Here is a 68688-nt window from a genome sequence, read left to right as displayed (position 1 = left end):
CTCATCTTGGTAGATTATGCTTTATTTTGTATCTGTTTTGCACGAAAGCAGATACAGCAGCACATCTTAGAGGAGTTTGGGGAGAGAATGAGGGGTGGGAAATGAAAGCAGGCTGATGATCATAGTGGAGGTGGGCAGCAGCTTGAGAAAGAGACCCAAAACAGGCAGGGATATGAGGGTGGCAAGAGAAGGCTGGAAGGACTTCAGGATGAGGTCTTTGGCATCAGAGCAAATGTGGTCTTCCTGACATAGGCACCACAAGTGCTGTGCATCTTCTGTGTGGCAGGAGGGATGCTTAGAGTCCTCTCTAAATGGAGACCTAGTGCTGCTACCTTAAAGTGTGTTACAAGCAAAGAGCAATGATGCTGCCACCCTCATGGTGTGGAGGGGCTCGCCTGTCCTTGCAGAAAGGCACACTGATGCTGGCTGGCTGTAGTGGTGCTCCATGACTTGGCCAGATGGGGCTTCTGTATGAAATCTTCTATGTGAAATCATTTTTTCCCATTAAATCATATACTGTCTATTTCTGCCTTCTTGGCTTTGGCTGCATTCTATCAGTCTGGAGGAGCCATGACCTGAAGCAACCATCTGTTTCTGTGGGTACAGCCTGCTGGCAGGCAGGAGGGGTGGCGGGGGCTGAGGAGGAGGGCTTCAGATGCCATATGCCGTTCCCCATGCCTCCATGCTGCCCTGGTACTTTGAAGAAGGCAAAAAATGAATAAAATCTAATCCAACAACAACAAAAAACCCCTTTTTATTCCCCTGGGCAGCTGTAGTAGAGTCAGACTCATTGCTTCTTCCTGCAGATGGAAGGTTGGAAGAGTGACTTGATTCTTCCCTGCACTGGACACTCTCCCTTGGTCACAGGAGTGACCTGGAACCCTTTGCTGGTGCAGCAGACCATGCTTGTGGGGACCTGGGGGATGGACCTGGGAGCATCTGCTTTCAGAAAGGCTTTGATAATAGACCTCTGATTTCTATTGGTCTCAGCCACAGCCATTGTCTTCATAGATTCCTGGAAAGGCTTTGAGGCTCCTAAAGGCACTGAGGTTCCCAGTGTAGGAACCTGAATGGAAGTTTGATGGGTTTGGGGCTGACAGCCTGTGAATGAAAGCCCCTGCCCCATGGTGCTGTCTATATCTGTCACTCCCCACATTTAGTGAGAGTAGGAGACACAACCTCCGATTAATGCCTCAAGGGAGTTCCTGCAATATTGTTTTTCAAGCAATTGTCATTTAACATCAAGGTAAATACCTTGCAGCTATGGACTAGAAAGCCTTTCTTCCCTTCCTGTTAAAAACAGCCTCTTGGCTTCACAAGCTCTCTGACTAACATTAAAACTGCCTCTTTCATCTGCCAGCACTGCAGCCAGCCTGCTGGTAGCCCAGAGCTGGCCCCAAGCAGCATGTAGTCACCTGCGCTGCTTGGGTCCTGGGCAGAGTGGGTTGTGTTGTGATAGATGGAGAGCTGGTGGGGAGAGGAAAAAACACAAAAGGAACTTAGTGCTTCTGCCCTTTTTACCTCTTGCAGGAGGAGCCTGCTGGTTAGTTGGCACAGACCAGTGCTGAGTGGTTGTATATGTAAATGAGTTCACTTTCATTAGGGGTCTTGGCTATATGAAAACACCATTAATTCTATCAAGGCTCATCTCCTTCAATACTTGTGTTTCCCTGGAGAAATTTTCCCTATAAGTTTCTAAGCTAATAATTTCTTACTAGACTCTGGTGACTTTTACTTAAAAGTAGCTCAGTAGGGGAGAGCTAAAACACTACTCCTCATGTTTTTCCTTCATTTCTAAATGATGTGAAGTCTTTTAATTACTATTGCTTCTCTGAAATGTTTTGCTTCCACCTTTGCTTGGTCCTTATTGCCTCATCTGCTTCTTGCTGATGTAGCTAAACCCAAGCTGACTAACACTGTAGTCAAGCCACACAACAAAACCCTTCCTATAATTCTCTGGTTTAGAAATCAGATGGTTTTGGGGTGGTCACTGCATCATTGCAGGTGATAATGGTACCAGCTTGTGCCCTCTGCAGGTGGTGGAAGCTTTCTCCTTTGAAGGACACCACCCAGAAAGCAGCAGTGTTCCTTGTTCTGGCTCCTTCACAGCAAAGCAAACATTTGCCGTTGTGCGAATTCCGCTGCTGCCCATGCTTTGACATTGCAAATTACACTCATAAATTCATAGTGCAGCTAATTGTTGGTTTATGGAGTAGATGTTCTTTAGGGGAAAAAAAGAACCCTCATCTGTAAACACTCTGCTGCCCTGCTGAGCAGAGGGCTCTTTATCTTGGGTGAGGACTAGCCTTCCAGCTCTGTGTTAGTGCAAGGTGGATAAAAAGCTTTTCAAGGGCACTTGGGTTCCCCTGGTGTGGTTATGGGCAAGTGGGATCTGCAAGAAGGTTTTTAATGTGGGGTTTACCTGCTGCTAGAGCAATATGCCTTGTGATTACAGTGTTATTACTTGTTCTGGAAGCCTGGCTGAGATCAGGGCTCCCCTGTGCTGTCTGCTGCCCTTGTGAAGGGGAAGGATGCAGTTGGTTTGAAGGATTATACTCAAAGTGGATGTGACTGTCAGGGAACAGAGGTGTGCACCTCATTGTGCAGGAGAAGTGAGACGCTGGCCAGACGCTGTTCATTTGCCAAGATACTGTTGCATGGTGTTTGTCACTATAAGGAGGTGCCATGAGAATGCTTCTGCCCTTCGTCTATCTTGAGCCTGTCCTGAGAATTGATGGGAGAGCCAGGAATGAGCTGCTCTGAAGTCTGTGCCCAGGTCCCTGACCTGGAATGGCCTCATCCTGCCCCAGGGAAATGAGTTGTGAAGCAACCCCCCTGGCTGCTTTGGAGGTTTCCAGGCTTCCAGCACAGGAATGATACTTGCTAGACTTAAGCTCCCCTCCTTCAGACCCTTCACCACTTATATAGGTCAGCCAAAACCTACCACTTCTCACCTTCAGAGGGACTGCTTCCCTGTCTTGCTGGTACTGTGCTCTGCCTGCAAATACAGCCCTTGAAAAGGCCACTTTGCTTCCCTGAGTGCTATCATTCTTCTGAGCCTTTCTCTCTTTGTTCCTAATTGGATCCTCTGTACTCAATTGTCTTAATCTGTGGCAATGTTATGAGGTGAGGTTTCAGCACTTCTCCTCCTATGATAATTTATTGTGTTTTAATTCTGGTTCCAGTGTGCAGTGACTTGGCAGGAGAAGTGATTTGCATGGAGGCAGGGAGTGGGAGGCTTCATAAATAAAAACCCTGGGTCTATTTCCATCTCCCTTCACAACCAGGGGCTGATCTTCATCACACCAGGGTGAACCTGGGAAGCTTACCACTAAAATTTAGGGTGGCACCAGCACAGTGCTGGTGTAGCAGAGGTGAGAACCTGACTGCATACAAACTATCAAGGTTGTAGCCTTCAGGGCTCTAAACAGACAATGTATGTGTATTTTGATAACTGTAACCTTCACAAGCAAGTGCAGTTTGTGCTGAATCGTGCAGGATGCAAACCTGCATTATAATAGCTGGAAAGGTTGGTTGTGCTTGATCTTGATATGCTGTTTGGACTGGGCTTTGTTTTGGTCTGGAAGGCTCCAGTGAGGCTTTGGAAAGGAATGATATGCTAAGTGAGAATTCAGCAAATAAAAGGGCTTGTTTAGTAAGATAAGAGACACCTCAAAAAACACTTTCACTGGTTAGAAGCACATAATAGTGTCCTTATGGACTGAACAGAACACTTTAATTAGAGGTAATAATAACAATGCTTCAGGCTTTGCAAATGGTCTGTGTAATCAAAATGCTTTTGACCCTTCCTTGTAGTGCTGAGGTGAAGCAGGTAAGGACAGGGAAGTTTGTTCTGTGGGTTTTCCCTTCAGTTCATGAAGAGGGCTGGTGAGAGCTCTGCTGAAAGCACTGTCACTTGCCCAAATCCAGACCCTGAGAAGGACTTGGGTGCTGTGAGGAGATTTGGTATAAATGTCAAGGTTGGCATATGTCTATTGTAGACAGTCAGTCTGACATCTAATACTGTGTCAACTGGGGCCTGTAATCAGATCTTTAAGCACATCGCCTTTACTGGTCTCTGTGTCAGCTGGGGTGACTCTTCCTGAAGTGCCACTCTTCCAAAGGAGAGAAACTCTGTAGCCTGTTGAAAGTGAGCAAAAGCATTTGAAAGGCAAGGTTGAGCCAGGCTTCCATGTAAAGTGTGCCTTTCCCTTCAGGGGTGTCAGGGCTAGTGGCTGGAGAAAACCTTCATCCATCCCCTCCAACTCCAGATAGGTTTTAAAGGAGTCAGGTTTTATTCCTGGTCTGAATACGAGCTTACTCTTTGTGTTGTGTTACTGTGAGTATGCTCAGCTCTGTGTATGATCCCTTTTGCTGCTGTCCTGGGGCCTTTTGGACTTCTATTGCTGTACCTCTGCAGCTGAAATAGTTCTCATGTATTAAGCTTCCATGGCGAAAGTTTTCAAGTAGAGCACAAGGCATTTTAGGCAGTGTGTGGGTGAATGTGAGCCAGCAAGGTGTCCAAATTCAAGTAGGTCAAAAGGGGGAAAGAGAATTTCACAGGAAACAGACACATGTATTTTAAGTGATTTGGCTCCAAATGATCATTTATATTTTTGGGAACTTAGGCTTTCTGGAATTGAACCTAAAAAATAAATCCCTTCCACCATGAAAATAATCGCCCAAATCTTCACTTTAATCAAAACATTTTTCTTCAGTAGATGGGGTGGGAGCTATTCCAAAGTGGTGTAATTTAAGCTCATTTCTAAGTTGAAAAAATGTGATCATTCAGCAGAGTGTTTTGAAGTTACTCACTTGTCATTTGCATTTCAGTCCTGCTGCCCTCAACCAGCATGAATGTTAGTCAGCTCAAAACCAAATGCAGTGCTGTGGCCTTGGCAATCACAGGGGTATCCAATGGCATTCATCTCCATGCCATGTTGCTTTCAAACACAAGCCTCTGGCACATGGTTCAGGATCTTCCTGAGCTGGATCCCAGTGTTCAAACCCTTAATGAAGTTTTTTTGTGGGAGCAAAAGGCCCTTATTCCACTGTGACTGTGGTTGCTGTGTGGGAGTGTTACAGTGGTGCAGGGGGAGGAAGGGGAAGTGTGGTTCTGAGTGATCATGAAATTGAATTTGTTCTGTGTATTAACGTAGCAAGTGTCATTCTCTTTACACAAAAGAGAAAGTAAAGAAATAAGAGGTTTAACTTTAGTCATCAATACAAAAGAAATATGCCTCTGGTTGTAACACTGTAAACAAATTAAGCTGGATATCTGTCTGAACACCAGCAGCTCGCAGGCAAGTAAATAAAAACCACTCAGGATGCGACATTTCTTCAAGGGGACATAATGTCTTGATTTACCCTCACTAGGGAGCAGAATCTGGTTATGTTAGTGCAGGTACCCCAGCCCTGAACTTTGCTGACTCCAGCCTGTTCCTGTGAGAACACTGGTCCCGGGGGAAAGGGACTTGGCTGGCAGTAGCTGCTGTGTGAGTTGCTTCAGAGCTGGCTTTGCTGCTGCCCAGCTTCTTTCATCTGTGTGCATCCTTCCTAGGGTGTCTCAGGGTTTTGCAAGGGGTTGAGTAGTACCTGTGGATGTCGTGGCTCTGTATACAGGTTGACGTGCATGGTTTGGCCTGTATTGAGTCTGCCTGCAGAGAAGAGGAGCTGTGTGTGAAACTGCGCTGGAGCAAAGATGTGATGTGCACAGTGATGTAATGGAGTCAGGTGTAGTAGGTGTGGGAGTTGGAGTGGTGCAAACCATGTGCTGGAAGCCCCCAGCCTGATTTCATTTCTGGTCACCTTTTGGAACAAGGTTTTGACTGAGTATCCAGGAATGCAGATGTGAACAGGATTGTCCACTCCATGGAGCAGGGATCAGCAAGTGCAGGTAGCTGAAACACTGAGTGCCTCCTTGACATTTCCTTGTCATCCCTCCTTAGCCACTGAAACTGGTGCTTTGTGGTTGTGAAACAGCAGAAAACACAGGAATGATTTCTCCTTTGACATTTAAATTGCAGGCAACATTTCCAATTAAATTTGCCTTTTTTTCTTTGTTAGATGTTGCTTCAGATGTATTAGCCTCTTTATTTCATTAGGGTTATTATCTGCTGTTGATGCTGGTAGTGGTGCAGAATTTGCTGACATTTTGGCAGAAAGGCTTTTGAAAGCATTGCCTGCTCTTAACCTTTGGGAATGTGTGGTACTCTGCCATGGCTGTCTTAAAAGCTCTATGTCTCTGCTGGGATCTGCAACCCCAGCAAACCCAGCACATGCTGGAAGTCCTAGAGCATCTTTAACTACTTACCCCTTGGCTGTGGCTTGTAGGCTCTCTGCCCAAGTAGAAGATGGTGGGGCTGCTGGGAAGGATGCATAGGGAAACCCCAGACTCACCCCTGGAATTGCCTCTCAGAAAGGTATAGATCTGAGTCCAAATGTTTCCTCATGGCTTTGCTTTTCATCAGTTTCATTCTGCTGGCTGGATAAAGGTTTTCTTTTTTTTCATCTTGATGAGAGATGGTCTTTGTCAGGCCTCTTAATCTCTGAGGCTGTGCAGATAAACCTGCAGACATGGAAAGAGAGGAGAGGAGGATACAGCTAGTCATGCAGAGAGAAGGAGGCTGAAGAAAGAGCAGCAGGAAGGAAGTGGAGGGAGAGAGAGGTTAGGAGAAGGTGAGTTATGCCCCATTGTTCATCTGTCTTACTTGTCCTATTCTCCCAGCAGCTGTGAATTAGAACAAACTGGGTCAGCAGAAACTTGCCAGTCTCCCAGCAGAAGCATCAGGAGATGATGTATAGGGATTTAGCCATATGATTTTCTTACTGTTTTATTTTCCAGTGCACTGTGGCTTGGGGTTTAGCTTGTAATAACTTTACTGGGAGACCTGCAAGGCAACACTTGTAGCATTACCCAGAGCAGGAGATTGGTAAGGATCAGCTGTGTGGCTGTTCAGGCTTTTCAACAAGTATATTGCGGGGATTTTGCCTTATAGAGAGCTGTGTAGTTAAATCCTTTTCAGCTTCTTTATGACTGGTGCTGCTCTTGTGAGTTACTTTCTCTTCTGCTAGCGATAGCTCTGGTTCTAGTGCAACAGGAGAGGAATGCCCTCTGTTTTGCAGGGCAGGGTATTGAGGGCTAATGAAGCTGCCTTTGGTTATGCTGAAGGCATTGTGGTTGCAGGAGGAAATGGATTTGCAGCTGCTTTCCACACACCAGCGGCAGTGGTCTGAATCTGAACTGGAAGAGCTGATCTCCAGTTCCAGGCTCTTCAGGGGCTGTGAGTGAGGTGGTACACGAGGGGATGCCTTTTCATGCTCCCCAAGAGTGTGGCTGGGGCAGAGCTGGGCTGTGGCCCTGTGGGACAAGATGCATTGCCTGGATGTAAAAGCTGGAAACATCCTGAGCTCGGTCAGCCTCACAAGTGCTTCCTGCATGGTGTGCATCTAAGGGGATGTCACATTGTTAAAAGCACCAGCCATGCACCACAAGGCCCAGTTTCCTCTTATACACGTATGTAAACTCCATCTAAATGGTAGCTGTCCAGGGCTGGTATTTAGGGCAAATAGGGCATCCATGTCCCAGGACTGATGGTTTCTCTAATCAGACTTAGTATTTCTCATGACAGTCCTTGGTCTCTCTGCAAAGCATCTTCCATGTTGAAGTCCCAGTACTTTTACAAGCCTTAATTACCTGTCTTTTTTGTCACATCCCTGTGAAGTAACACAATTCCCCAGTTTATAGGTAGGAGCTTTACAATGTGAAGAGGCTACAGTCAAGAGGAGAGCTGCATGGAGAATGGTAATACAGGCCAGCAGAGTGTTTTGAGTGATTCTGAAGGAGAACCAGAAATGCTGAGTTATCTGTGCCTTGACAAACTCCTATAGCGGCACATGTGCAGCTTGCTACTTACTGATACAAGGTGAAGAGTAATTGAGAGGAACGCGGCTCCCAGGTGGCTCCCTTAGCAGAGCATGGGGCTGTTTGCCTCTTGGCAAGAGACACCTGGGGCTTGAGACGTGTAGCAGGAATGGAAAGCAATTCATGAGGGCACAGATTGAAATGAATGAGTTCATTTAAAAAACCAACTTCTCCAGGCTACTTAGCTTTTTGATGTCTCACCAATATTTAATTGTCTTAATAGAATTATTAGGTTTTATATCTCTGCAGATCTTGATTTATTTCCCAGCTCTCAATCTATTGGCCTGTGGCAACACTTCTACTTAGCTTTGATTTGCAGGAGGGGAAAAAAGTTATTAGACCAGCAAGTTTGCTCTGCATTAGCAAAGGGAACAGTTCTTAACCATATCATCTATGTTTTGTGCTGCATATTTTAAGTGAAACATTGCTATGGCAATACTTACACTCTGGATACTGTCTTGATGAGTTAATTGTTCTCCTTTCCCCATTTTGGAATGGCTTCTGTCCCTCAACAGAAATGTCCCACAACAAAAGGGGCTCTGGGTTTGGGGTTCCCTGCTGCCTTTGGTGCCTTCACCTTTCTCATGGTGTGAACAGCAGGGGGTTTGTGTGGTAAGAGGAAGGTAGCTTTGCTGTGCTAAGCACTGCTTAACTGTCCTTACATAGTGAGAGGGGTTGCTGCTACTAAGCCTGAGGTAGGAGTTGAAGTTGGTGACTGGGGGTGAAGTGAGGCAGGAAGAGAAATGTTTTGAGTTTCTGTGTTTGTGTTTTTCTGAAATGCTCTAGTATGTTTTGAGACAAAGGCTTGGGTTTGTTGTGTTTGATACAAGCCAAGGGTTTCTGGGCTTGAGCCAAGATGAAATTTCACTTTGCACATCTTCCTTGGTCAGTTACTCTGCTAAAGCAAACAAAGAAATGAACTCCCTGAATGAGCTGCTTCCCCAGGCTGCCAGAGGGGAGATTGACCCCATATCCTCAGGGATCCTGCTTTTTAGAGAAGAGCTTGGCCAGCACTACACTGGGGAAGGCATCCGGGGACACCAGTGGATTGCGCTCTTAGTAACAGCAAGGGTTAGTGACAGCTCGCTCTGTGGCTAATAAGTAAAAGAACAAGCTCAGAACTGCAGGTCAAGAAACAGCAGCTGTCATTAGCCTAGAAGCCCTGATAACATAATCCTTTAATAATACCAACATAATACCAGCAGGGAAGGGAGGGGAACACTAGAAACCCAGGCCCTGCTTGGTGCGCCTTGATATAGGAGAAAAGGACGTGTGCCCAGGGAGGGCTGGAGCACAAAACAGGTCAAGGTGCTTGAGCACAGGAGGTGGTTTTGCTAGGAAGGATGCTCTGCTGCCTGCCCCAGTTACTTCTTTTTATTGTGTTTCACTTCTTTTTCCCCAGCCCAAAGGGAGCAGTAGGACCTGTCCTTGCTCCTGCTTGTGCCCTGACTAATGCAGCAGCTCCCTGTTAGGAGGAATCCCCTTTGGTCACCCCTTGGCCACTCTGTGCCTGGGTCAAAAGTACCAGCTCTTGCTTGAAGACCTTGTCTAAGGTGCTTGGGAGCACCAAGGCTTTGGTTAGCCCTTGCAGAGGGGGTCCATGTGCTCAGGCCTGTGCAGCTCTTCACAAGTGGGGAGTTTGTGCAAAGTATAACTTACCTCTTACTGGACATTTTGTCCCTTTGCCCCTCACTTAAGAAGGTACTGCCCTCCAAATTCAATCCCGTAGCCCATTATTCATGAGGTCATTACTGTTTAATTTAATTGCTAAATGTCAGCTGAATGCCATTTATTCTCCCAGCTCACTAGAGATTTACCTATTTATTTTACATTTCAAATGAATTGCTCATTATTCTGTCACTCTGGGACTTTATTCCGTAATTTATTTGGTGCTCCCTGACAAGTTGAAAATGAGCCTGAGTTCTCTCCTCTCTCTTGCATGTTAATCATCAGGCCTGTGGTTCAACTGTTTGCTTGCAGGACCGAGGGACCTGACCCAGTATTCAGGGTGGGAAGGGCACCAGGCTGTGTAATCCCACAGCTGCTGTTGCTGATTCAACTGTGACAAGAAGTAGATACTTCTCTCACTCCCCCGCTTCCTTAGGTCAGTGTCAAAGGACAAATTACCCTGTGCCACTTGCTACCAAAATACATCATGGCAATTCTGAGGTGTGTAACAGCCCTTATGGTGTGGATGTGTGGTTGGAGTCCTGAGAGCAAATGCTGTAAAATAGAAATGTTGGAAAGAATACACTGTGTGGGGTATAAATCAGCCTTCTGCTTTAATGAGGTCAGGATGAAATGTCCTTGCTGGGAGACTGTCCTTACATTGCCTATTCCTAACTCCTCTTTCTTTTGCTCTGTTTTCTGTCCTCTGTTGGTGCTGGAGAAGACAGCCCAATTCTGCTCCACTGGGAAGGTCCCATGCCCCTGTGGACCCCCTTGCCTGGACTGGATTTTGCTGTCTGCTGTTAGTCCCGGGGGCTGAGCTCACACATCAGTGCTTGTGCTGTTCCGTTTGCCTGGCTACCAGAATCACTGTGTGTGATCTGAGCCCTATCCAGCCTCTTTCCTTTTGCAGAGTGCACAATATTATGGAAAAGCAATTTTCTGTCCAGATTAGTTCTTTATCTGCCAATTGAGTGCTCTGTGCCTTTCCTCAGCTGCCCTGTGAGCTGCTGGGACCCATGGGCCCTACAGTTTGCCCCTTTATTATCCAGTTGAAGAGCAGCTCTTCTGGGCTGAAGAGAAGACTTGTTAAGGAAATTCACAAAAGGCCACAGACACTGGCAGGTCCTAGAAAGAGCAAGAGAAGGAATTTGGAGGATACAAAAGGGGATTTCAATCTCCAGGCTTATTGGAGGAATATAAACTGAGCATGCTCTCAGCTTGATTAGAGCAAACAGCAAAAAAATCCCCTGGGTTTGGCTTTGCTTTCCCTGACCCTGACACAAATCCAGAGCACCTCATTGATTTTCTGCTTTTCCAGCCTGAGATCAGCAGAATGAGATAACTCAGCCCAGTGAATAGGAGCAACTGCCTGCTGCTTCCAGTGAACTACCCTGGCAGGTGTCAGTGTTGGAAGGGGTAGACCTGTTTGGTGTTTCTTCTTGAGATGCTGTTTCTGGACACAGTATTTCCTCACCCTTCTTAGCCCAGGGCACGTTTTGGAAGTGGCTGTTTTATAGGATTGGAAAAACCTTGCTTGGATGTTCCTCACCATCTCTGTGAAGTAAGCTTGTTCTGGCCAGGCCGTACTTATGTTGCCAGGCTTAAATCCTAGATGCCCTGAGGGTGACCCTCATCAAACTGTGCTCCTTTGCCTGCATGTCTACACTGCTCAGGCTGTCGCATCTGATGTACCAATATCCAGGCAGTAGCTAATAGATGCTATGGGGTGAGGTGGCTCTGCAAGCCTGTGGTTCAGCTAGGGGGTCTCTGTGGTCTTACCTCTCTTATGCAGATCAGCAAGGCCCTGTCTGTGCTGGCTGTAGGATGGGTGAGCTGTCCGAACAAGCTCTCTGCCTCCTGATGTCAGCTCACCCTCTGAGCTGCTTGAAGCAAGGAGCACCTTTCATCCTGCCTTACACAGCACTTTGTGCTGAATATGAGTTGAAATAGGGTCTTCAAGACATGAGCAATTGCACCCAAACCAGGAGTGACTTGCTCTTGTGCTGTTCCCTGGGACCCCCCCCCCCCCTCCCCCCCTTTGTCCTGAGGTCTGGTTGAGCTTCTGTGCCCTCAGAGGAGACAGCTTCCTGTGCTGATGGGGAGTGATTTGCCTTGTTGCTCAGTGCAGGGAGGAGCAAGGTGGCTGAGTGCTCAGTACTTGTGACCAGTGTTTCAGAAAGCATCCTTTTCCAGCTGGATGTCAGGTTACTGAAGTCCTCCCGACTCGGCCCTAGCTGAATTTATGTCCTAGCATTTTTCTCAATTATGCTCTCTAATTCCTCTATGTCGTGTTTAATTGGAGATTAATTGGGAGACACAGTGGTATGCATCCTGCTGAAGGAAATGGCTCATCTACATGTCTCCTGCAGGCTCTAGGGAGGAGGCCCATTAAATGTTGGCCTTGTCCTCCCCTGTCAAGGTTAATTTCCCCTCTGCTCCCCTCCTGATGCCAGAGAGTATTGCTGAGTCCCTGGGTCAGCATTTGCCCAGGGGCAGAGTGGCTGTGCATGCCCTCCATGGATCTCCCAGCACCCTGGTGCAGTGGGGAGAGGTGTTAGACCATCAGTAGGTATTAGGTGGAAGAATTAAGTCCTGCCTGCTAAGATCTTGCCAGAGGAAAGTCTCTGAAGCCCTGCTGAGCACTCCTGGCTCTGCCTTCAACTGAGCATCAAATGACGAATAGAGGTTATTCCTGCAAATGCTCCTTCCCCCCATTAACAAGCAGTTAATGGTACAGAGATCCAATAACAATCCTTCAGGCTGGCTCAGGAGGTTATATGGCTGTGTCCCTGCCAAGCAGCATCTCTTGCATCTTCCTGTGACTGGGAAAGTAGGGAAGGGCACGAGGGGACACTGCCAGGTGAGCTGGATAAACTGAAATGCTTAAGCTCTTTATTCTGACCTCATAAGGTGAGTTGTAACTGTGCCTGACCCAGATGCAGCAGCGGGTGTCCCTGCCAGTGCTGCAGATGCACACTTGCTTCAGGCTCATTTTCCCCAAGACTCAGTGTTCTCAGAGAGGTTGGGAAAACAAGGAGTAGCCTTAGCTCTGTTCAGCAGGCTGTGTGCTGGTTGGGGTGGCTGTTTGATGTTCCAAGCTCCTTGTACCTTTTAACTGTAAAAACTCTTGCTCCTTTGAAGCTGCATAAGCAGTCGTATTACTGAGAGCACTAAGTTGAAAATAGAGCTTCTCAACATCTTCCCTGCTGGTAACACATTGAGAAAAGCTTCCCCGCCTTTTAAAAGGAGCAAAGAGCTTTGCTTGGCTGCCAATAAAAGATACATTTCTTTGGCAATCGCCGTAAAATAAATCTATTTAAATAGAGGTAATTTGGTGCAAAGGAATTGATTTTGCTATCACAGTATGGTGGATAGCACTAGTTTGTTTTTTATTAGGAAAAACCCAAACCAGGTGGGGCCAGGGCTACAGCTGGGCACTTTGCACAGCTGAATAGCTGTTATCTTCATGCTTTTTCAGTCTGCAACTGAGGGATGTTGCTGGGTTTGGGGGGGGTGTTTTGGTTTTGGGTTTTTTTTTTTGTCCTCCAGAGGATTTGCTTTGCTGTCCTGTTTAGTGTGAGAAATGCCAGGCTGGTCAGTTCAGCCCCCACACTCCAAAAACAGAATCACTGACTGGTTTGGGTTGGAAGGGACCTTAAAGCTTATCCAGTTCCAAGCCCCTGCCATGGGCAGGGACACCTTCCAGTGGACCAGGATGCTCCAAGCCCTTGTGTCCAACCTGGCCTTGAGCACTGTTAGGGATTGGGCAGCCACAGCTTTTCTGGGCACCCTGTGCCAGCACCTCAGCACCCTCACAGCGAAGAACTTGTTCCTTATATGTAACCATGAACTTCCTCTGTTTCAATTTGAACCCATTATTCCTTGTCCTATCACTGCAGTCCCTGATGAAGAGTCTCTCTCCAGTACCCTTGCAGGTCCCCTTCAGATACTGGAAGCTGCTCTGAGGTCTCCACGCAGCCTTCTCACTTAAATTGTGATGATCCCACTTGTAGAGATGGGGGTTGTTATAGAAATAGCTTTGGATACTCATGAACTCTGGCAGAAGGTGCAAGGGCTTAGAGCATCCAGTCATTGCACTACATTGCACCTGCAGCGGAATACTAAAAAAAGGAGGTATCTAAGAAAACTATTTGGTCAGCTTAGGCTGTTGAGTTGTAGAGCTTGTTTTGTCTTGATTCTTTCCCTCTTTATCAGTAGGATGCTTTCCAGTGCTGCCAAATCACCGCAGGGCCAAGTAAGCCTGTACCCTGGTGCCACGGTGGCTTTCTCCCCTCCTAGCCACTTCTTCAAGCCGAGGTCTGACTCTCCCAATGGAGGCCACGTGATCCCCTGCGTGCTGTTGCTTGGGAAGAGACCTTGCCTCTTTTGCCCAAGGGCACTGGCTGGAGTGAGGATGTGGAGATCAGAGCCCTGGCAGGCATTGAGCAACATGATGTGAATGGAGCTGACCCAAATGTGTTTCCTCAGTGCCTGTTAGTCAAAAGCACCCATCAGACCTTTGAGAGTGAGAGTAAGGTGTGAAGGGGAGGGTTGAATTGTGACTGGAAAAACATGAGATTTCTTGGATTTTTTTTATTAGGATACTCTTAAAATTTATGTCTGTGGCCTGGCTAGTCTAATAATGAATTGATTTCTCTGTGCCTTGGCACATTTTACAGAAGTCCTGTCAATATAAAGCACTTGATTTAGTCGATGAGAAATGGGCTAGGGACTTCAGACTGGGATTTAATCATTGCAACATCACTGGTGACATTTCAAGTGACAGATTTCCCATTAACCTGGGAAACCCTGTTTGGCTTGTTCCTGCAATGCCCTCTCAGCAGATCATGTGTTGGGGGGAAAGCCCTACACAACACTGGTGTTTGTGGCTGCAGGCCCAGGGAGCTGCACAGAGATGGGGAAGGGAAGAGTGAGACTCCAGCTCGAGATGATGCTGCTGGCTCTGTACTCACGTGCCCCTGTTACACTGGGAGCTTAATGATGTTTGGCAGCAAGTAATGAACATAGTAACCACAGCTTCCTGCCAGGGAGCTCTACAGAACCTGCACATCAGGATGCTCTGCACTTCAGAAGCACAGCCACACTGCTTGTCTCATCTACTAGTTGGTAGGTTCTTGGTGTATTCACTCCATGCAGCCAGTGTCCTGTCTGTGTAGGTTATGGTTCTGACCTGTCCAACTGAATCTTGGTGCTGGAGAAAATGCCATTCAGGCATGTGATGCTTTGCACTTGGATAGAGAATGCAGTTTTGTGTTCTGGTTAGGGTTAGTAGCTGGACTGCTGCAGTGGTGGGTCCCCTGCTAAGCCACTGAAGTCCATGGAAATCTGAGACTTCAGTAGGCTGTGGAGTACAGGAATGTCCAGGAAACTGTGCTTCTTCATCTCCCATCTGAGCTAACTGGACACGAGCTATTGAACATCTCCCTCCCTGCAAAGACATGTGCTGTCCTTATGTCATCTGGGTAGTGAGATGTCACTTGTCTCCATCAGCGTGGCATTTTCCCTGCCTTGGGGCTGCCTGTGAGGCTCTGTCCAGCATTCACTCTCCAGCCCACCTCTGTGCACCGTTCTCTTAGCTGCTGTGTGAACAGGGGACTCTTCCTCTCTCCAATGGGGCTGAGATGCTGTCAGCTCCTCCTGGGCCTGGAGCAGAAGTTGCTAACTGGGTTGCTGCCTTTCACTAGAGCCCTTTCTTCTAAACAGGGCAAATAGAAAACCCATGACCCCCTCTGCTGGCAGTCATCTCCAAATGAAATATTATTGCAAGCCAATATAAAATTCATTCACATCCTCATCAGTGTGAAATGAGGAGGCAAGGGTTTTCCTTGCTTTTCCCATTAGGAATAAATCTGCCCTCTGAGACAGCCTGTTTCTATGCTTTAATGAGCCTCTGTTGTCTGAAGCAGGATCACTGCCTGCACTTGCAGGATGAGCCATGCTTGTTGAGCATCCTTTTGTCTTTCTCTTCCTCTTCCAGGGAGTGGGAAATACTCCTGAGCTGCCTGTGGAGGGCTGCTGGGGACTCCCTCCCCTAGGACTGGATGTGTTTCAGCCCTGCTGCTCACACTAGAGTTCCATTTGGCTGGCGCAGCCAGGTGATGCTGGGACACAATATAAAGACTAGCTGAGACTTCAGAAAGATTTATGTGCTCTCTGTTGCTGTTCAGTGAAGGAGGTATTTCTGCTAATTCAGGGCTCTTGAGGTTGTGGGTTGGACTAATTTATGCTGAGGGGAAGGTAGCCAGTGGTATGAGGTCTGACTTGGGAGCACTTGCAAGGACCAGGCTAAAGATAGTACAAACACATCCTGTCCTCCTCTGCACTGTGAGGAGCTGGGTTTGGGTTTTAGAGGTTTTTAAAGATAAACTTTTGAATCTCAGAGTTGATTTAAGTTACCTCATTCCTTCAAGTTATTTTTAGCTTGCTATAGCAGTGAGATGAAAGCATCTTCCAAGCCTCTCTAAAGGAAAAGCTGCTTGCTTCTTTTCACTGGATCTGTTTTATAGAATCAGCTATGTTGGAAAAGACCTTCAAGATCATCGAGTCCAACCCTTACCTCCAGACTGCCAAGGCCACCTCCAAAGTCACCATAGGTGAAGGAAGAAGGGATTAGATCCAGGAATAGAATTCTATCTCTTACAGTGTGGGGCTGTTGAAGGGCAAGACCTTTACACTGTGTCTAGTGGTGAGGAGCTGTGTCAGCTGCAGCATTTCCACAAAAGATACGATGTGGTTGTTGGCTCCAACAGGAGGCCAGGACCAAAGTGAGGGTGATGCTGTGGAGCCCTCCTCATGTCAAGGTTCATTGTGGTGATTTGGTCTGGACTGGCACAGGCAGCTCTTTCATTTTGGCTGTTCAGCCTTGCACCATCAAATACAGACTGCACTTGGGTTGACAGTGATGAGCTCTTGAGTACAGGCAGAGCAGGCTGCCTGCTCTCAGCTTGCTGAGACTGGAGACAACCAGAGGTGATGTTTAGCTTGTCTTTCCCCTGCCTCACTGCAACAAGACCTGCAGTCTGTGCCTGAAAGGGCATAGCCTGAGGGAGCTATACCCCAGGCTTTCTAGTGGCTTTGCATGACCACCACGCACAAGCCACTCCATGCTTATGCTCATGTTAGTGTTGAAGTAAACTACTCTTCTTGCAGGGGTTATTTTCCAAGCATGTTTTGTGGTCAGTGGGGATGGCCAGTCCTTATCCCCTCCTATTAGCTGTGCAATGAAGTCCCTGGGTTTGAAAACAGTGTTTCTGATCTAATCATGCTCCTTAGCACTGACAGGTTTGCAAAGAATTTGTGGTTAACCAATTTAGCTCACAAAAGTTGTCTGATGTAGAGCTACAGTCTACCTTTAAACCTGTTCCCTGGGATTGGGAATTGACTGCTCACTGGTTATATAGGTTATACAGGCTTTTTCTTCTTTGCTAGTACCTAAAATGTGCTGTTTGTCACAGCCATGCCCAGCTAGAGGCAAGGGCTGCATGTAGGTGGGGCTGGCACATATGGGGGTCTGGGCAGGTAACTAGCATGTGATGAGGTGATGGTTACCCTTGTCCTCTGCTCAGAGCTGGAGGGGACAGCCCCCTGGCTGTGTGAAGGAGCAAGGGGCTCTGCTCATTCACCCCTCTGTCAGAGCAGTGTACACTTTGCTGTCTATGGAAACAGGATAATATCCTGAGCTGGCACCTCTTGAATGCAAACACTCCTCTCTGACTTGGCCTGGATTATGAAGGAGAATGATGCATGTTTACACCACGTGTAAACTGACCTAGTTGACTAGGAAGGAGGTATTTTATATTAAAGGATGGCCTGGGTCCAGTTTGGTCTGTACAAAGCAGATTTTTAAAGCTGGTCCTGCTGTGTGAGTTGAAAAACAGCATTGAAAGGAAAAAAAACACTTCATAAAGAAGAGATCTTGAAGACTTTATCCTAATTGTATGAATGCCTTCTGCATTAAAGCATTATTGTAACGAGAATGCATCAAAAGCTTTGCTGGAAAAGCCATTAAACCAGAAGAGAGCATCTATCTCCACCATAAAAAGGTCCTTTTAGTTGAACTGCCCATAATTCCAGCTGTCACAGAACAAGAGGCTCCTGGAATGCCCTGTGAACAGCCATTAACACTGGGGAAGTCTCAGCCACATGGTCTTGCTTTGATTGTTTTTAATGCAGAAAGCACTTTGACCCTGGAGCTGGTGTTGCTTGGGGAACCTCTCCCTAGAGGTTCATTAAACTAAGTTAATAGTCACCTCAGTTCCCAGAGACAGGGGAGGAGGATGAAGGCAGTGCTGTGTGGTGTGGTTTTCCCTTGGTCCCCAGACCTGTCCCCATCTCCTGAATACAAGTGTGAGCTGGTGTGAACCAGGGCCTTAGAGGAGCAGGTCTTAGAGATGCTGGAGAAAAGGAATTTGCAGAGATCAAGGTACAGGCAGAGACCCTAGACTAAGGTGGGACAAGGAACTTTGGTTTCTTTGGAGCTGTAACAATCGAAATGCGTTTTTACCTGAAACAACTTTGATTTTTCTCCACATCCCCTCCTTCTTCTAGCAAATAGATAGGGTTTTAGTTAAAAAGAAAACCTCTCAACTCCAAGACTTTAGCTTAGTTGAAATTATGTTTTCACTTGAGGAAAAATGATGGAGGAGGAGAAATATCTGCCCACCTCGGTCATGATTCCTGTCCCCATCAGCAGTGCAGTAGTGGAGATAGGACAGATGCACTGGGCAAAAGGAACTGTAGAGCATCTGAGAGAGGCAGGATGAGATCAGCATCACTGCTTTTGGGTTTTTGCCCTAGAAACAATCCAGACACCCATCCCCAGATCCTTGTTTTGATCCTTTTGAGCTGGGAACATAAAAAGAGTGCTCCTCCATATTCAATATCTTCATCTGAAGAAGGTACAAAGGGGAGAGAAAGTGCCAGATCCTTTAACTTCTTTGAAGAACCAAGCATATGAGAGAATGTGTATTTTAAAAGGGAAGGAGGGAATTAGCAGGGTTTGAAAACTGAAGAAAGAAAAGGGGGGAAGAGGAGTGAAACATAATTTTAACCTGTAATTGTCCTCCTTGCATTCGTTTTACTACTCCAGAAGCCATTCCCTGTGCTGTCTGTGACTCTTCAGGTTTTCCTGCTGTTGTCCCTACTCCTGTTGGGCATGCTGCTGCTTTGTTTCCTCTTTTCCCTTCCCTCTTTCAGTCCCTGGGAGGAGACCTAGCCAGGCCATTACACTCCTAGTGTATGGTTCATGCCAGCACAAAGCTGTAGGTACCTCTGTGGGTTTGGGCTTGTTCTTTTCTTCCCCTGCTTCTCCTCTGTTCATGAGTCTTCAGCCACTTTTTCATGCTGCAGCCTGGACTGAGCATACCTGGTGTGTGGTGTTTGGTGTCCTGTCCAGTCCCTCAACAGAGCTTGTTTAGACAAAGACCTTGGCACAGGCAGGTGGTTTCTCTGCTGACTTCACTTGTGGTGTTTTACCTTGAGCAGCATGCTCTTAATGCATTCCCCTTTGGGAATAACTTGCCTTGTAGTCTTGCAGTCTCCACCTTGTGCTCTGCTCCTTTGTTGATAGCCCCATGTTGTGTGTCAGAGGTATGCATTTGAGATGGCATGTGTCTCTCCATCCTTTCAGAGGTGAACAACATGCATAGTATTACCAAGCAAATAGGCTTTCAATGGACAAAAACGAGTGACTGTGCTTAGGTTTGGGGGCACCTCTGAACACCTCCACTTGTGCTAGTTTAGCAGTGAGACTGCATTTGTTTTCCAGTGCTTTGGTTGTATATAGAAATTATCTTATACTCGAGTTTACTGCACTGAGCTCTGTTGGGGAATTCTACTTCAGTTTATGAGTTCATTTGATGACTGTGTGGTAGTGTGAAGAGCTTTTTAGGATGAGCACAGCTATGAATGTGGTCACTTGACAGCAGCAGCATGGTTTGCAAGGGGTCATGTTGCTTTAACAGACACACAAGTTCCTGTTGTTCTTGTATTGAATCCCAAAACAGGTGAAATCCTGCCTGAAGAGGAAAACACCAGGACAAGCCATGTGATAGCTTTGCTATTACCGCAGAGCGCTGAGCAGTGAGCTTGGTAAAGTGCTGTTGCATTTTATTTGCTTCCATTTACAGTCAATTGGCTGACCTGCATTCTGCATACAGCCATCAGATTTGAGCTTAATGAGTCAATGACGTGTGGGGCAGAGACGGGTGGCTCCTCTTAAGCATGGGTGAAAGGCCCATTTATGTGTCTTATGACTATGTTAAGATTGATGGGAGTAGACTGTAGCCAAAGTACACAGGCATTTACATGCTCTGCAGTGCTCCTGTGGCTGTTAATGCTCACCCATGCGAGCACCTAGTAACTCCAGGACTCTGACTGGAGCTGGTGTGGATGGAAGATGCAGCAGTGGCTGTGTCCCCTGAGGGCTCCCTCCTTGGTGTCCTGGGATGGGAGGCAGCCACTTAGTTTTGTCTTATTTCTGTACTGACACAGCCTGCACATCTGCAGTGTTGCGTGCAGAGTGATTCCATCAGCAGAGGCAGATGACACTGTCATAGGCATACCCAGTGTGGTTTTATGTCCATGACAGCTTCAGCTGTGAAGTGGGGAGCTGTGGGTTTCTTCCAGGCTATCTCATTTTGGGAAGAGGTAGGAGGATCCAGCCATTCAGAGGCAGTTCACTGGCACAAGGTGCCCTGCTTAGGCACAGTGCTAGGCTCAGGGTTTAGAGCATCCCTCATCTGGTTGTTGCTATGACCAGAGCTGAGATTGGTGAGCAATCCCCTTGCTGTTACTGCTTTGTAACATGAAAATAAAGCATTTCCTATATATGCAAGTCTGCAAGGTAATTAATATCCTGGCCATTAAATTCCATTGCAGTGTCCTCAGTGTTAATAAGCAAGCTAAGAGCTCTGCTTGAAATTAATAAGTTGCAAATGACCCAAGGGCCTCCGCTCTGCGCTTGCTTTTCTCCCCATTTACCCACCCCAAATTACAGAATTTAAATAGAAAGACAATTTTCATTTATGAGCTGGTGTCATTATTCACAACTGGAGAGTTGTGAGGAATAAAAAAGCCTTTTCCGGTTAATTAGAAACTGCAGCATCTCCGGGAAATTTGGAAGGGAAGAAAATCTGTGTTTGAGATGTACAAATAGAAAGCACAAATCAAAAGGAAGTGGAATGTAATTCCTGCAGGAATTTGAAACTGGTTGATCCTCAGGGTCCAGCTCTTCTCAGAGGGTCTCACTGCAGGGAGCATGGAGCATGCTAGGAGGTGGAGTTGCTGCATATCCTGGGTGTTGCTTCCCCACCTCCTGGAGGAGAGGAAGACAGATGGACATGGAGCTGGTGGAGTGAGTCCAGAGGAGGCCATGAGGATGATCAGGAACTGGAGCACCTCCCATATGGAGCCTGGAGAAGAGAAGCTGCATTGAGACCTCAGAGCAGCTTCCAGTGTCTGAAGGGAGCTACAAGGATGCTGGAGAGGGACTCTTCCTCAGGGACTGCAGTGATAGGACAAGGGGTGAGAGGTTCAAACTGAAACAGGGGAAGTTCAGGTTGGAGATAAGGAACAAGTTCTTCCCTGTGAGGGTGCTGAGGCACTGGCACAGGGTGCCCAGAGAAGCTGTGGCTGCCCCATCCCTGGCAGTGTTCAAGGCCAGGTTGGACACAGGGGCTTGGAGCAGCTGCTCCAGTGGAAGGGGTCCCTGCCCAAGGCTGTTCAGGGAAGGTGTTCACTGACCACCCTGTTCCAGGGCTGGAATTGAATGGTTTTAAGATCCTTTCTAATGCAAACCAATCTGATTCTGTGATAAGTGGATGTGCCCCAAGAAGGAAGAGGGAGAGGAATGGCCTGAGCAATTTCTGTTCTGAAAAAATAAGTCCTTTTGCTCATGTTGTGCAACTCTGGAGCTTTCTCCTGGCTTTGACCTGCTTGCTCTGCCTTGGGTTGAGCTGCTTGTGAAATATGTGAGAGGTGCTTGGAAGGAAGCAGGAGCAGAACTGAGAAACTGCCCTTGGAGTCACTGAGCTGAGACTATTGGGCCAGAATCTCCTTTGAAAAGGGGAAGAGAAGGGATGGGAGAAACCTGGAATGCTTTGTGTGCAACTCTGGCTTTTTTTTCCCTTTGCTCTCGGCTGTCAGTGTGCTATCCCCTGCCAGCAGCAGCATCTCTGATTACAACAAATGAGGAAGGGAAGGCCTACAAGTATGGCAATGCTCTAATTGTGTGGCTTGCTGAGAAGAGCAGGACTGTGGTTTGGTTAGTGTCTTTGCTAAAACGTGGCACTGCTCAGAGATTCTGGGGGAGGAGAGGGAGAGAGAAACAGTCTTGCAGGTGGGGTTTTGTATCCGTTGTATGCATGTGAACCTTCCTACTGGGTTCAGAAGCGTCTGTAATGCTGTGTATAATCCCCCTGTAGCCCCAGATGCTCAAATCTTCTCTCATCCCTACCCTATCCCTTAGGGATAAATGGGGAAGAACTTGTAAATTCATAATTAGGGACCTTTTCAAAGGTAGATTAGCTCTTCCAGTCTATCAGGTGAATACATATTTATAAGTGTTCTTAAAATGTGCCATCCTTCGCTCAATGAGGTGTAATGAATCCATGATGTAAATACATGCTCAGGTGCAGAATGGAAAAATGCCTAAACTATCCTAAAACATACTCTAAGGATTTTTCCATTCTTCACCTGGGCATGTATTTAGCTTAGCTTCTCTCAAAAGTGATAATAAAAGAAATATAACCATATACAGTGCATAGGAGTAAGTTAAAGTAACTTAAGGAATAATTCACCTTTGCTGCTGAGATCAGACTCTGAAGAGCACAGATTCCAAATCTGAAATAAAACCCCTTCAGTAACTGACACAAGAAATGATGCTGCAGATACCTGAACCTGAAATTTCTTGCCATCTAGTCTCTGCTCTGGTAAGACTTAACCAGTTTACATTCCTAGTTTTGCTCTGGAACATGGAATGAAGACTTTCTAAAGATGATGAGCTGGTTGAAGTTGTCCCCATGCTCTGATTCAGGGGCAGGACTTCCTGAAGCTAAGCTGCAGGGAAGGAAGCCAGTGTCAGAGGTAGTGCTCAATGTGCTGTAATCGAAGCAAGGTGCTGACTGCAGAGGTGATCTGATGTGGCAGGAATGTCCTTGTGTGTTGGCAGCTGTGGCCTGGTGGGCTGAAGGAGGAGCTGTGAATCCAGAGGCCTCTTTAATAATCTAAGCTCTTCACATCATAGAATCACAGAATGTTTTGGGTTGGAAAGGACCTTAAGCTCATCCAGTTCCAACCCCGTGCCATGGGCAGGGACACCTCACGCTAGACCATGGCACCCAAGGCTCTGTCCAGCCTGACCTTGAACACTACCAGGGATGAATACCACCATTTCTTTGGGCAGTCACATACTGCATGACTGTGGGGGGGCTGCTACTATTGTGTGCCTTGGTTTCCCTGATAGAAATCCAGGTCCATGAGCTACCTGGGGAATACTGGCTATGAAATTACTGAGTCACACTGGGATCTAAGTGTACTATTATGGGCACTGTAGTGTCCCAGGGCTCGGTGTGTGCCACTGGCCCAGTGGTTCTGCAGTTTCTGTATTTGGGGCAGCTGGTACTTAAGAGGGCTTGGATTCTGGACCTGTCTTCCTCCACGTGAGCAGTTCTGAGGTCTGCCATGAGAGATGATGACAATGAAACCTGTGAACCCTAACCCTCCCCTCTTCCAGGGGAGGCATTGGGGCTGGCAGGCTGGCAGAAGGAGGCTGATTTGTGTGCCTGTTGTTGGCTCCGGTGCTGACTCTGGGTAGCCTTGAAAAACCAGCTCTGGTTTCCTTCCTTGTACTGCAATTTCTGTCTGCAGAACCTATCATTGAGTACTGGTTTGAGTATTTAATTTGGCATTCTTCTACCCACAAATGGTAGTAGTAAATCGCAAAATAACACTGGGGCATCTCCCTGGGACTTATCTGTGATTACAGTTCATCAGGGCTACAAGTGCTTCATTGGGCTGAAGCCAGAGCACTCAGTTACACTCCAAATCAAACTTGTCTCTCAAATCCTTCTCTTACAGCAGAAGAATTCACTTCCTTCAAGTCAATGGGTGCCAGGGGAGGGCAATGCTCACTGTTACTGCTGGAAGTGAGCCTTTGTCATCCTTAAGCCAAGTCAGGTCAACTTGCAGACTCCTCTCCTGACCCTAAGTAATAGAATCTATTCTGCTTTCATTCAGTGTCACTACTTAACTCCTTGGAAAGGAGGGAGACAATTATTCTGGAGTATTAGCAACTATCCTAATTTAATGTTGCATGGAATAGCTGATGCAGAAAGAAATCTGAGATTTTATGGTTCTCTGGAGTCTGCTTACCCAAAAGGAAAGGAATTTTTTCACCCAGAACAAAGGGAGTATATTTTGTAGAGCAACAAGCCAAGAAATGCATAGGAAAGGGGTGAAAAAGCCCATTTGTCTTCCATGCCCATTTCCCTGTAGATTCATTAGTTGCTGTGTGCCACAGGAGATGCAGTTGCTCCTTGGCAAACTAGCAAGAGGAAAGCTTTGTCTTCAGGCAAGTATTTGCAAGTGAATCCTGTGGATGTGGTAGCCTTTGTGATGCTGAGATACCTCTGCCTTGACGTGATTTACTACACACCCAGAGACACTGGGAAGCTGTGTGTATCTTCGAATGCTTCTAGTCCAGCCTGGCCTTGTGTGAGCCCTACTCATTAAATCTGTGAGATCTAACATGTACCATTTGTCACCTGCCACAGTCCCCAGGCTTCAAATATGTAGCATGGGACTGCTGCTGGGCAGAGGAGATCAACGTGCTGAGGAGATACCTCCCTTCTTTCCGACAGCCCTTTTCCTCCTCAGCAGCATACCTGTCTGTAAGTGCTGTGTTTTAAGCCAGGTTGATGGTGCTATAGTTCTCTCACAAGGCTCTCAAACTCCCCCTCTGAGCTATGATACAGAGAAATTACTTTTTCTTTACTTTCTAAGCCCTGATTACTGAAAGCACTTGTAGGGACTGTGTATTTGGGATGCTAAAGCTGGGGTTCTGCCAGCATGGAGCTATTTGGGCTGTTCTTATGTGGCCTTTCCAAACTGTGCCTGTTTTGGGCAATGTGCTGTGCCAAGCTGCTTGGAGGATCCTGCCCCTGCCCACCTCATGCTCCCTGAACACTGCTGAGGGGTTTGAGTGTTGCTGGTGACTGGCAGGTTGATAGCTGAGATCTGCTCCTGGCACTGTCAGTAGATCTTTCCCCAGTGATGCCTTTCTCCATTTATAGTGTCCTGTTAAGTTTGTCTTTAAAAATTACCATTTCTGATGCTACGGCCTGAGGATGCAGTTGAAAGGTTTCATTAATTGTTACAGCTTATTATGGTTTTAATTACTGCTTTATTTTAATGTGGGCTGAGCTTTCTGTAACAGGAATCTGTTTTGTACTCACTGTTTTCTTTACATAAAGCAGAGTGCTTCACCATCTCATTACAGTGGCCTTAGAGTTGCTGAGGGGCAGTACTCATTACTCTTTGTCCCAGCTTATCTCTTGATGTATTTTCTAATTTCCCAATTATTTCCTTTTATGTTCTTTGTGCTGTGAAGCCCCTGAATCAAATCAAAACCAACCAGGAGGGTCAAGGCTGGGGGGAGTTGTGTGCAAAGCCCCATCAACTGCTACTCTGCAGTGCTGGTCTGTGCTGCCACAGCTGGATGCAACAGTTTATCAGGGAATCTGCTCTTGGCACTGGTTTTGCTGCCCCTTCTTCTCTTAATACCAGGAGCAGAAGGAGGAGTGATGGATTTCATCCACCCACCACCACCCCAGACTAAACCTAATGGTAAAGTAGCAGGTGGGGAGCTGGAAAGAGCAGCTGGCAATTGTGCTGTGGCCAGGTACTCATTAAAATCTCCAGCTCTCACCATGACCATTAATGACTCATTAGTTGTGCTCCCAGTGCCCCAGTGCAGTACTGGTTAGTTTAACAAGCCCCTTCACACAGTACCCATACAGAAAAGGGGGGTCTGTGTGGTGTGTGGATGTGCTGGTGGCACTGGGGCACCCCCAGCCTGACCAGTGGCCAGGTGTGCTGTTGTTCCCAAGGTTGGTGATGGGTTTGAGTGTGAAGCCAGCTCTGCTGCTACAAGTCCTCTCCCTGACAGTGAGTAGTGGGGGTACTGGCTGTTCTCCTGCCCCAGGAGAGGGGAACAGGGAGGAGATAACCTGCACCATGTGCTCATGGTGACCTCCATGCTCCTCTGGCTCCTGCTCTACTTTACGGAGGCCCTGTGGTTTATTAACTGTAGTCTTGGAATGATGGATGATGCTTATTTAATGCAAACCTGCCTTTGGTGCTGCTACTTCAGCAGCTGCTGATTTGTTTTCTATCCTCCTCTGCATCAGAGCTGGTAGTAACCTAGCTGGGAGCAGGATAAGACACTGTTTTCTCTGACCTTGAGACAGGCATGAGCTTGTCCCTTTTCCTCCCGCTCCACCAACCGCCACCTCTCCTCCTTGCCTTGGCAGAGAGCACTGCATACAGAAGCAAGGAAGCCATGGGTGGATGACAACAGAGCAGCACCCTATGGGTGCCAGTGGGTTTGTTGAGAGGGGAGCAGAGAGCAAGCAACAGATGCAGCCAGTGCAGGGACACAGAGGGCTGCTGCTCCAGGCTGCAGCCAGACCTCTGGAGAGGACCCTGCTCTACCCAGTGATCAGAGGGCTTCCTGCCTTCTGGACCTGAAGAGATGAATGCATCCATCCTTGAGTGCTGGCAGTGTTCAAGGCCAGGCTGGGTAGAGCCTTGGTCTAGTATGAGGTGTCCTTGCCCATGGCAGGGGATTTGGAACTGGATGATCTAAAGCTCCTTTTCAACCCAAACCATTCTATGATTCTGTGATGCCCTCTGCAGTGGAGGGGAGGCAGGTTTGGCAATGGGCAGAGACAAGAGCCAGCCTTGGTAGGGATAAGGAGAAAAGGAGCAATGGCTGTGGGGCAGGACTGAGCTGGCCTGGCCGCTGCTGGTGGGTGCTGGGGGGTTATTAATTGCTTGGTTCTGCTGTTACATGGCCCATTTGCAGCTTTTTCTTGTCTGTTTTGAAACTGTGAAATGAGGCACAGTAATCAAGGAGGATTTTAATAACCATCCCAGCTCTGACATTTAAATTACAGATGGCATTTTCAATTAAACAAGCGCTCTCAGCAGGTTTAATTTAGCTATCAGTTCTGCTTTGTTCTTTAACTGCTTTCTTCAAAACAGTGATGAATTCAAAACTTGCTCCAAAGGGAGAAGGAGCTGAGGAGGGATTGGAGCTGCCAGAAGAAGGGGAAGCCCCTTCAGGGGATGCTGAGTGTGCAAAGGGAAGCCAAGGACTGAGGATGTGAGACACTGAACTCCCCCAGCACAGATTCATGCATAGGATGCCCAACGTGCTGCTCTTCTGCAGTGTCATTTTGTGTGCCTACGTATGTGCATGCGCAGACACAACACTGTGCTTCCAAAGGCAACAACACCTGGGCTTGAGCACCCCATCTGTTCCATGGTTGATCAGGTGTCTGCGTACAAGCCTTCCTGCTTTCACTCCTCTGCTCCATACCAACCAGAGTGATGGCAAAACCTTATGCATAAGCCTAGAAAACAGGCCTGGCTGACATAATTGGTCACATACATCTTGGTGTATGCAGCATGGTGTTGCCAAAATGTGCCTGGTTGTACTCCAGCTCCAGAGAGGTTAGCTGTGCCTGTGCACTGACTGCACTGTGCCTCTGTTCTCCCTGTGTGAACCCGTGCTGCACTCCTGCAGTGTTACTCCACCTGAATTTCATTGCTGTCCTGCTTCTAAACCATGTATGATGTGTTTTCCCGTAGTATAACAGTCTGTGGACTTACACACTGCTGCATTCACATGCAGGCCCACAGCTCTCCTTCTTTTACTGATGTATGCTCCCATTTTGCAAAAGCATCCCAAATCCCCTTGGAACACGAGTTCCCCCTTACTTCTTCCAAGCAAGGCTGAGGCTGTTTCCAACTCAGCTTAAACCTCAACCTAGCAAAAGAGGACCCTAAAGGGCATGGTGGGAATTACCGGTTTGGTTCAAACCTTGCTGTCTCCTGAATGGCTCTGCCTTGATTTTCTTATCTCTTACTGGCTGTGCTGGTTGCTGATACACTGAGCTTGGTTTGCAAGCCCTTACGGGTCCTGGGAGCTGCTGTTGCTCGGGGCTGCCTGTACTGAGAAGTGCTCCAGGTCTCTCCCCAGGAGAGCAGCAGAGGCAGGGAAGCAGTGTGCTCATGATGTCCTACAGGGAGTTAAGTGCTGCTCTGCAAAGCCTCTGTTGCAAACACTCTGCATCTGTGTCATGCAGGCACAATGAAACACGGATGGAATTTGCTCTGTAACTGAAGCAGGGGTGAAGCTGAGGCAACCCTAAATGCTGTGTGCCTGAGGCCAGTCTGTTGCCTTGCCTGTGGGGTGGATATGGCTGCTCTTCTCTTAGTACAGATAATGCCTGGTGAGTGGCTCTGGAACACTGACTGTTCTCCCTCAGTGTCCCTCTGTAAGAATCTCCAGGTCCCTGTGCCCCTGCATGTTCAGCTCCTGGTTTCCTTGTCTCTCTGTATGGCTGCCACGGTGAACAGCACAATTACAGATCAAGGATCAGTTGTGAGGCTGAGGAATGAAACTCTTCATTTCAAGCAGTGTAACTTGGGAAAGCCCTGCTTGGACCAGAGCTTAAATAAGGGATGGGATTGGGAATCATGCTGTCTATAGCCAGGTCTGCATACTGTGTTGCTACAGAGACCTGGAAGTCACAGCTCACACGAGTGTCATGCTTCTGGTCCTCAGGTGGTGACTTCTGTGACAGAGGTGCATGGCCTAAATTGAGGCCACTGTCCTGGGCCAGCCTTTGGGGTGGCTGCTGTGGCACTTGGAGATATGAACCCTTCTCCTTCCCAGCTGCCAGAGGAGCCTCCTGCATTTCTCTGCAGCGTAAACCAGGGCTGGATAATTTCATCACCGCTAATAACATTCCTAGTGAAGCAAGCTACAATAATGATAAGGGTAATTGAATCTCATGCTTCAGGGATAAGCTGAGCTCAGAGGGGGATCAGGGAGGAATTCATTTCCCACTTCCCTGTGGAAGCTGCTTTGCACAGGCAATCATATGTGTTGGAAGGCTGATGCTTTCCCTGGCACAGGGGATGGGCTGAGCCTGGCAGCTGGGCTCCAGGACATCCCCATTGCCTGTTGCCTGTCCTGGCTCTCAGTGCTATGATATATGGCAAAGGGTGAGCTGGATTTGCCTGCAGTTGTTGCTGGATAAAGTGGAGAGCAGAGATAAGGGGAGGGGAAGCTGTCAGTCCCAGCCTGCTGGGCTGTGCAAAGTGTGCTGAGAGGCACTGAGCGTGGACCAGAGTGCCAGGAGGGACAGAAATGAATTCTGAAGTTAGCTTCTGTGTGTTATGTTCCTGTGCTACTCACTTGGTGTAGAAAAAGCATATGAACAACTGTGATAGTGGTATTTTCTTTCATGCCCTGAACCCTGCTTGGATTTTTAGCTGGGATGGGCAGAATGCACTAACCCTCAGAGACATGCAACCAAGTGAAGAATATGAAACCAATGCCGTCCCAAGAGCTGCCAGGAGAGAATACCAGCTCTGTTGTCAGTTAACATGTATTGGCTTTGGCACATCTAATCTCCAGGCTTTGGGAAGTTTCTTCTTGCCTGTCAACGAAATAGCAAGGAGGTTTGATTCCTGCAATTGCAGTACAAAAGTTGTTCATAGTATTTCTGGTTGAAACTTAATATCAACTAGTATAGTTTGAGAACATCCTGACTGGGTCAAAAACTTAGAGGGGGCAGAATGTATCCGTGTAACTGGTTTGTGTTATCCTCCCAGCTCCTGGTACTATCTAGAGGTGCATGAATTTCAGTGGTGTCTTTTGGGCTCTCTTAACACTCTCACCTCAAAGGATCATTGGCCTTTAATTACCTGAGTTATATCTGTTAGGAAGGTTAAAGCATTCCGAGGTGTGGGAATGGAAGGGGCTAAAGAGGATGATGTGTTGTTATTTAAGAACAAACCGCAGCGATACAGCTCAACTAAATGGAGCTTTCAGACCTATGTGACAGAGTGGGAGCTCTCACCGAAAAGACCTGGCTCACTGAGCTGGAGAGAGGAGATGCCTGGCACACAGTGGAGAAAGATGTCAGATGCCAACCATCTGCTCTCTACTCCATAACTGGTCCCTCTGGATGAGTTATTTCCCCCAGTGCTTGGCCAGCATAGGGTCAGACAGTAGAGTTGTCTCAAGGTCTGTAAGTGGACATCCAAGACCTTGAAAATGAGGTGACCTGTTCAAGAGCCATGCAGGGAGCCCATGCAGAGCAACATGTTGAATCCAGCAGCATAGAGGTGTTGCTCTGTTCAGGAATACTCTGGAGCCTTATTTTACTTCTTGGATAGCAGCCTCCATGCTCAGCTGTGTTAGTCCTGGAGGGAGGGCCCCAGGAGGCAGAGGAGCATTTCTATTCATTTTTTCACCTTAGTAGCTGTGAATTATTCATGGCACTCCACTGGCAGTGCTGGGGAGAGGCTTTCCTCTTCATTAGTTACTGATCTCTTCAGAAGCATTATGCTCTCTCCTTTTCCCCTCTTTTTTTTTTTTCCTGGGATCTCTTTAGGAGCAGAAGTTTGTCCCTTTGGACTTTCAAGGAGTCCTTTGCCATGTGCCTTTTGTTATTTATTCCTTATAATGAAGCTGCTCAAATTAATTCCTAAGAAAGACAGTGTAAAGAAACATCCCTGTTATTAAACAGTCTTCAGAGCTGTGATTAAAAGATTTCCAGATGAAAAATGAATGCTCAGTGGACTCTATGTCAATTGACTCATGGTGTGATAGATGGTTTCTGCTTTTACATTGAAGCTGTCCTTGATGTCTCTCGCCAGGTCTCTTCCCTGACTGTGAGCATGGGATGCAGTGGGATACACAGCAGCCCTGGTGACCAGCAGCCTGGCCTGGGACTAAGTCTCTCTCGAGGTGATCAATACCCAAAGAACCAAGGACACTGGGGTAATACCCTGGATTTTTTTTGGTCAAGGCTGTGGTAGGTGGGACCCAGGCCCTGTTCCTCCTTGTTCATCAGCCAAAAAATGGGTCACGTTCCTGCTGCTTCTGCATCATGAAGTTTGTCTGTTCTGGGTTTGGGTGCATGAATGAGACAGTGACATGTCTCCTACCTTCAGTCTGGCACATGATGGCATTCACATGCAGCAAGCACACTGAATTTGTTTCTCACTGGAGCTTTACTCTTCTTTCTCCAGCCCAAGTGCTTTGCCCAAACGCAGGTGTTACAGCTCTGTTTATTTTTAGTTATGGGTCACTCGCTGTTCTCTAAAGGTGTTGTTCATCCTTATCTAGTGACTTGCAGGTGCACACAGGGTAATTTCTCCAGGTCTATTTCCAGGTGGGACTGGGATAGTGTCAAGTAGTTGACTGCACTCTGTGGTCTCTGAGGCCAGCTTCAGGCTCCTGATGACCTGTGTGGGTGAGGCAGAGAACTGCTGCTGTGCATATTGATGGAGACCAGCTTTGTGGGAGCCTGTCAGGCCAGGAGGGGTGATGAGCAGAGGCAAAAGTGGGAAGTGATGGCTGGTGTCAGGGGAAGAATGGATCTGAGGGTGAGAGTTGCACAACAGGCATCAGTGCTGGTGTGGCTGTGAAACAGACCCTGTAGCATCACTGTTGCAAGCAAGGCTGTGGGTTGGAGCAAAGCCCTCTCTCTGGGGCACTATGGACAGGGAGCAGATGCTGTAGCTCTTCATCTGGGTCTCTATGGCATGCTCAAACTGTTATGTGTTACATGCCCTGCAGTGTGCTCTGTCTGCTTTTGTCTGTGCTTGCTGTGCAAGCTCTGCCTGCTTCTTTGTAAGGTGCATAGCTCAGCAGGACTCCAGTTCCAGGGAAAACCTCCCAAAGACTTTTAAAAGGCCAGAGGAACAAAGGAGGCATGAAATCTGGTCACAGTCCAAAGGAAGGTAGTGGTTCATCTGGACAGGAATTGCTCCCAGCTTGGCTATTCCCCTCTCCTTCTATCCAAGATGATTAGCCCTATGAAGGAGCCAATGTGACAGAAGAGTTTGAAAGCAGCCTGGAAAAGCTTGGCTGGGGTTTCTGGGTCGCAGTACACAAGTCATTAGGAAAACAGCAGCACCTCTCAGCTCTAATGCTCTCTGGAGATACAGGTTGCTGTCTGGTCAGGCCGTGGTGTGGGGACATAGGGAACTGGACATGACTCAATTATTCAGGCAGTTCAAAGGCCTCTGCAGGCAGCTGCTCCTCATGTGTGTAGGGTAAGGTTGTGGCATTGCTGATGAGTGTAACCCATAAGGGAGAATACCCAGTGTGTTGCTGTAGCTTGACAACACTAGTTGGCACTGACATCCCGGGGCAGGACAGGCCTCCAGGGTCTTGCAGGACAGATGTCACTATCCAGCACTGACACGCTGACAAACGGCAGTGTGGTCCCGTGTTTTGCCGTGTGCTAGATACACCACTGGGTGTCTGGAAAGTGTCTTTTCTGGCTGTTTTTCTCCCTGCTGAGCATAACACCTCTTTCAGCTCCTTCCTGCCACACAGGTGAGCAGCACTGATGTGCTCAGGGAGGAAGACCTTGTGTGCATCCCCATCTGACACCAAGTGGGTGGTGTTACTGAAGAAGACAGGCCTTGACACTGGGGCTTGGAAATGAGATGAAATGACATTCATTTTGCATGCAGGCAAAAAGCACAGTAAATGAAAGGATTAGATGGAATATGTGTGAAGGGAAAGCTCTTGTCCTGATCAATAATTGAAAACTTCCCAGGCAACTGCGAGTTAGGGCTGTACATGCATAACAGTCACTCAGGGCTTAAAGAAAGGAAAAAGGCAGAAGCAAAAACTGAGCCTTCCAAGCAGCTATTAGAAACCCCAGTTTGTTCAGATTTACTGTCTGTACTCGAGATGAAGGTTGCAGTTAAATGTAGCTGGAACAAACGCCTGTTCAGGAATTCACAGTTCCTTCTGTTCACATTGCCTTCAACTTTGTCCACATCATGGTTACATAAAGGGGAATAAAACCCTAAGCCAGCCCTGTCCCTTGAGAGGAATGGCTTTGTCTTATTGAAACCTTAACAATTGAGATGCTTTTTCTTGTTGTATGCTGATTGGTTTGGAACTTGTGTTCCACACGGCCCTGTGCTGTGCTGGGGGCTGTGTGAGGCAGGTAGTGAGGCTTGGCTGGGCAGGCAGTGTGGTTCAGAACACAGAGCTGCAGACTTGGAACCCTTGGCTCTGTTTGCAGGCTTCCTGTGTGATTCCTAGCCAAGGCAGCTGGTGTCCCTGCCATCCCTGTGCTGAAATAGGGATAATGGCTCATTGAAGGTAATAAAATCTGCTGATGGTTCAGAAGTATATTGTGGCCCTCATTCCTGGAGCAAGCACTGTCTAAATACAGATCAGAAATTAATGCATCCCATGCTTATTTAAGGATGAGCTTACTTTTTAGGCTTGCCTGCCTGTATCAAAGCCCCTTTCCCACCACCTCTTTTCCATCCATACTGAATCCCAAACTCTCTGCTAGGAACAGGAGCACTGAGCTTCACAACCATCTTGAGCAGCATCTCCTTCTCTGCGAGGAGTGTGTCAAACCATAAGTAGAGCAGCTGAAACACCCATGGCAACTAATCGGTGTAATTTCCTTTGTCCTGTCTGCTTTTCTTCAGAACCACTGCTACAATAGAATTCCTAGGGAAGACAGAAGTCCTCTGCTTCCTCAGATGTACCATGATGCATTTTCAGCAGCCCCTGCCCCGGGTAGGGTTGCCCATGCCGTGAGAAACAGTGGCATAGTTGCACCAGCAAGTATCAGTGTTCCTTGTTCACTGATCTGAGGGCTCTCAGCTTGGATATTCCAGCAGACAGCCCCCAGGGGTGTCACTAGGAGCTGGTGTTGCCTCTGGGGATCCCCAGATCCAGGTTATTATTCCAGTTAGTCACCCAAAGCAAGGTGTCAGGGCTTTGCAAGCAGGAGAGGAAGATCAGCTTGTGTGATGGTCCAGATCCCTCCCAGCACAGCAGCATCCTGTGCCTGCCATAACTGAGGGTTTGCCCCAAGCCTGAGTTGATGGAGTGTTTTCATGTCTGTCTCCATGATTTGGGATTGGTGTGAGTTACCCCCGTGCTTCTGTGCACTTCTGTCTACCCCTCTCACATCCAATGCTGTGTTTCTTGGCTTTGCTTACTAACAAGAGCTGCCTTGTTCAGATTGTTCTGCATGACTCAATGATCTTAAAGGTCTTTTCCAACCAAGCTGAATCTATGGTTCTGTCACTGCTGGGAGCACTTGAACCTGACACAGTCCCCAAGGGCACAGTCAGAAGCTGTGGCCTCTGCTCTCCCAAGCCCTGGTTACCAGTGATGTTGGGTGACTGAGTTTTTCCTGTGCAGGATGGGGACATGAGCATCTGAAAAGGGTGACTGAGGCTGCTGCCTGATTGTTTTGCTCTAATGTTGCTTAGAAACCAAACCCAATATTGCTGAAATCCACCAGCTCTGCAGTGCAGAACTCATTGCACAAGGGGAAAGGAGGATTTTTATTATTATTTTCTAGTTTGGGGTTTTTTTTCCTCTTTTACAAGAAATAACTCAGTTTTCCGCTGTTGGAGGGGGTAGTAATTGATCTAAAGCTTTGCAGCCTGCCTTCCGGAATGCTTTTATTTTGAATGTAGGAATAAAATTCTGTTAGGTCAAATACACAGCAATAAATACAAGAAGCACATTAGTTTTAATATATTGGATTATTCCACTTGGTGGTGACGGGGGAAAAATACCCAAGATTTAATTCCCCTGCCAATGCAGGCAAAGAAAATCGCTTTCCCTGCCCATTTTTTTCCCGTTAAGTAATTTTTGTCTGTCAATGCCAGTGCTGCAGGCTCTGACAGGCTTTAATTTTACTTTTTTTCAACCTGCTATGAAAGAAAGAAGTGTTTTCTTCAAGTAAATTGTCTGTAAATTCACTCAGTGCCTTTTATTTGTAGCTGTTAGAGATCCCTGCCCTGATGGGATGTGTGGAGCTGGTACTGTCAGGAAGGTGGGACTGTCACAAGCTGGCAGAGAAGGATTCCTTTCAGCTTTCCTCTGCTGTTGGAGTAGGTCAGTGAGTTCCACACAGCTGCTGCTCTTGTTCCAGCCATGCTGGTGTTGGCTCCTGTTCCTACCCTGAAGCTTCCCAGCTAGAACTAGGATTTGCTTCTCCATGCCAACTGTCTGTGTGATGTACCACCACCCATCAGCACCACAACATCTGTTCTGTTGCATCTTTCCTTGTGTCCCACAGGCTAGTGGTGGCTTAGGGCTCCCATATGGTGGTGAATGTACCCAGCAGTGCATGAATTTCTCCCCAAGTGATGTGCCTTGCAGTGCTGAACTCTTTCATCAAATCATTAGTTCTGTGCCAAGCCTTCCCTCATTTTCCTGTGAGAGCAATGGCATTGAATCCTTTTCCTACAAAAGACAGGAATGTTCTTGCTTGTTGTCATGACAGGTAGAAGGTGGCTCTGCTGTGGACCAGGTAAGCAGCAGAGACCACAGCAGAGATTTAGCTTGGATAAGAGGGAGGAAGTGTCTTGGTGTGGGGAAGGACTGTAAGATAAGTTTTGCAGGGGGTAAAGCCTTCATAGTCATAAAGCTTTGAAAAAAGGCTGGGTGAATCTGTGTCAGGAGTGATGTACAGATGGAAAGGGGTCTGCCAGAGACAGGAGAAGGAGACTTGGAGTAGACAAGACTGGGGCTGTTTTGATTTTAAAGCATCTCTTTCCTGTGTGCAGACTGGCAAGAGAGACTGGTGCAAAAGCAAGGTAGGAGTCTCCATGCGGCTAACCGAGTCTTTGCACTGTATTTGTATGTCCAGGCAGAGTTATTGCTCCAATAAGCAGTGCTCCTCCACCAGCACCTTGACTCTGATAGCAGTTCTTTCAGCAAGAAAGACTTCACAATAATCCTGCTGGCAATTAATTGCCTTTTGTTCAGCACGCGTGAACAAGATCTCATCTTAATCCAGTTCATTATTTCTCCTTGTATGGCACAGTCAACATGAAATTAGGTTTCATTTACAAATGCAGAGTCATCCCTCACATCTGGATCGGGATTTTATCTGCTTTGTTTTGCAATGCTTCACATGTCAATATTAACAAGAGGAGCTGCGTGGTGTCTGGTGAGGTGGAAATGGCACTGCTTGACTTCAGGAGCCTTTGGAAGGATTGCAGGTAGCAGAGCTCTGATATCATCCTCCCTCTGCCCCTGTCTCCAGGCCTTCCTCGGAGGAGTTTTGTGCTCAGGAAAACTAGCCTCTTCCCTCAGTGTCTGAGGGCATCCTGGCAATGCAGGAAGGCCAAAGGGGTGGTTTCTGAAATGCTCTGTGTGGCTGTGGGCACATGCACGTGTCTGTGGGTTTGTTACCCCTGTGCTTTTCAATGCACTTACCTGTGAGTGCTTGTACAACCCATCTCGCTAACCAGGCTCTCCTTCTACCCTGTCCCCACCAGGCAGCTGCCTCACAGAACACTCCACAGCATGGTCCTGGTTCTTCTGACCATCGACACCATGCTCGGTGGGAGGCATCTTGATGCCAAAGCTTGCTCCTCTCCCTGGTTAGCCCCATGCTCCTGTTCCTGCTTCAGTCACATGTGTTTCCCCACCATCCATCAGTCCAAGCCAGCACTTCATTGTGACTTTATTGTGGCCTCTCTGCCTTTCTGGGTGTGCTGATTGTGATGTGCTTAATGGGTCTGCACAGATAACATCTCCAGATGAGTTGCTCTAAGTGCCTACAAGGGAGGTTAGCCAAGGGCATGTGTAATATAGCTTGGACTCTGCCTTGCTGGGGAGGGCTGCTTGCATGCAAAAGGGAGGTAGATGAAGTGGCAGTCAGTGCCTGGCACAGTGTAGATGGGGATGCAGACAGCCCTGCTGATCTGATCGTGATTCTTCTGGTGCTTGTGGGCTGGATTAAGGTAAGAAGATACACTGCGAGGAAATGAATGTTACTGATTTGAATGATACTCTTAATGCCCTAGGATAGCCTTGGGTGAGTCATGCTGTTTTCATTTGAGTTTGAAAGGCAGGCATTGATCTGTGTTCAAGAAAGCTTCCACTGCTCTGATTTGTGCAGTGACAGTTTAAAAGACTGCCTGCATCCAAGACAAGTAGCTGTGAGTGCCTGTTGGCAAAGTACTTCCAGAAATACACAGGCTGTCCCAGATGGCAGGGAAAAGCATTCGAGTCTGTATAGCAAAAGTGGGGTAAGCATTGGGGTCTGCCTAGCAAAGCTGCTCTGCAGACCATAGCAGCAGGTATGTAAAGAGAAGAGAAAACATGAACTTGAGCCTAAGCTGGAGCCACAAGAAACGAGGTGCAGCAATGAGGAGCAGGCCCACAAGTGCAGCACTCGCAGCAGTACAGGGCAGCTGCGCCGCGGGTCCCTGGGCACGGCCGGAGCGGCAGCCCCGGTGCCTGTAGCCCGAGTGCCCTCTGCTGACACCAGCGCTCGGCAGCGGCTGCGGGGAGCGCCGCGGGCCGGAGGCACCGGAGCTGGGGATAACCGGAGGTTTTGGCATCCCCAGGGGCAGCCTTTGGAGCCCTGTACACCAGAGCCTGGAGCTGCTGGGAGGGTGAAGGCGGTTGGGAACCTCCACTGCGGGTCTTGGCATGAGACTAACTCTTCCTCAGTACACGAGGGAGGCTGATGCTGAGCCCAGAAGTGTGCTCGTGTGCTTGCTTGGCTGTGTCTGGCCGTTCTGTTCCTGCAGTGCCTCTTCCTTACACACCAGTCGTGACCATGTCTGTCAGGTGCTGGTTTCTCTGGGTACCTCTGGTTTACACACAGGCGGCTGTGTAAGGAGCTCAGCTCTCTTGTGTAGCTGTCTTGGTAGTTATGCTCTAGTTATGCTCTCAGTAGTTATGCTTCTTCTAAAGCTTTCCAGCTTCCTCGAGACTTTCCAGTTGGGCTCACTATAGCTGTTCTCTAAATTGCCTCCCCAGTAGGAAAGCACCTTTAGGCCCTCTTCTCTCTAATATGTAGGGAGACTGAGGACAGGGTAGTCATTGCCCCAAGGATGTGAGGAGGAACTAGCTGGATGGAAGGAGACACAGGAATTGTCTTAGCTCAGTGCCAGTGCTGCTTACCCATGGACTTTATTTTCCCCTGATACCTGTATGGTGTGGGACAGGACTGAAGGGGGGGGTGGGGAGGTGGGGGGTGGGAATGACTGTGTCTGAACTGCAAAGGGAGGTGTATGCCCAGGGGATGTTTCTGCACTAGTCCAGTGTTTTCCACTTCTTTGGAGGTTTAGCACCCCTGGCATGCCTGTGGATCCAAATGCAAGGGTAGTTTACTGGCTTTCCAACCTATTTGTGACCATGTTCATCTCAGCTGTAGCTTTAGGCTAATGCCCCACTGTCCTGGCTTTCAGGAAGTGGTGTTCCCAGCCCCTACAAGCTGTTTGGTTTAGAGGAATCAGTCTCCTAAACTATCCTTTCTTTTATAACTGCCTGGAACAGCTGTGCTGCAAGCAACAGGGAATTGTTAGATAGATTTTGCTCTCTTTTCTCCCCCATTCCTTCCATTCCCACTCTTGAATGCCTGATGGAGGAGGAAATTTCTCCATCTGTCCACAAACCCCCTAGATGGGTAAGAATAGATGCTTCATACAGAAAAATTCAATTAGACTTGACAAGAGATGTATGCTAGTGCATCCTTGCCAGGGCCCCAGCTTGCTCTGGTCTATTCCTCTGCAAGAGACTTCCTGTAAAAGCTACTATGGAAAACAAACCCCAACCACCCCTTTTAAGTATAATGGCATTTATAGCCAGAGCTAGCTGTGATGTGCTTTGTAGAAAAGAAAATCACAATGGGATCTGCAGCCACCAGGATGTACTTGGCACCCAGGACATGAGATGCCAGCTGCTAAGAGCAGAAGGAGCTGTGTGGAGTGCTGTGTGGAGGGCTTCTCTTAGTGGCACTCAGTATTAAAGCAGGCAGGGTAAGGGGTATGTTCATGCTGGTGTCTTGGCCAGGAGAGAGGAGATCTCACCTTAAACTCTCCCTCTAGCTCTCATCATCCAGGTGTTTTGAGGGCTGGTTTGGAGGACATTTCTAGTGTTTGGTGTAGCTCACTACTAAGCAGAGGTGGCTGTGAGGCACTTTGGTTTGATGTGCGGAGTACATAAGAGCAGGGGTGATGGAGAGGAAAGGCTTAAATTCTGAACTGGTCCTGGACCCTCCTGGGTCAGAACAAGATCGAGCTCACAGCAGAGCTGCAGCTAGAGATGACCTGGAGGCCATTTGTCAGGGCTGGGCTGTGTAGGAGCCTTCCTGCACCTCCTCTGTGCCTTGCATGAATTCCCACTGTGTTTGAAGTGTCCCTTTGCCTGCTGCTGCTCTGCCCATCAGGTGCTTCTGACAGGTTCAGGCTGCTGGGTCAGGGAGCAGAACATGTACCTCTTTCACAGAGACTCAGGGTATTATCCAAGATACAATGACTCCTGGTTGTTGACATCAGTCCACCTCAATGAACAGAAGACACGTACTGAAGCACAGGACACAAACAGCACACAAGGGAAGATCCACACACAATTGTGTCACTTTATTGCGTTTCCCTGGCCTGTGGCTTGGTGTGGCTGTGGTTTGGAAACATCCCAGTGCAGAAAGCCTGGGGAAGCAGAGCATGCATGACCAGCTCGCAAGCTCTCTGCTTTGGCTACAGTTAATAATAGTTACACTGCACTTGTAATGGTGCACTTTGATGCAAAGTGGCATTCAAGTATGTATGTGCTGGCAGCCCAGAAATGGAAGACAGATGGATGAATGCAAAAATGTAAGTGCCTTTCTCTCTAGGCAACACCAGCTCTATTGAGGGGATGCTCTTCTGAGAGGACTCACCAGCAGGAACAGGCTTGGTTCAGGGAAGCTTTAGGTGTCTGTTCAGGATGGAGGCTCACAGCCTTCAGTGATATCAAGAGGCACTAGTGGGAGTATGTATGAAGTGCTGTCTTGTCAGTGAGCATATGGAGTGGAGGCAGACATGTACTTTTTGCAGACACTGCTAGTAGGCAGAAAGAACAGAGATTAAGTGTGGCTAACAACAGCTCTGTGTGAACAGGATCGCCTGCCTGCCAGGAGATGACCAGGGTGCCTGTTGCATGAAGCGTGCAGAGGCCAGGAAGGGGTAGATGAGTTTGTCCCCAGACCCCCTCCCCTGTTTGCTTCTAACCCATTTCCCTAAGGCCTTGGCATCTCTCCCCCCGTAATTACTGTTGCTTGCTCTGTCTGAGGGAGCTAAACAAAGCACCAGGGTTGGACACCAGAGAGATTTCAGTTCCCAACACTTGATAAATGGATGCTGGGAACAGTAGAAAAGGATCCAATCTCAATTGCTTTGCATTTTCACTAAAAATTAAACTAACAGTACTTGGCAGCCAAGCTGGAGCTCCTCTGTGGCCAGCAATGACATCTATGGTTTATAAATGGGAGAAGCTAAGGTTTTCATGAAGCGGTTGGTAATGCTTCAGAGGTGACAAGGCTATGGCATGTTCTCAGACACAAGGACTATGCTTTTCTTTCTTCCCTTTTTTCTACTCTACCTTCCAAACAAATACACCCAAAGTGCCACTTAAAGTTAAGGGATGCCCAAATCTGGGAAGCAGGCAGGGCGCTAGTGGCTCAAAAGCAAGATCTGCAGGACCTTTGGGGATCTCATAGTGGATAGAACATCTGTGCAAGCGGCGAGGCTGTCTCTCCTGCTCACAATCCCATTCACATTCTTTGCACAGTCCCTCTGATGAAGGGCAGATGGTGGCCCCTGGCATCTCAGACGCATGTTAATGCGCAGAAAGGCTGTGTGCTCTACAGCCTGGAAGCAGCACCATGCAGAAACCATCCAGAGGCCATGGGATGCCCTGAGGGAAGTCAGCTCCAGCATGCAGGCCCTACTTCTGCATGGCTATGGCTCCACTGTCACGCTGCTGTTGGTCACACGTACGCCGTACCATCCCTTCCAGAACAGCGTGTCCTGGCCACCGTGTTCAAAGCGGACAAAGCGAACCCCAGGCCCGTAGTTGGAAAAGGTGTGAGAGATCTTTGGGAGGAGACACAAAATGGTTATTGGTAATTGTCAAACCACCATGAACCTACCCTTTAGTGCACAGAGCCTTCACCCCAGCTGCCTGAGTCACACCCACCAGGTTGGGTAACAGTGAGGACATTTACAGTGGGAGTTACTAGAAGGAACTTTGATCCCATTGTTTTCAGAGGCCATTGAACCTCTCCCAGTTTTAGGCATCTCCTTCACCTCACACCTGCAGTGGTGGCTCAGCAAGCTCCCAGGTTTTATGTAACGTAGCTTCCCAGTATAATCCCTGTATTCAAACATAGGGCCATGGCTCCACAGAACACAACAGATGCCCTTTCCTCTAGAACTCTCCTGCTCCTCACTGCTTGCAAACATTCCCAGTTCCTGCGGGTTGGGTGTTACCTGCTGAGCCCAGGATGTAACTCACCTCAGTCCAGTTGGCATCATTGTCCTGTGGGATGGCAATGGTCTCACTTTTGTACTCGGCCAGAACATCCTCGTTCTCTGACAGCAGCTTCACACAGAGCTCATAGAGGCAGCCGGCATCACTGCGCCCTGCGTACCTGTAAAGGAGACCTGCACTGCAAAAGGGCCAGAGCACTCAACCACATCTTGCTGAATGTGGGTTCCATCTCCTCAAGGTGCTGGAGCCATGGTTTGAGGTGGAACTCTGCAATGGTTCCTATCCCAACCTACCACCTCCCCTCATTCACAACAAGAACCTGGTCTTCAGAGGCCACACACACCAATTTGAAGCTTGTGGTGCTGTAAGCCAAGACTCAGCCCTGTCCCACATCTAGTGGATCCTGGGAGCTGAGGTGTTAAGGTCCAGGGCAAGTATATGCCCTTCCTTCTCTTTCTTGCCTCTCTGTCTGACTTCAGAGGCATCCTTGCTACTTACCAGTCTCTTACCACAATTTTAGGCTGGGTTGTGTCCATCAGCTCTTCCCAATAGCCCTCAGCCCTTAGATCAATGACCTGAGCCTTTCGACACCACCTGAAACACAAGATGTTAATAGGTATCACAGTCTCTCCTGGGACTGGGGCAACCAAAAATGTCCCCTTCCTTGAATAAAAGAAGAAAGCAGCCTTACTCATAAGATGTAACAAAGTACTTATGGACTTCTTCACTAGGGAATTCTTTTCCAAAGTCTCCGGGAAGCTCTTCAATTTTCCAGCCATCACCTCCATTCTCTACCTCTCCCCAGTGCTGCAAGTCTTCTGCAGATGACAGAAAAGAGACTTGGATGAGTCTTAGTTTCTGTGGGCCTGGGGAACCTGACCTCCTCTCCTGGGACTTTTTTCTGGCTTGTGAAAGGAATGCTGTGGAACAGGGTGCCCAGAGAAGCTGTGGCTGCCCCATCCCTGCTTGGATGGGGCTTGGAGCAACCTGCTCTAGTGGAAGGATGAGCTTTAAGGTCCTTTCCAACCCAAAGCAGTCTATGATTGTATGAGTTTGTATGTAGACTAAAGAGATGTTTGTTAAGTAGGGGTCAGGCAAATACCTTTAATGTGGCTGAACTGAGTATTAACAGACTTTAACATTCCCCACCAAAATGGCCATGTGTAATGGCTATGTGGGTACATTTAAGTACTTCAGCTCCAGAGAGATTATTTAGGTGCTCTGAACTGTGTTGGAGTACTTCCAGTTTTATAACACAAGCACAACCTGGGGAGGGATGCTTTCTAAATCGCTAAGTGGTATTTCTAGAAGCAGTATTAAACACTGAACTCCTCTGGTCTCAGCCAGAGGGGACCTGGGTGTTGGAAAAGCTTCCAGAAAGCTAATCTGTAAACAGAATGGAGCAGCTGTGTTGATATTGCTTTGGTCCATGATGTGTGAAATGTGTTTATTGCTGCTTTTGTTGAGGCCTGGTTACTGCTGCTTATTGCTGAGCATCATGTAGATCTGGCAAGCAAAGTTCATAGATTATCATCCTAATGGCAACTGGGGGTGTGCACAGCTCTGACAGGCTGCAGGAAGGAGAATACAGACAAGGTTTGCCTGAACTGCTTCAGGAAGGAAGCCTGAAGTGCCTGGTGAGCTATGGGTAGACCAGCTCCTGAGCAGGGAAGGGTTTCATCTTTTCTGTCCTGGTTTAGCAAGAAGCAATCTAGAAATGCAGCTGTCCCTCTTGATACTGCACTGGACAGGGGCTCTGTCTCCTCTGTTACTGCACTGGACAGGGACTGCAAAGGGCATTTCTGTATGATTTGGATCCCTGCAGGGGCTTTTATAAAGTTGATGTCAAGTAGAGCCCTTTGCAAAGGCTGATTATCAAGGGTTTTCATGCCCATTAAATGACTTGGCTGCATTAAGTGATTTGACTCTTGGGCAAGAAGAAAATGCTACAACCTGGTAGCAACTAAGGTCTTTTTTCCAAAGACTGGAGATGCGCAGTTCCAGTGAGCAGCCACCTCTATGAAATCCTGGGGTTTGGTATGCCCATCTCACCTTCACCACATGGGTTCTTGATGAGATTCTTCCTTTTCTTACTCAGGAAGTAGAAGTTCTGCCAGTTCTCTGCATCCTCCTGTGACTCTGCTCCAGTGAGGCCTTCCTGCTGACACTTCAGGATCCAAAGGGCAGCTCCATCAACCAGGTTCTTCCACTGACAGCAGACCAGGCGGCAGGCCAGCACCAAATCCACTGCAGGTATGGAAGCCAGGATCCTGATCAGGACTGCTTCAGGGAGGGACTCCATCCTTGGGCTAGGCTGGATGAAGCCTTCTGAGAAAGAAGGGGGAAAGGAGCAGTGACACAGACTTCAGACAGGAGGTCCCACACACACAGTGATGTCAAATGCTGATGCAGTAGGAAAAAAAGGGAAAATCAGCATGTTATCTGAAAGCATGATTTTGGGTCATAGATTGCTTCCGAACTTTAAAGCCTCCTAACTCCTATTAAGTTAATGCCCTGAAGCATATGAGTAGACTAACATTTTTTGTTTTAAGTGAAAGCCATTGGTTAAATCCATCCACAAAATGTAAGTAGCTGACAGCTGCAGTTTGGACGGTTCCCAGACTGAAATCTGTCCTTCCAGAAGTCTCTGCTGCTGCAAAACCCATCTTTAGCAATGACTTCCCCTGCAGAGGGATGCATCTGGGTGGGTTTTCTGCCTTTAAGAATATCACTAATGATGAATACTGCAGAGCAGCACCTGAATATCAGCGGTGAGCATCCTGCCAACCCCATTTACAATGGTTCATTCTATATCTGAAAGGCTTTTTTCCCCCTCAAGGGGCTGGCACTTAATCTCCATCATGAGCCTGTATAAAGCATGAATCAGAGCACAACAGAAAATTACTCAGTTGATATTCTCTAATAGTAATTTTTTCTATGGCCTTATAACCTTGAGCAATTCAGTCACAAGTGTGTGCTGGACGCACTGATTCTGCACTCTGACTCCCAGCCACTCTCTGCTGCCCTGAGCTCCTGGGCTGGGTGCTGCAGGAGGAAGGACAGATGAGTGTGCAGATTGAGAGCCTGTGTCATTCAGTGCCCTGTGACACTGCTTTTAGCTCAGCTGAGCCCTGATGCTGGGAAGCTGCCCACACTGCAGCAAACTCCACAGATGCAGCCAAACTCCTTACTAAGCCTAGGAGAGCTCCAGGTACAAAGCAGGTGAAATATCCTCACATGATACAGGGTGAAAGAGTGCCAGATCAGGCCAGGAAGGGAAGAAACAGGAGTCACCACTGTAACAGCATCCTAAATCTAGGTGTTCTGGAAGCAAAGCTATCATGTATCCTCTATGTGCACTGCAGCCAGAGGAAACTGTCATTTAATATCCCCTGGCTGTTACAGGGGTAGCATTGGGGATTTCCCATTTCGCTTCCCCTTTCCAACCCTCAACCACAGTCCTGAGGACTACGATGTGTAAACCAGAGAGGGATGGCGCTGCTTTCATTGCACGGGCCTGCTGCTGGAGCACGGCTGGAAGCAGCGCTGCGGGAAGGGGTCACAGTCCCTTTCCCACCCCGATTCCCGCAGTCTTAAACCCAGGCCGCCCTCCCGGGTCGCTTCCATCCCCAGATGCATCTGGTTCCTCACTGCCCCCTCCCCACGGGGGTTCACAGCGCCCCGGCTCCCAGCACCCTTACCTGCAGCGCTGCTCAGCGGCGGCCGATGCTCGGGTCGGGGCCGGGCCACGCTCCCTGATAAAGGGCCGAGCCCCCGCGGGCACCGCCTCCTTCCCGGCCGCCCGCCCCGCGCTCCGCCCCTGCGGAAGAGCCGCCGCTGCTTCACATCCACGTCCGGGGGCGCAGGTGGGGCCGGGCCGGGGTTCGGGAGCTGCTGGGGCAATGCACGGCACCGTCCCTGTCCCGTCCGGGGGCAGTGTCGGTCAGCGGCGAACTCTCTGCTTCTCTCCCCAGGCTCTGAGCTGTCGGTGCCCGGGGGCCTCCGCCGCGCTCGCCGCCGCCGGTCTGCGATGACAACCATCTGCGACCTGCCCGAGGACGTCCTGGTGGAGCTGCTGTCGCTGCTGCCCGCCCGGGACCTGGTGCGCACCTGCAGGGTGGTCTGCTCGCAGTGGCGCTACGTGGTGGATCTGACCACCCTGTGGAAGCGCAAGTGCCAGCGTGAGGGGTTTTACCAGCAGAGCTTGGACAGGAGCGTCTCGGACTGGAAGGTGTTCTACATGCTCTGCCACCTGAAGAGAAACTTAATCAAAAACCCCTGCGCTGAAGGTTTGTTTAATTATTTATAGTAGAGAGGACTCAGACTTTCCAACAGTCAGAATGAGTCAGTGTCCTGCATAGCGCAAGTGCTGCTGGTGGTGTGGGGCTGTCCAGATACTGCTGGATCTCTGCTGGGGCAGATCTGCAGTGAAACTACTCTGGGTAGATAAACTATCAGTAAATCCCTGTCTTTGGTTGCCAGCAGGAAAATCTCCATCTCTGGAGTCGCGAAGGGCCCAGGGCTGCAGACTGGCTGTTAATTTGCAAAGCAAGTACAACATGGCAGTGAAACCATCAGGTGTTGGGATTAAATGTTCGGCAGCTGGGGAGTTTCTGTTGTCAAAGACTTGACTAATGTGACTGCTGTAATTCGGCTTTATTGCTGTGTTTCTGATGTGGTCAGGAAGTTGCTCCCTGTTGGCCTGGCTGCTGACAGCCACATTGAAAGTGATGGCAACATAAAGACAGCTGTAGGAATAATAGAGTGTATCTAAGAACTCATCAAAGTAGGCTCCTGGTATTCTTCTGTAGCTGATTCTTTATCAAAAGCTGGAAATTGCACTGAGATCCTAACACTCATCTTTGATACTGATGTTTGTAGAGAAATTTCAGCACTGGAAACTTGATAATAACGAGGGAGATAAATGGAAGATTGAGAATATGCCTGGACCTCATGGAAGAGAAATCATGGACCCTAAAGTACACAAATACTTCGTCACTTCATATGGGTAAGAACTGGATTCCAGTGATCTGGCCTTGGAGGCCTGATTCCTCCCCATCTGTCTGCAAAGACACAGTTGGAAGGCTTGAGGCAGGTCACTGAACAGAAGGGTCTGGGGTGGGCCTTTGGTGAGAGGAAAGCTGTCAGAGGAAGTGCAGGTGTTGAGAGGGAAGAGACGTGGTTTGTGACACTGAATGTTTTACTGCTGTTGCAGGCCGTGCTTCAAGTCTCAACTCATCACCCTGCAGAAAGAAGGATACTGGAACCAGTTGATGGATGAGAAACGGCCTGAAATTGTAGTCAAGGACTGGTAAGCGTATGCACTGGAAACTGGCCTTGGCCTGGAGACAGGCCAGGTCTCTGGAGTTTCTCATGCTATAAAATGAGTTATTTATCCTTTGGGAGTTGTAGCTTGAGTAAAACAGAAGCTAAATCCTAAGTTTATTCAATAGGCTGTAAGGAGGTGGCAATCCTGTGAAGAGCAGGATAGCCAGAAGTATTAGATCTTCTTCGTAGCTACAGGGGTGACATTCCTTTTCCTCTGTAGACGGGGATCCCCTTTAGAGACTGTTCTTGAACACTGTGTATTCTGTGTATTCAACCCTTCTCCCTGATGACCCTCTGCCTCTCTAGGTATGCTGCCAGATTTGACTGTGGGTGTCGGTATGAGATTATAGTGAGGCTGCTTTCTGAAGACTACATTGTCCTTGAGGAGTTCCGCCCCGAGCCGGTGGTTATAGAGCAGTGGAATGATGCTGCATGGAGAGAGGTGAGCACAGCCCAGTGGCTTTACCCCAGTATTGTGACACTTGAATCTTGCAAGCCTGTCTTAGCCAGAAGTCCCATGTGGACCTTCCTTCTGTGCTCTTCAGCCTCCTCTGTTCAGGTGAGTTGTTGCTGTTACCAATGCTGAAAAAGCAGCAGTACTATGAAAGAGCTTGGGTTGGTTTGTAGGTGCCCAGGGTTTCTCCTAAAGAGTAGCCCTGGGCTCCTCTCTTGTTTTAGCTCAGACTCTTCGTTTCTGGTTTTTCATTTAAGTTTTTTGTCTAACTAAGTTACAAGATCACGGCTCTTGTTTCTATTAGATCACAAAGCTTTGTTTTAAAACTATTACATGGATGCCATTTAAGTATTGCCCATGTTCCTTTCCTTAAACTGCCAAACGTGTTTAACTGGTTTGTTTGCCTCTAGATACCCCATTAGGTTCTTACACAGCAATCTAAGTCTCAAGCTTCATGTTATGTTTGACTTAAGGTAGAAGCTGAATAAGAGGCTCTTTTTTTCTGTCCCTCAGAAAAGGGAATGCTGCAGTTTCAATGGGAGATAACCTTAGAATGAGCTTTTCCTGAGACCAAGACTGACCGCAGTGGTCCGAGCTTCTCGGTCAGTGTTGGTTTACTCAGCCAAATTAAGAAGGATTTTCCTCTTTCTCTCCAGATTTCTCACACTTTCCAGAATTACCCACCTGGAGTTCGTTACATCTGGTTCCAGCACGGTGGCCAAGACACCCAGTTCTGGGCAGGGTGGTATGGGATCCGAGTGACCAACTCCAGCATCACCATCGGGCCCCTGACAATGTTATGAAGGCACAATATGTGTTTGCTTTTACCTCAGGACTGTAACCAGGTGGTCTCAGGTGCACTTATTTGTCTGTACTCTCTGGGTGAGTGTCCTGGCTTTGTCTTGCACAGCTGATCTCAACCCCAGGCACTTAGCTCTGCCTACAGCAGAACTTCTGCAGGCCTGGCCCTCTAGAAGGACTTCTGTCCTCATCTTCCTCCTCCTGCACTGTGGGTGTTACTGCACTTACCAGTACCCTTCCAAAGGAGGAAGACTAGGACAATGCAATGACATCTGTTTGTCTAGTTAATATGTCCTTGTGCTGCAGCCAAATCCTAAGTCTTAAACAGAAACCCCTTCTTGTTTGTTCATGGAACTTATAAAAGAGAAGGCTAAAATGTTTCATGCAGGTTATCAATGCTGTCCTCAAGGGCTCTCCTACAGGGATAATCGATTTTGTATGTTATTCTCCTGTTTTATTGTGTATAAAAACCACGTGTCTTTCACATCAGACCTTTCATAGCAGAAGGAAACCGTCAGCCCTTTTTCATAAATGCTGTGTCACTGGTATTTAATTTCCTTACTGATTCTTTAAGTGTAGAAGATCAGAATGGAACGTGCCTCCCCTGCCCCAAACCAGCCCACTGTTGTTTGAATAAACCACTAGAGAAAGAGGAGGTAAGAAATCTCCTAAGGTGGCTCCCTTACAACAGAAGTGCCTTTTGTGCTGGGCTTTCTCCATCCTACCTTTGTGCTACCAGAGCACTTGGTTTGTACTGAACAGTCTGACCCTATATCAAGTGGTCAAGCAGCACAAGACCTTGCTCTAGAGTACTCTTGCTCTTTTCACTTGGAAGGAGCAGGGAGGTTCTGTACTGGCTGTGTTATCAAACTGTCTCACCAGCAAGCTCAGCTCAAATACTATGAACCAAGTTTTCTACCCCTGTATGCACAGAGTCAATGCTAAGGCCTTCTTCCCTCTCCTTTGACAGGTGTAGGATTAACAGTGCTCCCCTTGTCCTCTGTTTGGGATATCTGGCAGGTGTCCTTGCTGGACAGACACATTCCACCTTGCTAATGCCACTTGTGGCTGAAAGCTTTCCCATAGAAAGGGGAAAGACCAAGTCTGTACAACCCCTGCATGGGAACTGACAGATTCCACACACATTCCAGAAAAGATACGGAAAAGCTCCACATAAAATATAAAGCTCCATACAAAAAAAAGTACTTGCTCCCAGGGGGAGGCTGGTTTGGACAGAGCTCAGGTAAAACCTAGGATTTATTGAAGACTACTTGGGACAGTCACAGTGGACAGACACTACATAAGGCCTCACTCACCCTCGACATGAGTCCGTTGCTGTAGTGGATCGCTGTATATCACTATCGATGTGCAATGGAGATGCCCTATTGAGGTGAGAACTGGAGCTGTACAAAGCACTGACTGCACACTGCAGTCACCTATGTCCTGCCCCCAGGGATTCACTGGAACAAAACCTATACTCACACATGAGTGTACATGGGAACAGGCTCTGGCTCCACATTCCAAGTCAGTTCTATATACAGTGGTAAGAGCACTTGAAATAGTGAGGCAGCAGCTGCTCTACATTCACCCAGAAGGCCAGCTGAAGAGACAGTTAGCAAGGTATGGTTTGTGAGATATCTTCATCCACTGGAAGATCAGATGAGGCTTGAAGGCAAGACTGGAAATCAAGTGCCTTTGTGGGCTCGCTCTTCTACATAGAGCTGCATCTGCAGGACAGAAACAAGCACCAGGTCACTTGATATGCAGGTAGGTGAATGGGGAAAGAGCAACAGGTTAAATAGGAAGAGTTTGTTCCTTTCCCCATAACAAGGTTTATTTTATCATGATGAGTCTGGCCATGTTTTATTACTGGCACAGGCATTTGCCAGACTAAACTGCTCAGCAGTGTTCAAACTTACTTTAGAAAGCTGCAGAGCTGGCATCAGAGTACACAAAGCTTGGACCCACACTGGGTTACAGCCACCTCCTGGGCCAGAACACTGCTCACCTTTAGTATGTCAGATGTCATGGTTTTCAGGGGAATGAGCCGGGGGTCATGCATGTGCACATCCTGTTCATCAGCCAGGATCCAGGGGAAATCCTAGGGGCAGGAACACAAAGTGCTTTATTTGCAGGGGCTGGCAGACTCCATCAGGTGAGGGCTCTTCCTCAGCACTAGATCAGCATTGAGTGAATGAGAAATCCAGTGGCTGAGCAAAGAAACAGGTAACTCAAACCTTTCCTATCAGCAAAACTTAACACTTGCACACCTGGCCCTGACACTGCAGTGGTGCATCTCCCCCACATCCTCTGGGCTGCTCCACAACCTCAGGAATTCCCATCAGGCCTTGGCCTTTGTGTACTGAGTTGAGTGGTGAAGAGTCCCTTGCCCATACCAGGAACTCCTGCATGGTGAAAGAGGGAGGCAAGAGCAGGGGTAATCAGCCATCCCCTGGTGCCCAGGTGGCACAGGACCATTGTTACTGGAGTTCTGAACCATTACTATACTGAGTCAGGCTGTGGCCGGAATGGGAATTACTGATGACTACAGCCCAGAATAGTGACCCCCTAAACAGTGGTGTCAAGGGAGGCCCTTTTAGCTCTCCTGGAGTGCAGGGGGGGCTGTGACCAACATCTCCCTCTGAGCGGGACACCCCCAGAGCTCACAATCTCTCAGCTGTGTGGTAACTGGAGGACCATCACTGAAGCTGATTGGCAGGACCTGGCTGAAATCCCCCTGCTCCTTGAAGCTCAACCCTCCAAGACACTTGGTGTGAACATTCCACTGAACTCGATGGGAATTTTTAACAGGTACCTTTGGATGTCTCTGTGTGTCTGTCTGTGTGTATTACTGTGTAGTGTATTACGATGCAGTGCAGTAGATTCTGTTGACTCACCTTAAAACTGCAGACTGCTGGTAGGTGAAAGGCTGTAAAAATCACACTTGTGGTGAACTGAGAACACTTCGGGCACCCTTTAGATTTCAGCTGCTGACCAGGTCTGAGACTAAGACTAGACCTAGCTGCAGCTGGGCTCCAGCAGTTCAGGAAGCAAGGGGGGGTCTGTTCGGAACCTCAATACTCAATGGGAGAGCTCCTCTCATCCTTTGTGCCCTCAGTCATCAATCATATTTTAACTTTATTTTTACCTCTGTTTTCCTGTTATGCTCCCTCCATGTAATGAGTAATGGGGTCAATGTTGCCATGGAATTCTGTTAAGTTGCACATTTATAAATTCATATTAAAACTACTCTTTCTACCTCTAGTTATTCTTTAAGTGACCCTAAATCATTCATTTTGTGCCAGACTCAGCATAATTATCTTCAGTTGCAGAATCAAACTCTAATGTTAAGTTATTCTAAAGGTGATCTCTCACTTCTGTAGTAGATACACTCCTAGCTGCCCTGAGCCAGCATGTTCTAGCCACTGCACCAGCATTTCACTGCAACTCTGCAATACTCAGGGCATGGATTTCTATCCTGCCTTGCAAGTTTAAAGGCTGGACTAGTGTATTACCAGTTTCCATTACTGAGCACTGCAGAGCACACTTCTATTTTGAAACCATTTCATTAGCTTCATTTATTGTGCCTTCAGACACCCAAAATAACTTGGCTTGGGAAAAGCATTTCCCTGTACCTAAGGAAGGATTCTTAAATATACATATATATATATGTATATATATATATATATATATATATATGTGCTTTATATATATATATATGTGCTTTAAAAAGTGAAGTGCACGCACTTTCCTGCGAGATAAAATGTATTTGTGCACCTAAGCCCCATTAGTTACTTGAATCTTTAGTGTTTCTTGCTGTTTGTAAGGAATCAGCCATCCACACACAGTGGATGTGGGATGAGAGCTTGCTTTGTTGTTTGATTAAATGTACGGTAGGCCAGTACTTGTAAGTGACTGAGCAGGCATTATGCAGTAAGTATTGTTCTGATCTAATTCAGGCACTGAAGCAGCTATTGTCTGTGCTTGTGGCTGCTGAATGTGCTCAGCCTTGTAAACCATTTGGACTCATTCAAAGCCAAGCGGTGAAGAGCATCACGTGAAGCTAACGTACGTGTTCAAAACAGCCTTAACCTCAGAGGTGCCAACACTCATTCCCACTGTTGGCTCTGCAGCTTGCTCACAGAAGGTATTGCTCACCTTGATCACCTGGATCTTTTCCATGTTCCGTGTGGCAGCCTCCCGTGTGTGAACCAGAACTGTGAAGGTGCAGCCTGCAAGAGACAGGTTAAGATCCCAGTCAGGGGACAACCAACAGAGTATCGGACACCACCACGTGTCTCAAGCCAGGCAAGGCCGTGCTGTGAGGCTGTAGGGAATGTTTACCTGGGGGATTGTTGTCAAGCACAGCATCGCACACACTGATCTTCAGGATGAAGGCACGCAGTAACTGCTCCACATGGGAGAGCAGAGACTCTGAACTGGTGAGGAGAGAGCAACAGTTATGGACACGCAGTAAAGCACTGGGGCCTGAGGCTGCCTCCAGCTCACCATTACAGAGCCTGGTGTGGATGCAAGCAGCAAGGGGAGCATTACCTAATGGAAAGAAGAGGTGGCTGCGTGATCTCAAAGACGAATCTCTCCACAGGGTGGTGCTCTTTATCCAGGATTACAACTACCACTTTCTCCACATCGTTCTGCAGGAACAAAGATAGAAAAACCTCTTTCAAACGAGCTGTCTTCTGCCCCCGCTGTGCTTCACATGCTTCTGACAAAGTGGGAGTATGCTTATTTGTTGTGGCTCACAGCACTAACAGTTATCAGAGCTTCAGCACTGCCAGACTATTCTTACTGATGAGAAAAAAGGCTTTTGCAAAGGCATTACTTGCTAGATGTGAAACTGATTGACAGCTTATCACTAAGGCCTTAGGGATATGGTGGACTTGGCAGTTCTAGGGTAAAGGCTGGACTTAATCTTAAAGGTCTTTTCCAACCTACTTGATTCTTTGATGCTATGAGACACACCAAACAGTACTTTTCTCTAGGTACTGTTTTGGAACAAAAGATACAGCCATTTCATTGCACCCGTCAGGAATGGACAATGATGAAGAAGCTCAGATATGCTCAGACCACTGGCCAAATACAGCAGCTTTGTATTATTTCCATTCTCTAAATGTGTCTGTAGAGAGCGGAGAACACAAGATCTGCCAGCATCCTACATCCTGGAATGTTTTGTATGGTCACACCTCTCACAAAGCCTAGAGTTCAAACCTACCTTTGCTTGCTGGCTTACAGCAGAGCATTCAAACTATCCTGCCAAATAGGTGCTTAAACTTCAGTGTATTCACAAGCAGCACATTAACACATAGAATGATGTAACTGGAAACATAGAGATGTGTATCCTCATGTGCAGGTATCAGACACAATGCCAATGATGAGCAGGCAAGGCAGGGCCTTAACTGCAAGGGAACGTGATGGATGTTTCTGTTAGTAGTAGCTTTATCAGCCAGTATATTGGCTATGGAAAACCTGTAAATGAACTTTGCAGTGAAAATGCTATTTGTGGTCTCTTACTCTCTATCAAGACCCCAGGCAGTTCTTTTGCCCAGGTCCCTAACATGATCTTACCTTCTCGAGCAGGGGCTTTACACAGTGCAGGGTATCCTGGATGTACTGGTTCAGCTCTGGGTGGCAGGACATCTGCAGCAAACACAGGGAATCAGGACAATGCTAAAAGGGAAGCTTTAAGCAGAAGCACCAACCAGTGTGTTACAAAGCACTCGAGTCCCTGAGTCAGGCTTCAAATAGCTTTTTTCACCACTAAGTTGCCAATTCCAACCAGTAATTCAAACCATGCCCTTGGCAGGTTAGTTAGCTGAGGCAGATCACTGTACCTACACAGCTGTAGCACAGTGGGAATATACACCCACAGTAGCATGTTGGGAATAGTATATCCCAACCATCACATGCTTCCTAGAGAGCATGCTGCCATGTTGCCTTACTGCACATAGCTGGGAAGCCTTCAACTCCTGCTTGTGATGTGCTTGTTTCACAAGTACTGCTCTATCCTCAGCTGTTCTCCCTTTTGACAGGAACTAAGTTCTCTTCAAACATGAGTTTGCTTCCAAGCTCTGGAAGTGATTTAGTCTGTTCTGGTGGAGTGGTGCCTGATACTTGCTATTTGGCCTGTTCATCCATGCGGCTGCCAGCTTCCAGGAAACACTCCTACCTGGACAGGTACATTGTATTTTTTCCTCTTCTGAAAGATCCCAATAGGATAAACTTCTCTGACGTACAAGATAAGGTGAACAGCCACTTCCAGGAACTCGGAAAGTACATCTGCAACAACTGCAAAACAAAAACTGCTGATGTAGGCAGGGGAATCATGCACAGCAATACTATAGACTCATGGGGATATACTTTCTATCTATATATACACTTTCCCTGTACTAATTTCACCTGTTCCCCCTGAGCTGCAGGAAGTTTTGGGATAGAGCTCCCAAAGCTGAAGTGCCAACAAGCAGCTTTGCAAACATACCAGAGGGCAGCTTAGCACATTACCTTGCCCAAAGTTAAGGTCCTGCCGCGTGAGAGTGGTCATCCTTCCCAGAACCTGGAAGTAACCACAGAAACAAGGTTTATCCTTAATAGAGTCAGCTCCTGGAGCCATCCCTGCCCTGGTGCTGCTGAGCTCAGTCAACAGACTGAAGGATACAGTCTGCCCAGCTCACAGGTCTTTGCTGTCTCCCTTTTGGGTGCATTTGGCCAGGATTGGGCAATTCATGATTCCTAAGACACAAAGTTTAAGCAATCACTTTGTTCTTCTAAAGCCACACAAGTGTTCTCATACCAGAACACACCCTTTGCTAACCCCTCTATCCTATCCCAATTTCACATCATTCCTATGGGGTTATGCTAACACCACCATCATCACAGAACACTGCTTGTTCAGCTTGGATCTGCACCCTCATTGATCTGACCCAACATGGGTACTCCTGTGCCATCCACTGCCAACAGCTTCAGTGTCTCTCACTCTCTTGTCCCAAGGAAACCAAACCCCACACAGCTCCATGATTCAGTTAACATGGAATCTGGCACACAGAATCATGGAATATCTCAAGCAGGTAAGGACCCATAGAGATCATGGACTTCACCTCTCTGTTCCTCACAGGAGTACCTGAAACTACACCATATGACTGAGAGCATTGCCCAGACATCCCCTGACCTCTGCCAGGTTTGGTGCTGTGACCACTGCCCTGGGGAGCCTGACAGTTGTGACCATTACAAAGGGACATTATTGTGCCAACAATCAAACAGATGCTGGGGTTCAACTTCCCAACAGCTTTCCCTATGCAGTGGAGTCTGCACCTTACACACTTGAAGCTGCACATAAATTTCTATTGGTTTCTCTATTATTTTAATTATTTCTATTACTTTTCCCATGCAAGCTCCAACGGCAGCAGCAGTGCTCACAAACTGCTCCAGCAGCAGCACAGGTGTCTCTCACAGCCCCCTGATAAGGCACAGCCGTTGCAATCAGATGTCCAGCCACTGATTTCCAAGTTGTTTCAGCTGCAACAACCCCTGTTCTGCAGACCTACAGAGTTACTTTAACCTTCACACAACAGGCAGCTGCTCTCCTCTGCTTTAAATCAGAATCTGACCATTACATACAGGGAATTCCTGGAATCTTGGTGATCTGCTACAACAAATAAAACTAAAGATACTCGAGCATCTCCCTCGCACCTCAGCCACAGCGACTCTCAACTGTGTACAACTGATCTGTATCAGAATAGCATAAAGAATCCGTGGTTTTAGAGGTTCAGGTTCTTATCTTCATCTTAACATCACCCTTTGTTAAAGAGACCCCAGCATCCCAAGATCCACCCTTCAGCCACAGTCACACACATCTGATGCTCCCTCAGCTCAAGGACTTGCAGTGCCTGCTCGGAGCTATGCTGCAGGTACCAGCTTTCACCCAGCCGTTCCAATTCCCTCCTGAAGGTACGAGATCAGAGAAGCACGTCCCACCTTCCCGGTGTACCAGAGCACTGGAGGGACGCTATGGGGGAAGGAGGCATCAGGAAAAGGCCTCCCCTTCCTTCGTGGTGCTTTGGGAAGGCAGCGATCCCTTTCAGAGGGGATCTCATGGGGAAAGGGAAGCAAAGCAGGCGGGGGCACCACCATCCCCTTCCCACCCGTGTGCGCTGCACGGACCGGCTGCACAGGCCTCTGCCGGGGCCCGCACACCGGCCGGGCAGGACACACCGGGGCTGCGCTACCGGGCGGGGGCGCCGCTCCCCTCTCGTCCCCTCCCCTCCCGTCCGCTCCCCTACCGAACGGGCCCCCCCCCGGCCCCGCTGATCCCCCTCCGCCTCCACCGACCGGCCCCGACCCGCGGCCCCTGCCCCTCACCGCCGCCCGCCCGCACGGCACCGGTCGCTCCTTCACGGCGGCGCTCAGCGCGGGCGGCGGCGCGCCCATGTGACGTCAGCACGGCTTGCGGCCCAGCGCCCCCTGGCGGCGGGAGGACCGGCCTCGGTGTCTCGGGTGCCGCGGCTCCTCCAGCGCCCCCAAGCGGCTCCCGGCGGCTTCGCCCCCAGCACCGCGGCTGCCTCCGGAGCAGCGGGGAGCGGGGGCAGAGCTGCTCTCACTGCCCCGTTCCCACCCCGCTACCGTCACACGGGGCAGCCCCTGCGGGCAGCACCTGTCCGACCCGGCGCAGGTGAACGGGAACCTGCCTCGGGGCCGCCCCGCCTTTGTCTCCGTCCTTTGTCCGCCCTGGTCCCTGCCTCCAGCTCCACAGGAGCATCCCGCACCGGGCACCCCACATCACCCCCCTTGCGTCCCCCCGCGCCCCTCCCAGCCCCACCTCCCCCGCACCATGCACCCCAACCCCTCGGGATTCCCGGCGGCCCCGGCTCCTCTCCACATTCCCCCACTGCCTTCCCCCTGTCTCCTCCTCCTCTTCTTCCTCCTCCTCCTGCATTCGGGTTTGAGCACCCGCTGCCCCCCGCCAGAGCTGCCTCCCCTCGCACCGCCGCCGTCCTGCCCCGCCTGCCCGCCGGGCTCAGCCCGCACCCAGGAGCCGCGCACAGGTAGGCACCGATGCCCGCTCCGCGCTCACCCCGCGGGTGACTCCCCCGGTCTGACCTCCCTTTGCTCCCGCACGGACCGCGGGGAGCGGGGGGCACTTTCCCACTTTCCGTGCGCCCCGGAGGAGACAAAGGCTGGGGGGTAACGGGCACCCCCAGCGGGGTGGGCACCGCTCGGCTGCGGGAGCCGAGTCCCGAGCTCGGACAGCGCCGGTGCGCGGTGCCCTCCGCCAGCCCTGTCCATTGTCACCCGTGCCGGGAGCCGGCGCCGGGCGCTCCCGGTCCCGGTGTGCAGCACCGCGCACCTTGCAGGGTGTGCGGGGAGGGAGTCCCAGCGCTCCAGGTCCCTGCTACTCCAGGGGCTCCTGCGAGCTCCCCCCAGCCCCGAGATGGGTCTCCCCTTCCCCGGCAGCGCGGTCACCTCGGGCAGAGGCAGCGGCACCGCAGGGGTACGGCCCGGCTCTGAAAGTAGCTGAGGGCTGAAGGGAGCTTTTCCCACCCAGTCATTGTGTTTGCCCGAGCCCCTGAGCACCCGCGGGTTGTTCTCTGGTGATAAAAGTGAGATCTCGTCTCTGAATGAAATCACTCTGGCATCAGTTAATGGCTTATTACAGCGGGTAATTCATCTTGTGGGATTTAAGTGACATTTATCCAATTCACACCTGAAGTCTTCCCGTCAACCAAAGGCTTAATGGAAAGGGGTTTGTATCCCCAGCTCCTCTCCCTTGCAGAAGGAGGCATTAATTCCACACCTTTTGATTCAAAGGGAGAAGGACATGCAAGGAAAAAGGGGCAAAACACAGCCTGGCTGTTGAGCCAGACAGGGCACATCCACTTCTCCTAGCAGTGAGGATCGGGCTCAATGTGCCCCTGTTCTCCCTGTCACACTGGCGAGTGCTTTCCAGCCGTGTGAGCAACGACCTCTGCTATTGATTGTGTCTCATTTGTCATTCGGCATTGTGCATTAAACTGGAGAGTCCTCTCTGCTGTGCTGACAGCAAGGGACTATATCTTGGATGCTAATCTCAGCCTCATTGCTATTTTAATCTCATTATTGGGCAGCGTAGACTCTGTTTGATAGCAGGACGCCTATGATGGCTGTGTCAGCCACTTCTGGAAGTCCCAGAGGGAAGCAGAGCAGAGGGTACTGCATATTCATTCATGTGCCCCTCTTCCCCTCCAATACAGTGTGACTTGCTGAGCTGCTCTGTCCTTCTCGCACCAAACACAGTCACAGGGGAAAAGGAATCTGTGGAGTCAGATAAATATGCACAGCGAAGTAGGGAGGAAAGGTGATGATGGATACAGGAAACCTAAGAAAGGGCAGCTCCAAAGAGGGACCCAAAAGAACTGAAGCAGGGGACTCAGAAATGTTGGAGAGAAGAAAAGTGTTGTTACTTTTGCCATGGGCAGGTAAAGAAAAGGGTGCATATAAGATTACCTGTGTGCTTTTGGGGATGGTAGAAAGCTGGGAGAGTGTCCTTTGAAATGGGAAGGTCTCTTGGCAGATTGTTTATGAAGCTTCCCAGCATTTGCCTTCAGAAACAGAAAAACAGATGGAAAGAGACCCAGCAGGGAAGTGAAATCTCATTTATCTGCACAATGCCATCCTCCTGGCTCCAGCCAGCTCTCTGCATGGCAGCTACCAGAGCCTACCCCGTCCGTTCTGCTCCAGGCCTTCCCAAGCCCATCCATCACCCTGTGGCTTCTTATTTATAGGGAGCCTGGCACACAAAGCTGGGTTTATTGTCTAGCATCCCTGTCACACATGCACATATATACAGCACCCATGTAGCTGCACATGCACTGTGTCTATTGCTGCAGCTTGGGCTTGTCTGGAGTCCAGGAAATCTGCCAAAGTCTGAGCTTATCAGAGCCAAAGAGAAATCTGTCCCAGTGTACGTGCTTGGGTTTAGCTTGGTTCAGCCCTTGAGCATTCAAACTGCACTATTTGTGGTCTGGGGTGACAAAGGGTCCCGATATCCTCTGTTTCTCAGTTCAAGAGTTTTGTGCCTCTTGGCTGTGACATGAAGAACATGAAAAGTTCAAGCTAGGACTGTGGGGTATCATGGTTTAAGTGGGATATGTGAATGAACGTAGCTGAGCTGATGTTCCTGCTTTGTCAAATGCAAAACAATTACAGCAGGGGCTGTAATCCAAGTGCCATAACTGTATTTATACAGGGAAAAAAATGCCTGAGTTTGTGTGCGTTACAAGCAGAGTAATAGCAATTGTACAGGAGAGGCCAGAGAAAGAGACTCCCTGCAGGGAAAATTACCCAAGATGCAAAACCCGCCCCTGATTTCCCTTACAGGATTGTGACCATCCAGTATTAACCCAAAATGGATCGAAATAATGGCTGAGAGACAGCACTGCAACTCACTCATCAGCCCTGAGCCTGCACCCTGGGTGGCTCTAAGGCCTTATCTTTGCTTTACACATTTTCCCCTTAGTAGCAGCAGCTTTGCTACCTCGGGAGGCAGGTGCTTGTAATCCTGAGGGTGTAGAAAGGAAGTGCAAGGCATTGGGTGGAGCAAGGAGGATGTAGGTCTGGTGTTGTGAAGAGCTATAAGGACAGTTTAAGCTGGTAAAGTACTTCCCCTATATCCCTTATGAATACATGAATCCTAAGAAGAGGATGAATTCTGCACTTGTAATGTGTGTATTTGGTTTAGAGCAGTTTAAGAAAGGCATCTTTCAGACCTCTTTCTGCCTGACATATGTCTCAGGGCAGAATTTATCCTTGAAGCAGAGGTGCATCAGCAGTGTGAGGACATCTCTGACACCCACACCAGCAAGTCTGTGGCTAGCACTGTCTTTTGTGGACTGTGGTCCTCACAGAGTTGAAGGTGGAGTTTACTTTGTTGCTCAGACATTGCGGGACCTGAGCACAGAGAACAGCTAGGGATGCTGTTGTGTTATCAAGCTGCCTTTTGGAAGTGTGAATTTTACTGCTTCTGTAGGGTAAGGAAAATGAAGGAGGTTGGAAGAGGTTTCTAAAGTTAAAGACAGATCAGAGCATGGAAACAAGTGGTTAAGAGCAGGCTGTGTCCCTCGCACACCAGTGTTGCAGTAACCTAAGGTACCAAAACTTTTCCACCACTGTTTTGGTTTGAGAGGCAGCTTGGCTCTCCCTGACCACAGTGCAGTAGAGGTGTTATCTACATTATTAGTGTGTGATTCCCAGAGACACTGTAGCACAGTGTGCTATCCTGCCCTCTCAGTCAGTGCTGAGATGAGACAACTCTGTGCTCGAGCTCCACTTTCATCCTGTGTCATGCCAACAAAACAGCTGGGCAGCTTAAATACCCCCTCCACTTTGAAGCAGACCTTCTGTTTAACTGCCCTGAAGCATTTAGCTGCTTTCTGGCTCCTGCTCAAAGCCAGAGTCTGCAGCTAATGTGCTTGTCAGGTTCACCATCAAAGGGGCCACGTCTGTGTGAAGGAGATGGGAGACACCTTGTATTCTCTTTGCACTTGCACTCTTAGCATTTTGCCTACAGATGAAAAGGTAAGAAGCTGTTTCTAGATCTTTGAGTTGTTCTGAGTGATGACTTGATCCAGTTGGTTTGCTCTGGGTCTCAAAGAGAAAATCCTAGGAAAAAACAAAGACTGTGGATGCAGAGCTTGGGTTTTGCTGGGTCCCATTGGTTTCAGAGTAGGACTAATAGATTTAGCTGTCAGTCTGGTTTTTCTTTGTCCCAAATAGCCGCAATAAAATGCTATTCATAGTATTCAGTTAAGAGGATAAAGGCATCTCCCTCTAAGATCCCCAGTGCACTAGGAGGCTGGGGCTGCTCTGATGACAGAGGTTTCATTGACTCAAAACCCTCCACATCTGTCTCAGGTTGAAAGAAAAGAGGAAAGGAAGAGCCAGGAGTTATTCTTAGGGTGCTTCCTCCCAGCTCCACAAAAACTCACTGAGACTGGCCTCAAAGAATGTTACCTTCAGAGGTGACCATTGCTGGTGAAGCAGCAAGGAAGCACAAGCCATTGTAACTATGGAGCAAAGTGGTTCAGCTGGGGAATAGGCAGATGGAAATCCAGTGCAGCTGGATGCTGGAAAGATGAGGAGGAGGTTGAGTGAAGAGCTGTGGTAGACTTTCTCAGATGTAAGCATAGGTTTGGTTTCCTGACAGTGGCAGGAAACTGGCTTTAAGCTGCCCAGATCGAGAGGGACAACCTGAGAAAGCTGCTGCAAAGTGAAAGGCTGCACTGGAAATGCTGAAAATGCTTTTCCCCTTTTTGTGGGAAAGGATGGTGGAGAATAACTGAATGAGAGCAACCTGATCTGCAGTGTCCCAAAGCCATATTTGATGACATAAACACAGGGATGAAGGAAGATCCTCACAAATATTCCAGTGGAGCAGAATGAATGGGAACAGTCCTCAGCCACTGTGCTGAGGGACTTGGCCTCTGTGTTCCTTGGGTTTACATTACCCTCCCAGTGACAGGCTCACTTTGGTGGGGTGAGGTAAAGTGACCAGTGCAGGGTCAAGGAGGGAGAGTGGGACAAACTCAGTCTGCCTCCCTGCCCCTTGATCTTTAGGCCAGCAGCTCCTGCTCTGCTGACAGCAGATTTGTTTCTCTGTGAGACATCAGCATCAAATCCCCAGTGTTTTTAACTCCCTTGGACCAGCTTCAGGCACCCTGAAGCAGGATGTGTGCTCATGTACATGTGTCTCTATCTTGAGCTGCTCAGGGCTGTTGCTGGTCCTTCGAGGCTGCCATCTGCTTCCAGTTCTGTTCATCTTGACATCTTCATTGCAAGGACACCAGCAGTGAGGAGGGGCCAGTGCCAGCCAAGCCTGGGATGCCAGCCTGGCAGAAATAGCCCTGGCCGGGCAGCTGGTGCCGTGCTGGAGCTGAGGTCCACAGGAGCCAGCCCCAGCCCCTCATATGGTGGGCTGTGAATGGGAGGGTAGGGGGGCCGCTGAGGAATCAAAGGGAAGTGTCCTGCTGATTGATGGCCCTCATTTGCACATGAAACTGGGACCCTTCAGGGCTGCAGGCCCTGCACGTGTGTCTCAGCTGCTGTAACCAGGGCTAGGAGAGGAGGTAACCAAGGAGGGAAGAACTCACTTCTAGCTTTGAACACCATAACTGTTTTCATCTAAGTGTCATAGGTCTGAATCTTGTTTGCCTTTACAGTCCCGAGAGGTTGCTTACGTTATTGGTTTTAATTGCAGGAGAGGCAGAGCACCCAGGATTATGGCAATTTCTTCCACCTTCTCTCCTTTCCTTTTCCTGTGCATGCTGGTTCTTTCTGACATCAGCCTTGCAGTCTCCGTGGACCCTGGCACGAAGCTCAAAAATGTTCCAGAGAACAACAACCATCTTCAAAACCAAGACATGTGGCTGCAGCAGCCCAGAAGTGGCCACCACCACAAGCATGGCTTGGCCAAGAAGGAGAGGGTCCATGCCATGCCTTCTAAAGGGCGGTCCGATGGTGAAGAGGCCCTCAGAATGGGTAGTGGAGCTCCAGCTGTGGAAGAGCTGGCGGCAGAAGGACAGCCAGCAGCCCTGAAACAGAACAAGGATGTGTTCCTGGGGTTGGAGCTCCCATACCCTGAAAGGGAGAACCAGTCCCCTGGGTCTGAGAGAGGAAAGAAGCAGAACCGCGAACATCGGCGCCACAGCCGCAGGGACAGGCTGAAACACCACCGAGGTATTTGAGTTCCAGGGCTGTTGGGTCACTGGGTGAGGACAAGGAGATGCAGCTGTGGTTGAGCCACATGGGGGTGTGGAGGGTGTGGGATGAGTGCCTGCTCTGGGAAGAAATCTGCCAGACAAAAGAGGCACAAGAAGAAAGGGGAGCTCCAGAACCAGAGGGTTTTACTGTTGGCCTCAATGTTGTGGAAATGACCTGGTTTGCCTTAAAGGGGAGCTCTGAACGTTCCAAGCACTTGAGGGGTTGTTTTGGGGTGGCCTGCTTTGGTTTGTTAGCAAATGGTTCAATTTATGAACAAACATGTCCAAGCCATGCTCAACCACCGTCTCCAGAGCATGACCAGAACTAGAAATAATATAAACCACTACTCTGCTTGAAGATCAATTTCCTCTCATCAGAGCTTGTATTCTGCTATATTTATGTTGAACTACAAAAAAAACCCAACTAATTTTGTAGAGCTGAAATTGCTCTAATTGCTTCAAAATGTTGCTGTGTTTGACTGGGACTGGTTTCCTTTGCAGGCCCAGTTGTGTGTGTGTGGCTCTGTGGTATGGTGTGGTACATCTTTAGTTCTATTAAAGCAGGAGATGTGTGTCAATCTGTCAAGCTGGGTGTCAGTATTCCTGAGTTCCAGCTATCACTCCTCCCTGCATCAGGAAGAAGAGCTCTGTTGTTTTCTCTGGAGACTGACTAAACAGCTCATGTTAAGCAATATAGAAGAGTATGCAACAAAGCTGGTTTGAAACACCATTTGCAGACTACAAAACAGGCCTTGTTTCTTTGGTTTACTTTAAGGACTATATTTAAAGTAATGCTTTGTAAAAGTAGGGGTTAGGCTGTGGAGATATTCTTGTTTCAAGTTACGTAGGTCCTCACTTGAGCTAACCCACTACTAAAATCAAATAAGAATGTGTTCACATGCATTTGCAGCAGTTTAATCCATTGGTTTTAAAATGGTTAATCCAGTACATTTTGTATTCTTGAGATCAGAAGAAGAAATTCCTTGCTTCTTGAGCATGAGATAGATGTATCTTCATGAAGGTATGATTATAGAATCGAAGAATGGTTTGGATTGGAAAGGGCCTGAAGATCATCTAGTTCCAATTCCCATACCATAGGTAGGGACACCTCTCAGTAGACCATTACGTACGACTTCAGTGTGTAAAAATCAAGATGCATGTATTCTGGACCTGATTTAATAGCACATGAGACTGTTTTACACTGGTCCAAACAGGAACTCAGGGTGGTGGAAAACTGATGATGGAATCTGAATTCCTTTGACTAGACTCTATGGCACTCAGAGAGAAAAGGGATGAGAAAGCTAATGCTGCTATACCTGTTGTCTTCTGCAGGGAAGACTCCTGATGCTGTGCCAAGCTCCCTGTACAAGAAACCTGAAAGCTTTGAGGAACAGTTTCAACACCTGCAGGCAGTGGAAGCTACAAGTCTGACCCCCACCATGCTTCTCATCACTGCACTGGAGCTAGCTGTTTCCACAGAGGAGCCTCCTGTTCTTCCAGCCACATCACCACGGTCACAGGTAAAGAGCCAGCACTGTACCTCTGATGCAGACGTAAATCTCCTGCAGATAAGGTCCAGTTTCCTTTTTGTTTCCAGTTAGAGGTCAGTGCTTGCTTAACAACAAAGCTCTTGCTCAAAAGCAGCTTTCTGTCTTGGAGACATCTAAAAACCTCTTCTTCACAAACATTTCCTTTCATTGCTCCTCTTCCTTGCCCTACTTCTCCCTTATCTTTCAGTTTTAAGCACCAGAGAAGCAGTAGCAGCACTTGGCTGGAGAGGTAGCATGTCCTAATGTTCCTTGTTTGCCTTTTGTCCTTACATAGTGGAAACTTCCCTCTTGGCTGCAGCCACAACATGGTAAAGCTCTTCCCTTTTGAAAACAAGATGACCAGAATTCCCAATGGACAAGATAGGGATGGAGCGGGGGGAATTGTAAAGTCTTTTTAATGTCCAAAAGCATCAGGACAATTTGCAGAGACTCAGGGTCATTTCACAAGTGTAATCTGTTGTCTGTTTGGTTTCTTGTGGTTTGCAGGCCCGCCTCAGGCAAGATGGGGATGTGATGCCCACCCTAGATATGGCACTCTTTGACTGGACAGATTATGAGGATCTCAAACCAGAAATGTGGCCATCTGCTAAAAAGAAAGGTGCTAAACCTCCCTGTCCTCTTTCCCAATGTCCTTCTGTAAGGCTCATCCCTTATTAGTGTTCACAGCTGTGATGAAGGATGTGAGATCATAGTGGTGAGGAAAGAGAAAAAGCATAATGCTGATTGTTTTGTACTCAGTTTCAGTATGTTTCTCATTTTGGATGCATAGTTTGAGGGCAGAGGAAGAATGACAGATGGAGGATTGAGAAATAGGGAGGAGATGAAGGTTTAGAGTTCAAACTCTGCAAGTTTGGGGCTGTTTTTCCCTGGAACAATATAGTCTCCAAAATGAAAACATTAACATGACATTTTCTGTTGGGATCTGTTTGTTTTCCACAGAAAAACGCCGCAGTAAGAGCCCCACCAGTGGAAATGAAACAGTGATGGCTGAAGGAGAGCCCTGTGATCATCACCTTGACTGCTTCCCAGGTCAGAATCAGCTTTATGGAGTCATTCCTGCTAACATGAGATTGAAACCTAGCCTAGGTTCTAATACAACATCTTGATTTCTAATAGTGGTAGGAAGCAGTATGCAAAGGGAGAGCAGAGGCTCTCTAGGTGTGTTGTGGAAACAGTAATGCCTGTACCATTGAGCTGTCGTGGGGGCCAATACCCTACAAGGGAAGCGGGATAAATGAGCTGTGCTGAGCCTTGTTCCTGTGTTGCAGGCTCTTGCTGTGACTTGCGTGAGCACCTCTGCAAACCACACAATCGAGGCCTTAACAACAAGTGCTATGATGACTGTATGTGCACTGAAGGTAAGCTCAGCTCTTTGCTCTCCCCCTTCCAGCTGGTTTCATAGTTGGCTGTGGTGACTCAGAACAGTGATTTGTACGTGAATACAGAAGCCAAGCTCTGCTGCTTTTAGCCTTTCCCTGCCACTGATTAACAATGTGACCACTAAGACATCTTGTTTTCCCTCTTGAGAACAAAAATCCCAATATCTACAACCCTAACAGAAGAAGCCACAATATATTAATACTTCAATGATGCTTTCAGTTATCACAGGTTATAAAAGCAGCCTACTAGCCTTGTTTTGCATGAGCTTATACCCCAGCTTTCCTGAGTTAATTTCAACTGAACTTGTAGCAATTTAGTAGGTGTGTACAGGACACAGACTTTTGTTTCTCAAACCTATTCCTGAAGGATCCAGAGCCCTTTACAGACAGTTGCATTATGAATATGTTGAAAGGCACTCTACTACTAGTCTGAACGTGTTCAGGATCAGGTCCAGGCTAGAACAGAACTCTGGTTACCAAGCTTTGTGACCTGTGTTAGGTACTTAGTGACTCTGACCAGGTCAGTCACCTACTTTTGGCCCTGGTAAGCAGACTGCTTTCCTGGAGTTGCAATGTTAGATGACAGTCTTCACCTTGAGTGTGTGATCTAACACTTGAAGGTCCTCATCAGAAATGATGTTCTGATAGATTAGCATAGAAAAGTGTTTCTGCAAGCCTAATGAGGGCTGCCCCTGGCCCTGCTTTATACTTAAAGCTAGTGATAAGCTGATGCCAAATGTGCATCCTCAGTAGCATTAAAAAGATCCCCAGAGATATAGTGTCCACATAAGACAGACAAGATTCTTAAGATAAGAGCAGAGCTCTGATCTTGTGTGCTCTCCTTTTGGGAGGCCTGACTGCCCTGGGGGGATTGGTAATGAGGGTCAGAAACCCAACTTTAAAGTAGTGGGTCACAGAGTAGCCCAGGGACATGAACTCCAAAAGGCTGCTCAGTGACCTGTGACATTGGCTGGGTCTCCTGTGTACAAGTACTCAAGGACAGTTTATGGGCTGTCTCATTATAGAAGCTATAAATCCTCAGTCTTCCCCACTCTGGGGGTGCTGGCACTGTTGCTGCTGCTGCCTGCTCTGGAAGGAAAAAGAGCTGCAGTTTCTAGGATGACCAAATGGCCTCCTGTCAATCCCAATGACCAAACTGAAAATCTATTGAAAATCTGTGGAATTGCATTTCATAAGAATTATTTACACAAAGCCTGCACCCTCTCTGGCCCAAGTAGCTACTCATTCTGGTGTAGCAAAGTCAGGCAATAGATACCAAAAGATAAATCAGTCAGTGCCAGAAATTGATGAGTTACCCTGAGCAGAGGCTCCCATTGCCTTCCCACTGTCCATGGGAGAATAACTACTCATGTTTCTTACAACTAAAATGCCTTTTTTGCCACCTTAGTGTTCATCAGTGCTATACCAGATAGCTTCCATCAGCCCCTGCACTTCAAGGATCCAAAACAGAAACTGAAGGAGAGTGAGCTTTGGATCAGACCTCCCAGTAATAACGCTTCTAAGTCTCTTCCTTCCTCTCCTGAAAGTCCAGGGAAATAAATAGCAAGAGGAGCTGCCTTGACATTGCTGCTGCACATTAAGTCTATAGTAATTTCCCAGTGGAGAGCTCACTTAGACAGTAATGGGAAGTAATAGGGGGAAACCAAGCAGGACTTCCATAAAACCACTGGAAAAAAAAAATTCAGGATAATTTATTGGCATTTCAAGAAGCCAGTGAAAGCTTCTGCCTGAGCCAGTGAATCCCAAACCAGAGCAGTGAGCCAAGCAGAATAGCAGGGCCCAGAAAGCAATATGCCCTGTCCATGTGAAGCATTTCTCTGCCATCTCATTTGACACAGCCCAGGCATCCCAGCCTTGGGGCTGTCCCCACTTGCAGCATGCTCTGTCATGAGCTGAGGCCAAAAGCTGACTGTCTGATGTTACTGCTGTAGTGAGCCCTGGTCCCTCCTGCTCACTTACACGTGTCTTTTCCATAGGGCTACGCTGTTATGCCAAATTCCACCGGAACCGAAGAGTGACCCGGAGGAAAGGGCGCTGCGTGGAGCCCGAGTCAGCCAACGGAGAGCAGGGATCATTCATTAATGTTTAGGAGGGTAGGATTCCTGCCTGGATGGTCAGGAGCTGGGGTCAAGCTGTTTATACCTAGCAATGGGAATTAGAGGAGAAAAGTCAAGCAAATGACTGAAGCTGCAGGCTTGGAACATGCCACGTTCCAACTAAACTGAAGCTAGTGTTCATTGTAAATTGAGTGGTCTCAAGGCTTTTCTGTACCAGGACTGCATTCCACCTCCTTTCCCTCAGCACATTCCTGCCATTGAGCTGGGTCTCCCTCTCCTGGTTAGTAAGAGGTGATCATGACTACCGTTCTCCTATTGGTAGTAAGTTCCTCCTCTCAACAGAGGCAAGATATGACCCATCCTTCAGGTCAAATGGGATATGAGCTTAAACTTTACCCCTTAACTATCACTTGAGAAGAAAGGTAGAGCCTCCTTCAGGATCAGAGGTTCCTGAGGATAGGAAGCTTGTAGCATCCAGGTGGAATCAAAGGTAGGAAACAGGTCATCAGGAAGGTGAGAGGGGCCCCTCTGACAGAGTTCATGCTCTCTCCCTTGTTCACTGCCACAGACAGGTATTCTCTAGCTGTTACACACTATCTGTTTTCTATAGGACCATCCAGACCTCCTTTCCTAGCTTCCAGAGAACCACCTGGTTTCTGCAAGGATGTGGCAGGACATCCCAGCCTGCAGCTCTCACTCATTTAATTACTCTGCCAAGTCTGTTATTTTTAAGAATTATTTTTAGGAGCTTTCTAGGGAAGTGATAGTTTTCCTAGTGAGCCAGAAATAAAGGTTTTTGGTAACAGGAGATAGGGACAGGCTGTTCCATTGTAGTAAATCCTGTGATATGTTGCATGTGTGTTCCCATGATATGTAAATAAAGATATGATAGATACCTTTTGTGCAACTCTTCTGCTTCTTTGACTGCACCCAAAGATGTGGCAGCAGCCAGAAAGGCCTATGAGGGAGCTGGCCAGCAGGTAACAGTGATGATTTCAGCTCACACAGAGCCACTTGGTAGAAATATTTCTCTACCCAAATTGGGGATCCAATCTTCCCTGTCTTCTCACTCAAACTGCAGCCAACAGTCTGTTTCTGCCTGGTGTAGCCATCCAGACATATAGAATTCTTTATATTACTGCTTAATTTTTGATTTCAGTGA

At 48.2% G+C, this 68688-nt stretch overlaps 4 protein-coding genes across 5 annotated transcripts; 2 read left to right on the top strand and 2 right to left on the bottom strand.

The window, feature by feature from the left end:
- Positions 1-39283: 39283 nt before the first annotated feature.
- On the bottom strand, positions 39284-44921 carry FBXO2 (F-box protein 2). The gene is made up of 6 exons (XM_005143669.3): positions 44894-44921; positions 43245-43520; positions 41884-42010; positions 41691-41786; positions 41217-41352; positions 39284-40795 (listed from the first exon to the last, which is right to left on the bottom strand). The coding sequence occupies exons 2-6, from the start codon at positions 43492-43494 to the stop codon at positions 40661-40663; spliced, it is 744 nt and encodes a 247-aa protein (XP_005143726.1). The 5' UTR covers positions 43495-43520; positions 44894-44921; the 3' UTR covers positions 39284-40660.
- An 83-nt stretch (positions 44922-45004) lies between these two features.
- On the top strand, positions 45005-51033 carry LOC101881849 (F-box only protein 6). Its single transcript, XM_005143724.4, has 6 exons — positions 45005-45058; positions 45167-45481; positions 46074-46200; positions 46408-46503; positions 46827-46962; positions 47631-51033. Exons 2-6 carry the CDS (start codon positions 45223-45225, stop codon positions 47775-47777), a joined length of 765 nt encoding a protein of 254 aa, XP_005143781.1. The 5' UTR covers positions 45005-45058; positions 45167-45222; the 3' UTR covers positions 47778-51033.
- MAD2L2 (mitotic arrest deficient 2 like 2) lies at positions 49015-56204 on the bottom strand. Of its 2 annotated transcripts, XR_004550155.1 has the most exons (10): positions 56149-56204; positions 54295-54346; positions 53963-54081; positions 53362-53433; positions 52330-52430; positions 52120-52214; positions 51934-52007; positions 49784-49876; positions 49258-49502; positions 49015-49157 (listed from the first exon to the last, which is right to left on the bottom strand). XR_004550155.1 is itself a non-coding variant. In XM_031044255.2 (9 exons), exons 2-9 carry the CDS (start codon positions 54332-54334, stop codon positions 49461-49463), a joined length of 636 nt encoding a protein of 211 aa, XP_030900115.1. In that variant the 5' UTR covers positions 54335-54346; positions 56149-56204; the 3' UTR covers positions 49015-49460. The 2 variants fall into 2 exon arrangements, 1 of the variants encoding a protein (XP_030900115.1); XM_031044255.2 differs by having other exon boundaries at positions 49015-49502.
- A 475-nt stretch (positions 56205-56679) lies between these two features.
- DRAXIN (dorsal inhibitory axon guidance protein) lies at positions 56680-68433 on the top strand. Its single transcript, XM_034068631.1, has 7 exons — positions 56680-56831; positions 62018-62496; positions 63852-64039; positions 64556-64667; positions 65009-65098; positions 65338-65427; positions 67446-68433. Exons 2-7 carry the CDS (start codon positions 62040-62042, stop codon positions 67556-67558), a joined length of 1050 nt encoding a protein of 349 aa, XP_033924522.1. The 5' UTR covers positions 56680-56831; positions 62018-62039; the 3' UTR covers positions 67559-68433.
- The last annotated feature ends 255 nt before the right edge of the window (positions 68434-68688 follow it).

Source organism: Melopsittacus undulatus, chromosome 12 (assembly GCF_012275295.1).
Source record: "Melopsittacus undulatus isolate bMelUnd1 chromosome 12, bMelUnd1.mat.Z, whole genome shotgun sequence".
NCBI lineage: Eukaryota > Metazoa > Chordata > Aves > Psittaciformes > Psittaculidae > Melopsittacus > Melopsittacus undulatus.
The sequence above is the reverse complement of the archived record's forward strand: the minus strand, read 5'-3'. Positions and strand labels throughout refer to the sequence as shown.

Excerpts from the sequence above, each read along its gene's own strand:
- LOC101881849 (XM_005143724.4), top strand. The coding sequence starts at position 45,223 with ATGACAACCATCTGCGACCTGCCCGAGGACGTCCTGGTGGAGCTGCTG. Across the intron at positions 46,504-46,826 it reads GAAATTGTAGTCAAGGACTG|GTATGCTGCCAGATTTGACT; the intron begins GTAAGCGTATGC and ends CTGCCTCTCTAG. Across the intron at positions 46,963-47,630 it reads ATGATGCTGCATGGAGAGAG|ATTTCTCACACTTTCCAGAA; the intron begins GTGAGCACAGCC and ends CTTTCTCTCCAG.
- DRAXIN (XM_034068631.1), top strand. The coding sequence starts at position 62,040 with ATGGCAATTTCTTCCACCTTCTCTCCTTTCCTTTTCCTGTGCATGCTG. Across the intron at positions 62,497-63,851 it reads CAGGCTGAAACACCACCGAG|GGAAGACTCCTGATGCTGTG; the intron begins GTATTTGAGTTC and ends TGTCTTCTGCAG. Across the intron at positions 64,040-64,555 it reads CCACATCACCACGGTCACAG|GCCCGCCTCAGGCAAGATGG; the intron begins GTAAAGAGCCAG and ends TGTGGTTTGCAG.
- MAD2L2 (XM_031044255.2), bottom strand. The coding sequence starts at position 54,334 with ATGACCACTCTCACGCGGCAGGACCTTAACTTTGGGCAAG. Across the intron at positions 53,434-53,962 it reads AATACAATGTACCTGTCCAG|ATGTCCTGCCACCCAGAGCT; the intron begins GTAGGAGTGTTT and ends TGTTTGCTGCAG. Across the intron at positions 52,008-52,119 it reads GCTTGACAACAATCCCCCAG|GCTGCACCTTCACAGTTCTG; the intron begins GTAAACATTCCC and ends TGTCTCTTGCAG.
- FBXO2 (XM_005143669.3), bottom strand. The coding sequence starts at position 43,494 with ATGGAGTCCCTCCCTGAAGCAGTCCTGATCAGGATCCTGGCTTCCATA. Across the intron at positions 41,787-41,883 it reads TACTTTGTTACATCTTATGA|GTGGTGTCGAAAGGCTCAGG; the intron begins GTAAGGCTGCTT and ends CTTGTGTTTCAG. Across the intron at positions 40,796-41,216 it reads ATGATGCCAACTGGACTGAG|ATCTCTCACACCTTTTCCAA; the intron begins GTGAGTTACATC and ends CTCCTCCCAAAG.